Source organism: Notamacropus eugenii, chromosome 1, assembly GCF_028372415.1.
Source record: "Notamacropus eugenii isolate mMacEug1 chromosome 1, mMacEug1.pri_v2, whole genome shotgun sequence".
Taxonomy (NCBI): domain Eukaryota; kingdom Metazoa; phylum Chordata; class Mammalia; order Diprotodontia; family Macropodidae; genus Notamacropus; species Notamacropus eugenii.
This window is the reverse complement of record NC_092872.1, coordinates 364,953,334-365,014,281: the sequence shown is the minus strand read 5'-3', so window position 1 is coordinate 365,014,281 and position 60,948 is coordinate 364,953,334. Positions and strand designations below refer to the sequence as shown.

The following is a 60,948-nucleotide window of genomic DNA, read 5'->3' as shown; positions in this document are numbered from 1 at the left end:
GCAGTTAGTAAAGTAAGCGCTTCTCCCCTGACATTGTCTTAAAGAAATCTTATCCAAAGTTGGCCCTCAAAACTGCTATGGAGCTGTTGACAGGTTGGAAATGATGTGACATAGGGTGCACCCGTGCTGTCAGGTTATAACGGTGAATGTGGAAGACTGCATAAAGTCTGGTGGAACTTGTAAAACTGCAGAAATAGTGTGTTTTGCCTTACTATATTACTGATAGAGGTTTAAGATAGGATTTCCTACTTTTTGCAAAGAACTCACGTTCCTGCAGCACTGCTATTAAGAATAGTCTCAGCCATTTGCATGTATTTGAATTTTTATTGATTTTTGACATAAGCTTGGGAACACTCAGATAATCTGTAACATTTCAGTATTCCTGAAACACAACACCTTAATATCGTTAAAGGTCATAGTCTTTAGAAAGCCATACCAAAGAGCTACTCTTGTTACTGGTGCTAGTTGTGGTTTAAAAAGGCTCTACAGCTTTCACATTCAGGAGTCATTGAGCATTTATGACAAATTTTAAAAAACCCACATTTCAGGATAGTCTTCTACATTTACAAATTCACACACACACACAGACTTTGTATTGTTTTTAGTAAACCAGAAAAGTAGATAGTGTGTGCAAGAGTCAAAAGATTAATATTCCGTACAGTAGTTATGTTGCCTAATAAAAGCAATAATCTGTTAACTGCACTATGGGTTTATTTCAAAGATCTTAATTAAATGAATGTAAGGTTACTGGTTGCATTTGTCATATTTTCATAAGCTGTTAAAGTTCTTCACTCTCATAGAGTCCAGATTGAGCTGCTAGACGCTGAAATTCCCCTTCTGGGTTAAAGGCTTGTTTCACATCCAAACCTTTCCCGTTCAGTGCTAGGTATTTGCTGAAAGTTGGTCGAACTCGTAGCTTATTAGGATTTGGAAGAGTTGGGGTTGGACGAACTGGAATAGACCAGATAAAAACCAAATCAGGAAATCTATTCTATAGGAGATGTTTAAAATGAAAAGCATTTTGAATGATGTCATAAAATAGAAAAAAATAACTTGTGTATGAGAAAATGTCTCCAAATTACATAGACTTGGGGGGATTTGTGTTATATATTATATTTTCCTAGTGTGGGGCAAAATTTTTTGTCACTCATGTATACACAAAGGTAGAAATGTGTCTAGGAAGGAAGAAGATAATGACCTTGAGCTTGAGCTTAATATTTTTTTTCTAGGTTTCCTATACATCCCTCTACTGTAAGCCCTGGCCATAAAGTTTTCTTACATGTGTGCCTTGTCATGCTTGTCCCTACATGTCTTCTTTTTCTGCTGGTGGTAATGTATATATGTTTTTGTGGAAGAGTTTGCCTCAGATTTATGGGAGAAATGTTGTATGGTTGGTTTTCTTACTATGTTTTATCATTAACTGACTTTGATTTGAATACATTGTATCCTTTGACTGGCTAATAAAGGTAAACACATTGGTGGGGGTTCATAAGCTATGGTTTTGAGTGAATGTGGCCCAGCAGAGCACCTTGAACCAGGGCTGCTTTGCTTGGAGGACACATTGTGTGAATTGGGGGTTCCCAAGTGCTGCATTTGTTCTAACTATAATAGCTTTGGTTAACATTATGACATACCTGCAACATCCAATCTAGTATTGCATGTGACTACTCCTGCTTCATTTACTGCGGATACAGTGTACCAACCAGCATCTTTCTTGTTTGCATCTTTAATCAGTAGGGTAATTCTACCAGAGTTATCACAGTACAAGCTGAAAAGAGACATGCAAAAAAATGGAAATATCAGAAACCAAGTTTCTGAGGAGCCATTAAATGACAATCCTGTTCAAATAAGAATAAGCAAAATAATCAAGAAGAACGATTAAAAGTGATCAGTTGCACAGGTGCTGGAAGGAGACCCAACTTAACAATAATTCATGTTTAAAAAAAAAAAGTTTTTATTTGACCACAAGGTCAAACCAAGTCAGTAGAGTAATATGGATGCAAAAAACAAACAAAAAAATAACCCTCAAGCTTATGTTGCATTAGGTATATTGATAATCCTCTAGCTTGATCGTGCCCCATCTAGAGTACTGGGTGCAGTTCTGATGCCACATTTTAAGGGAGATGTTGACTAACTCGAGCAGGTTCAGAGGAGGGTGACCAGGATAGTGAGAGGACTTGAAACCATGTGATATGAAGTATTCTTGATATATTTTTGAAGGAACTATAGATAAGAAGATGGAAAAAACAATTACAATTTTCAAATATTTCAAATGTCATATAGAAGAGAGAAAAGACTCCACTTTATATGACTTTAGAAAGCAGACCTAAAACCAATGGTCAGAAGTTGATAGGGATGGCAAATTTTGGCTCAGTATAAGGAAGAGCTTTCTAACATTTAGAATTGTCCAACAATAGAATGGGTTGTCTTTTGATATAGTGGTCTCCTTGACATTGAAAATAATCAGACTTAGGTTACATGGTGTCAGGGATGATGTAGAAAGGATTTCTATAGTAAGTGTGAGGTTGGACTAAATGATTTCTAAGGCCTCTTCTAACTCCAAATATACACATTTAATAATCCAGAAACTGTTTATCTAACACCAAACAACTGCCTATTTTCTTAAGGTTAGACATCTCTTATTCTCTCCCTGTCCCACTCCCAGTGTTGTTTCCAATATTTATTTGATTAGCAAATTCTTTATAAATAGGGCAAAGGTAAATTTTGTCTCTGAGGCATCATGAGTTCCTCATTAGAGAGGTCTGAAGTAATGAAGTTTTATCGAAGTTTCTATGTATTTTTCACCAGATTAAACAGTGGCATCACAGAATAATAACCTTTAAACCTGAAAGAATCTTACAGATTGTATAGTTCATCTAACACATTTTACGGATGAGGAAACTAAGGTCCAGAGAAGTTAAAGTAATTGTTTAAGGTGTTAAGTAAGGGGAAAGCTAGGATTGTAATACAGGTCCTTTGATTACAAATCAAATATTCTTACATTCTATATATACTCTATTATGAAGTGATCTTGATTTTAAAAGAAAAAAAAAAGAAGCTATAGTTCTAGAAATATTTGCAATACCTTATGCGGTCTGTATTGAAATGTACCATTTCATTATTTCTTTTCCAGAAAATCTTTGGTGGAGGTATAGCAGAAACTTGGCATTCTAATTTTACTGAGTCCCCTTCATAAACTTTTTTGCTCTGTGGTTTGTAGATAAACATTGGTGCTCTCTTATGCTCCTTTGCTACAATTTAAGGGAAAAAATTCAATTATTAAAGAGGTATTGCAAAGAAAATTCATTAATCAAACAAAAGTAATATTGATAAAGTCTCTTCTTTAATTAAGCGTATGCAAACTTATAGTTAAAAACTTCCTCCCCAAAAAATCAGGTTAAAAGCAGGTATGGATAAGAGAATAATATAAGAGAATCTATGAATACCATATCACATCTAGTTCTAAGACAATGGAGTAATATCCTTATCATTATAAAAATGTTTGATAGCTAGCCTCTTTGTAAATTCTGCTATTTAAAGGAACAAATGGGTGAATATTAAAGAGAAGCAGATTTCTGTTTGATATAAGGAAAAACTTCCTAATAATTAGAGCTGTCCAAAAGTAGAATTGACTTCACTGAATGGTATTGAGTTCTCTGTGAAGGACTTCATACAAAGGATTGAGGACCATTGGTCAGGGACGTTATAGAGGAGATTTCTGTTCAGGTAGGCCAGATTAGATGAGTGTTCAGATATCCTAAATAATAATAATGATAATAATACTTTGAATTTTCAGGTATCATCCATATAAAGTCGTCAGTCATATTCCCTTTATTTGAATTAATAGCATATTTGGGAAGAGGTAATATTGGGGATTATAACTCCCATTTTTCAGTTGGGAAAACAGGTAAAGCTTTACAGTATATAATAGCTTTGCTCAAAATTATGGTATATAATATAGTTGTCTTCTCATTTGCAGCTTTATACATACATGCACACACACACACACACAAACTATATTACTGCCTTTTCCCTCCCCTATGAGCCTTCCCTCATAACAAAGAAAAATAATTAAGTACAAACTGATAGACAAAATTGAGTCTGACATGATATGTATCGTTCCACATACATGGTCTCTTACCTTTCTATTGGGAGAAATGAAGTATGTTTCGTCATCTGTTTTCTGGGATCAGGACTGTACATTTCATTTAATCTGAGGCCAGGGACCTTTTGGTGTTGTTCTTGTCAACATTATTTTACTTGTGTGTGTTGTCCTGATTTTGCTTTCTCCATTCTATATCAATTCATACGTCTCTCCATGTTTTTGTAAATTCCCAACTTTTTCAACAAGCTATTCCAGAAATTATAAATCTATCTTGAGCTTGTTATTGTGATGATCTTTTTGGAACCCCAAAGAGATCAAGGAAAGAGGAAAAGGATCTATAAGCATGAAAATATTTATAATAGTTCTTTTTGATGTGGAAATGTATTGGAAGCTAAAGGATATATCCATCAATTGGGGAATGGCTAAACAAATTATGGTATATGAACAAAATGGAATATTATTGCAGTTAAGGAAATGACAACATAGTTTCAGAGAAACCTGGAAAGACTTGTATGAATTGATAGAAAATGAAGTGAGCAGATCCAGAAAGACAATTTATTTTAAAATATCTTATAAAAAGAAACAGCTTTAAAAGACTTAAGAGTTCTGATCAATGCAAAGACCATCCCCAAGTCCAGCAGACTGATGATGAAATATGCTATCTGTCCATTGACAGATGTGATGGACTCAAGGTGGAGAATAAGACATATATTTTTGGACATGACCAATGTAAGAATTTGTTTTGCTTGGCTGTGAAGATTTGTTTTTTTTAAATTAAGTTTTAGTTTTTTCATTTATCAAGCATCCAGTTTTTAATTCCTCCCACTTAAAAAAGTATCCCTGTAACAAACCAACTATGCATATTTGTTACAAGGACTTTCTTTTTTTTATTTTAATGGGGGGGGTAGGGTAGGGAGGAAGAGGATACATAGGGATAAGGCAGGGGAAAAAAGGAAAGTAGCATCTTAAAAAAATACACAGAAGAAAACAGAAAGAAGGCCAGAAAGAATCACAGACAAGTAAAGAATAGTAGATATTTTCTGTTTCATTTATAATTCTCCTTTTCTGTTCTGTTTATAAAAATGGAAATGCCCCTTTTATTTGGAGTTGAATTTCAAAATTAAAAAAAAATTAAAAAGAACTTGTTACTGGTACAGAAGACCAGATAGTATTTTAAAACTCCATAGAACAATTTCTATCTTGATTTATAGGATTTAGGAAAAGTATCATCACAGCCCTCTCCATTAAACTTTTATTTAGATTACCAATGAGTTGCAGTAAGATTTATTTGAATTCATTATCTATGTAATATTTATATTTTTAGAAATAGTAAAATTGGAGAATTTAAAATGATTGATTTTTAGTCAAAGACTAAAGGTGTTCCAAATACAAATTTGAAAATAAAAATTATATTTTTGCATTTTTTTCTACAAGAGGTAGGAATATTTAATATTTTTAAAGAATAGTTTTCTAGTAATAAGAAAGATGATTGAAGGCTAAAATCTGGCATTTAGTTTTCATATTTAGGCTTGTTGAAAAAGCTCAGTTAAACACTTACCAAGAACTTCCATTTGTATTGTAAAGGTGGCTTCTCCTGCTCGATTCTTAGCAACACATGCGTAAGTCCCGGCATCTGAGGTTCTGACAACTTCAAAGATGAGTGAATGAAAGCCTTTTTCAGATACTATCATTTTGTGAAGATCATCCGATTGAACTGGTCTTCCATTTAAATACCATGACACATCAGGAGCTGGCAATCCACTTACCTTTGGTTAAAAAACAAATGGAGGTGATGATATTTTAAGGTCTATTATAACAGTGACCCCTTTGTAAAATTTAAATGTCTGGCATCTTTATGGGTTCTTAGGCACAAGAGCAAAGATAGCTCCCGTTCTCTTCCCAAGACTTTAAAAATTTTGACAAAATGACAGAAATTTTAAATGGAGGCTAGACCCAAACGCATGGCATTTAAACCAGCCTATCAGTCTTTAAGACATTTGATTTCTTTCTTATCATTGTCATGTCAACATCATTTCATCTGTCTCATCATATTCCAGTTTTAGTCCCATAGATTCCAGTTTTCTTGTGGCATTTTGGGTGAATGATAGTTGCAGAGGTCTTGCTAGAATCTGGTAGCAATGAATAATGTTGTCTCCAAAGCAAAGAGCTTTTGTGCTATGATTTAGGTGAAATATTTGCTTTATTCCAATAGATCAAAGATGTTTCTGTAAACCTCTTTTAGTGAGCCAAAACATCTCTAATTTTTCCAGAAAAAAAAAATTTCACAAAAAAACCCCCATTTTCTCATGGCATGCAGGAGTGTTTCTGGGCTATGATCTGCATTATTTGGGAAGAGTCCCTGCATTAATGAGATCAGAAATGTATTAAACTAAAGAAATATTGTGGGTCAATGGGAGGACTGGGTATTAAGAGGACAAATTAAAAGTTTTTATTAAAAATTCTGGGCATGCCACAAGCCACAGTGAGGTGAACACATATGTATCTTACTGTTAATTCCCTCCAAATGTTTTTGAACATTTTATTACTTTAAAGTCTATTCTGCAGAATCTTCCTTCTTCTACAGACAAGTTCTCCGGCACTTGAACAAAACGTGGAGGGTAGAATTTCTCCAGGATTGATTCCTGATCATTTGTATCTCCTCTTGAAGATGATCTACTCCTACAAAACACATTTTAATAACAGTTATGCTTCAAAATCACTTTTTCTTTTCACACAAATTCCAATTTATCCAATGAATGTGGAACCTTAGAATAGTGGATAGAGCGCTGGAGTCAGTCAGGAAGACTTGGGTTTAAATATTGCCTCAGATGCTGAATAAGTCACTTAACCTCTCTGTGCCTCACTTTCCTCATCTATAAAATAAGGAAGTTGGACTCAATGATCTTTAAGAGTACTCCCAACTCTAAATATATTATCTTGCTAGAGGCCAACATTTGTTCTGAAGTTGCACTAGGACAGTGGAAAAAGGCCTCAGAGCCTCCGGCCATTTTAGACATGACAGGGCCCTTATAGCATTAGCAACTCTTTGGAAAGCAGGGGGACACTTGTCGGGAATGTTGTAGAGGGAATTCCTCCACAGAGTTGTACTAGGTGACTTTTGAGGTCCCATCTAACTCTAAAATTCTGTAATTGGGTTGTCTTTACCAAGTCACTCATTTAGAATTGTCTCATTCCACCTTGATTCTTTTTATAATCATCTGAGCTGATAAGGAAACTGATTTTAATGTCAATTATTGAATATAATCTTTCAAGATCATAACATGCAGTATACTGTATGTTATTTATAGAAAGATTTTTTTATCATTAATATCATGTTCCCCTCCTCCCCCCCAACCCTAGTTTTCTGCTTTTCTTCTAATCTTGGTGGCATTGGTTTTCTTGTGCAGATACTTTTAAATTTAATGTAATCAAAATTATCTACTTTATATCCCATAATGCTCACTATTTCTTATTAGGTAATAAAATTTCCCCTTATCCATAGATCTGATAAGCAAACTATTCCATGCCCCCCTAGTTTGCTTATGGAATCCCCCTTTATGTCTAAATGTACTTGTTTTGGCCTTATCTTGGTATATACTGTGTAAGGTGTTGGTCTATACCTAGTTTGTGTCAAACTGCTTTCCAGTTTTCCTAGCAGTTTTTGTCCTATAGTGAGTTCTTGCTCCAAAAGTCTGGATCTTTGCATTTATCAAACACAAGATTACTATGGTAATTTCCTACTGTGTATTGCGTATCTAATCTATCCCACTGATCCATCATTTTATTTGTTAGCTAGTACTAGATTGTTTTGATGATTATCACTTTGTACAGGGAAGCTGGGTGGTGCAGTGGATAGAGCACCAGTGCAGAAGTCAGGAGGACCTGAGTTCAAATCTCACCTCAGACACTTGACACTCACTAGCTGTGTGACCTTGGGCAAGTCACTTAACCCCAATAGCCTCATCCTGGGTCATCTCCAGTCATCCTGATGAATATCTGGTCACTGGATTCAGATGGCTCTGGAGGCGAAGTGAGGCTGGTGACCTGTACAACCCTCCCTTACTCAAAACAAAGTCAAGTGCAAGTCATGTCACCATTTCTCTGATGGCATGGTCTTCTTCAGCAATGAAGGACGAACACACACACACACCACTTTGTAATATAGTATGACTTGGTTACCTTCCTTCACATTTTTTCATTAGTTCCTTTGATATTCTTGATTTTTGTTCTCCCAGAAGAATTTTGCTATTTTTTCCTAGTTCTATAAAATAAATTTTTGGGGGTTTGATTGCTATGGCACTGAATAAGCATACTAATTTACTTAGAGTTGTCATTTTTAATATATTGGCTTGGCCTTCCCATTAACAATGAATATTTTTCCAGTTGCTTAGGTCTGACTTCATTTGTGTGAAAAGTGTTTTGTTTATATAATTCCTGGGTTTGTTTCAACAGATAGACTCCCAAGTATTTATATTGTCTACAATTCCTTTAAATGGAATTTCTCTTTCTAGTTTTTGCTGCTAGACTTTGTTGGTAATATTTAGAAATGCTGATGAAAGAATGTTTTTAAATGCATTAAAATACATAGGATTACAAAGGAAATAAATTATATTGAAATACAGTTTTAAAAATAAGAATTAAAAGACAAGTTCATGGACCCCAGGATAAAAGACCTAGACTAGGTAAATGCTATTATCTCTTCCAATTCTAGATTTTATGATTCTAAAAATCAAAGTAGGTTGCATGTGGTAGGTTTGAATACTTGGTTATATTCTCTAATTTAGATGAACCAATCAAACAAACAATATGCCAAGCGGTGGAAAAAATTGCTTTGCGTTAGACTTTACCTTATCTGTGCTGTAGGAACCTGTAATCTTGCATTTTCTGAGGTATGCTGTTTGAGAAAAAAAAAAAAAGTGAGAATGTCAGTATTATAATGCTATGCTTGAAAAGCAGCAGAATGAATAATTTAGAATCTAAGAGAATGTTTCCATTTTGGCTGACAGTGCTGCATCTTGTCAGGGCTTCATCAAAGTAAATTATGATAGTTTAATTTATAGTCAGTGTAAATAAACTTTCAGATATTGTCCACGTCCTTTCTGGCCCTTTTCATGAGAAAATTCAGAGATAAATGAAAACAAGTCACACATACTAGTTGCCCACGGGAAAGTAGGAGAGTTTTTAGATAGATTTTTTTTTTTTTATTTTGCAGCTATTAGTTTCTTAACAAAAGAGGTGAACTCTGGATATATTTAAAGTGGGACCAAGGTACAGAGAGCTGTTTAGTAGAACAGGAATGGATATGAAGTCATTTAACCTGGTAGCAATGCTAAAAAATGGCAGCAAAGGACAAATGTCAGCCTGGAAAATTCACTTCTTAGCTTATGGCACGAAATTTCGACATGTTCCACATAAACTATGAGTTGAATTATGGAAGACAAATAAAAGAAATTTATTGGATTCCTATTTAAGAAATGTATGTTATTTAATTCAAAAATATTAAGTTTAATTCCTGTTAAGAAAATAAATAAGCATATAAAACAAGAGGCAGAATCTTAGTCATTAATTAGCCTTTAGCAAGGCAGAACCAAATGAATTAACTAACATGTTTTTGCTATGTGTTCCTCTTTTAGACCTCCTGAAGATTTGTCTTCTTTGATCCTAATTTTAGCCATTCTCTAATTATTGAACATGTAGATTGTTTACAGGCTTTGGTTTTTTTTTTTTTTTTGGTTGTTATTAAGAATAGAGTAGCTAGGAATATTTTTGTATAGCTAGGTTCTTTTTGCCCCCTAATGACTTTTTTTTTGGGAAATCTTTAGCAAGGAAATCACTGGGTTGAAAGTCTTGAAGTTGTTTATGGTGATATTGTTTTCCAAAATGTTCGTACTAGTCTTCTGTCATGCTAATAATACATTGGGAAGTCTATTTCTCATGGCCCTGACAACACTGAATTTTAAAGCATTTTTGGTACTTTTCCCACACTCGTATCTTAAACTTGTTTTGATGTTCATTTCCATGGTTATTAGAGAAATTAAGTATCTTTTCATGTGATTATTAAGCTTATATTTCCTTCTTTGGCAACTGTCCCTTTCATATCCATGGACTTTATTGGGTAGTAAGTATCCATTTCTTATAGATTTTGATATGTTAGACTTTATCTGATGGGTTCACTGAAACTATTTTCCCCAATATATTTCTTTTCCTTTAATTTTAGAGACACTGTAGAAAAATTGCTACTATGCATTGACAGAAGGAATTTCTTCACCTGGAGCCTCACTATACCAATGAAATAAAAAATCTGGACCTAAAACAAGACAGGGAGTTAATGAAAGTAAAAAACAAACAGAAACGTGCAAATCCATTCCAATTTTAAAATCACAGTGGAAATGTATGCCAGATGGAAGAAGACAATGAAGATTTACCTGTGCTGAGTCCTGTGACTCACTATCATTCTGTGCTTGAAATACTGCAGCAGCGTTCTGTGGTCCTAGCAGCCTGCGAGCCATCTTCTCCTCATATGTTAGCCGCTGCAAAGAGACCGGACATGTACCCAGTTGTGAAGTTCAGTGAATAAAGGCCATACCACTCCATCTAAAGAATATTAGGCTGCCAGAATTTGTTTAGACTAACATTATAATAGGTCAGTATTCAAAGCAACAAAGTCAGTGATGCAACCACCATGGGGCCACCACCCTAGGATCCTGTCTCCTTTCTTTCCTACTGACTACCTACAGAGATGGGGAATGGGCATCTGAGTTTAGATGGTCCTGTTTGACTGCTACCAATATACTGCCACTTCCTCTGATTCAGTTTTCCCCGGGAGCAATGATTCTTGATTATAGTTCAGTATTACTTGCCCAAATTAATGGAAGCTGGAATACAGTATTTGCCAAAAATACTAGGCTGCAAGGAATTTGTTATTTTAGTCTAGCACTATAATAGGGCAATGTTCAAAGCAAGAAAGTTTCATTGTGCCACTCAGAGCAGTTCTATCGTAGCCCCGTGCTTAGTAACTGCTAAAAGTAAAAGGTTTCAGAGAGAGGAACTATAGAATAGGGTCAGATGCTTACTTCCACTGATCATAATCCTACCCCTTGCTGAGCTTAGGTGTGACAAGAACTGATATCATTAGAATAAAATTCATAATTGAACTTTATGTACTAAGGAATTAGACATTTCACACACTTGGTTTCCATTGTGAAGAAGGTTGTCCTTGCACCGCAGCTTTCTTTCCAAGTCTTGAATCAGAGCTTCTTTGGATCCTTGTATTTCATGATCAGGAGTTTTTGGTGTCAGTTTAGGATGTGCACCTTGGGCTGGCTTAACATTTACAGGTTGGTTGACAGATGGCTGCTGATAACTGGCAATGAGAAGGAAAGAGAGAAAAAAGGAAATCTTTGAAGTATACTGTGGTTCAGGGTCTTCTCCAGCAAGTTGGAATAATTTAATTTTATAAAATTCTCCAATGTAATGAGATAAGTTTACAAGTTTATGACAACAAACCTGCCTCTTCCTAATTCTTCAGTATTTCAAAATGTCCTTTAAATATGAAGATCACAACTCCTCTAGAGCTTAAGATTTCATGAGTTACTCTAGTAAACAGAAAAAATCATCATCTGATGCTTTCTGTCTAGGTATGAACCTCTCCAAACTTAGCTCAACTGGCCTTTAGATAACTTGAACTCAGAAAAACCTAGGTTCAAATTGATTTACCAACTCTAAAGCATCATAGACATATCAATGATGACGATGACAACGATGATGATGGTAATGATGACAGCCACAAAGTGTGTGTCTGGGCCCATTCTCAAAACCTTTACAGCTTGATAGGACCTGTCAGTGCTGCTCATGCCATGATGAGAGATTGAAGGGGGACTTTGGTGGTAAAGGATGCCTGCTGCTGCTACTAATGCTTTTGTTGTTACTTTGATCCAGATCTGTGATTTCATTGGTGTAAGGAATTCTCAGGGATCAATGCTAATCAGTCACCGTTCTGCAACACCTCAAATCTTAGAGTCACCTGAGAGGTCCTGAGACATTAAGTGATTTACCCAGCCTCACATGGCCAGGAAATGTCAGAGGATTTGATTCCAGATCTTCCTGACTCTGAGACTGGCTTTCTATCTACTATGCCTTGCTGCCTTTTTACTACTTACTCCTATCACTAAATAAAAATTGGCTATCACAGGAGTTGTGAAAGTGGAATCAAGAAGACCTAACTTCAAATTTGGCCTCAGAGTTGTGTGACCCTGGGCAAGTCATTTAACCATTGCCTGCTTCAGTTTCCTAATTTGTAAAATGAGAATAATGATAGCACCAACCTCTCAGGATTATTGGGAGAATCAAACGAGATAATATTTGTAAAGGGCTTTGCCAACTTTAAAGCACTACAGAAATGTTAGCTAGTATTAATCGTTTACATTTTTTCCCCTTAGATGGTAAAAGGAAATGAGTTTAAGTAGTAGGAGGAATTTGGTTGACGTTAGGAAACACTTTCTGTAAGAATTATGAGACTCAAAAATGAACCTTGAAGGAGGTGACTACATTTTCTTACTTGAAGATCTTGAAGATAATAACCTTTGTCTGGAGTAATCTCAGTAATCCCAGTGCTCTTCTATCTCAAAGTGGTCTCTGGAGGCTCTTCCAATCATACCATTCTGAATTTCTGAAAGTGTATGTATAAATGTCTGGATCCTCAAGTGTGAGCACACATTACAGAGTAATAGAAGTTAACTTAATTGTCATTATTGCTACATATCTGTCAAAGGCTGGGTGGTATGTACACTTTAATATATATGGAATTCAATTTGTTTATTTTGGAGGCAGTAATGGGTGGAGGCAGAAGAAGCTAGATCAGAGAACAAGAGCTAATCCAATTTAGAGAATTGTTTAATGAGGAAATTGAGAGAAGTGGTAGAAGAGCACATTAGCTCAAGGTTAATGTTTAAGAGGCATAAACTGACATTTGAAGGTAGTTTTGAGGTTCCATAATGTAGAAATGATGAGGGAGAAGCAGCTTTCAGGATATTTATGAAGGTAGTGGGCTACCAGGGATGGACCTGTTGAAAAAATTTGCTCTAGAACCCTGGAATTTAAATTGATGCCCACAGTGGTCTTTAAAAAAAAAAACAAATATAAGTGCATTTATTTAGTATTATAATTAGGGAACAGAGAATGACAATGCCAGGATCTGAATTGGGTATAAGGCAGACTAAGAAACTGTATATTGATATAGATTTTTTGTTGTAATTATGCATAAATATTGTAATCAGAAGAGGAAAAATCAACAGTGACAGTATTTTAAATAGAAGGAAATAGTCACAATTATCCATTTCCTCCTCTAATGTCTTCTTAGATTAGAGATTTTCTTTCCTTTCTAAGCCTGATGAGGGTGTTTTGTGAAATGTATATTCTCATTCTAAGTCTGGATCTAAAAGGACAGTGCTAAAAGTTCCCTCCATCCTTCCCTCACCCAAATGCTACAACTATATGATGGGAAGACAATATTTTCATATTCAAAGGATGAGAGATGGAAGGTGGAAACATAAGAGACTACATGGCCCAGGCTTTAGTCAGGTAAGATTGTATTAATTCCTATGTATGTATTAATATTAATATGTATTAATCATGCAGATATAATAATATAATTATACATACATGTAAATGAAAGTATGTGTTAAATCATATAGTATATGTATGTGTATATATTTGTATGTGTGTGTATACTTGCGTGTGTGTGTGTGTGTGTGTGTGTGTGTGTGTGTATGAAACTGCTAGGAAGCATCCTTTTATTTTCAAATTTAATTGACCACATGAAGTCAGGTATTGGTTTTAACTTGACCACTTGCCATTTTATTTTGTCTGCCTGCTGGCTTTGATTCTGTGGTAAATTTCAAAATGAGTGGCTGATTTGGACCAAAGTTTGTATACTAGTGTTATTATGGTTCTACACCTTCAGTTTGATTGGTGGGTTAACTTTACCATGTTGCAACAAAATCTTAAGTTCTCTTATGGTTTTTATCTTCTATAATTTTGGACAGGTGTCCATAAGCTTTGTTCAGGACATGAAGTTGAACTCAATTGTGTCTACAACTTATATTTTCATATTCCTATCATAGAGTTTCTCTAGACAACTCTAAGTATGGTAAAACAACTATACCTTCTAAAGTGGGAAATGCTTCCCAAACCTGTAGCCATAATGCCAACTACCAAAATAATTATAGGCTAACACAAAGGAGAGTAGAGGAAATAGAACAGGGAGAAAGAGAAGTGGAAGAGAATAAAAGGTAAATATAGAGGTCAGTGTGATAACAGAAAGCTTGGTCCAGCTCATTGCACTATAATGCAATACAATACAATGGAAAGAAGACTGAATGTTTAAAATCAGAGGCCCTGGGTTTAAATCCCACCTCTCTTACTTTCTTGCTATATTATTTGGGAAAAGTTACTTAGTCACTGGACCTTAGTTCTCTGACCTGTAAAAGAAGATTAGGTTCGATGACCTTGAAGGTCCCTTCCAACTTTAAATCTGTAATATTTCAATTTTCATGCATCAATTTGGGAGAAGTCTCTTAGGGTATCACTAATGATACTGAAGGGGAAGGCAGATGCCTGAATGAATGATTAAATATTTAGTTGCATATTGTATGTAGAGTATTACATTGTATAATTTATGTAGACATTTTATAGTATGCGTTAATATATTGGATTAAAAATTGAATGATTTCTGTCTTTGGATTAACTTGCATATTCAAAGATACTTAATGAGTACCTGTTATGTATATATATAGCCCTCTGCTAGGTACTATACAAAGAAGTGTAACACACAGTCCTTGCCTTATATATTTAAACCTTCAGTTTATATCCACATTACCCATAAATGAAAGATCATTCCATCAAGACACTTTAAAAAACTGAATTGACTGCATGTAGATCAATGATTCCAGGCATTTTGGAACACCTCACCCTCATCCTAAATTTTTTAATCTTATGAGAATATTTGAAGAAATTTACAATATCTGTGTATTAACCAGAGATTCAGGATTATGTCATCTCAGAATTTGAAAGAACCTCTTGAATTATAGGTCTAACTCCTACTGGGATAGGAATCATCTCTATAAAATCCCTGAAAAGTGGTTGGTCCTATGGATTTATCAAAACTCAAGTTAGGAATCACACATATATACAATGCCTCAGGCCTCAGAATCAGGAAGACTTAAGTTTGAATTTTGCCTCAAACAATTACTAGCTGTGTTACCCTGGGCAAGTCACAACCTCCCTCAGCTTTTTTCCTCATCTGCAAAATGATCAAATGAGTTAACATATACAGAGTGCTTTGTGACCCTTAAAGTACTATATAAGGGTTAATCGTTATTATCATTGAAGAAGGAAATGGTAAGCCATTCCTGTATCTTTGTTAAGAAAGTCCTGTGGACTTTGTCCATGGAGTCACGTAGAGCTGAATCAGACAGACTGACGAAATAACAAAATCATTATCGCACTCTCTTCATGTTTTCATTATTAGCACCATGGATAATTTTACACATTTTCATGGTGCAATGGAGAAAGTACTATATTAAGAATCAGAGTACCCTAGTTCACATCCTGCTTCACTGATGTGACCTTGGGCAAGTCACTTAACCTCTTTGGATCTCAGTTTCATCACCTGTAAAACAAGGGAGGTTCAACTATATTTTAGATCATGGCTTGAGAGCTGGAAGGGGTTTCAGAGGCCAAGTGTCTCATTTTAGAACTGAGGACACTGAGGCTCAGGGCTTATCCACAGTCACAGAGGCAGTCATTTTCAAAAGCAGGATTTGAATGCTGGTCTTCTGATTCCACAGCCAGTGCTCTTTTCAGTCTATGACCTCTACTGTCCTTGTATCAAAGGAAATAGAGTGAACGCCTTCTACTTGATGACTTGCTCCTAACATTACCATAGGACACTAATTAACTTTCATGGCTTTCTAGGTTTTAGTTTAAACTCATTCTAAATGTTTTCCTTTATAAGCTGTTTTTTAATGTCAGTTACCTCTTGCTTTGGCTATTGGAGGAGCTTTCTAATGAGTAATACTGGCCAAACTGATCCCCTCAATCTATCTTCTTGATCAACCCCTGAGTAAGCTACCTAAAATGCACCCCTAGCTTCACATCCCTGCTTTAATTAAAAACATTTGTGGCTCTCCATTGCCTATTGAATCTAGTGTAAATCCCTTATCCTGGCATTCAAGGCCCCTTACAGTCTGGCTTTAACCTCCATTGTCAGCCTTACCTTATATGTATATCTTCATATACTTATCCCTTCATCCACTCCAGAGCACATCTAAACTAAGTTCCTCGCTGTCCTCTGTTCTTATTCTGCTCATCTTGCCTCTCTGCCTTTGCCTTCACCATGCCTTATTCCTGGAATGGGTTTCTCCTCCTTACTCAATCTTTATAGAAGACAGTTCTCTGGGTCTCCCTCACTTTCTTAAGACAATAAGGAGGTTGGATTTAATGGCTTATAAATCTGATTCTCCCTCTCTTTCTTCAAGTCATAACTCAGGATCCACCTCTTCCAAGAAGTCATTCTTGATATCTCCTTTGAACCTCCCCCAAATGAAAGTTGTTTTTCTTTAGCTCTTTTGTCTGCCTGGACCTATCATACTCTCCCTTATATTACAACTCTATCTTTACATATCATTTTCCCATTTAGACTTCCTGAGAGCAGGCTGTCTCACATTTATCTTTAAATACTCAGTGCTGTACGTGTTATCCTGCCCATAGTAGGACCTTAATAAATGCTTTTTATATTGGACTGGACTGTACAACGTGACCATCAAAAAAATTCTCAGGCACCTCTGATCAACTCACTGATGGACTGGCCAAGGTTTAGGAAACTGATAGCCTCAAAGTCTGTATAAGCTCTAAGCATGAGGGTCATGTTTTAAAAAAAGGCACAAGTGCTATCTTCTTCTGTGTATCAGGTTCTCCCAGAATAGCTTTAGAGTCTGTGGAAATAGGACATATAGTACAGATCAGAGGGGAATCTTTACTGAATTTAGACTAGGCCAGTCAAGTTGGAGGAAGTGAGGCTTAAATTACTGACAAGAAATTTTAATACTATAAACCAATCTCTATACAATCCTTCCTTCATATGATGGTAAGTAAATTCATTTACGCCATCAGAATCCCATATTTTTTTAAAGTAACATTTTGGGTTTTGGAGGAAAATACATTGGGTAAGAAAAAAAAGATTGAGAGAAGATTTAATAGCTTTTAAATGTGGTTGAGGAAATCCTATCGGGAGGATGAAGAACAGCTGTTCTTTATGTACACTGAGCCTATAAGAAGAGGAAATAAGCTTAAATTACAGGGGGGCATAAAGGAAGACTACCTGACTTATGGGTGTCACAGAAATCCTTTCCCCAGAAGATGAATAATAACAAGAAAAATTACTGTTTGGAGGAAGGAGGATGAACCTCTTGAAGTTCCTGCCAACACTTTGGTTCTATGTACTCTAGGATAATTGTAGATTCAGAGGGCTGTCAGAGATCTTAACATCCTGTTGTATTTCTGTGCATTGCATAATTTCTGTGCCTTCTTGGCCATTAGCTCAGTCAATTCAAACAAGCAATTGTGGCTTTATTATCTTTTTAAAGGACACTTACTTGGATTCCACAGCTGTAGGGGTTTTACTGCTACTGTAATCAGGTTGTGATGGCAATATAGAACTGAGGAAGCTGGCAGGTGACTGGTTATATGTGGATGTCACCCTTTGTCCTGGGGAAGAGCCAGGAAGCTGCTGGCCAGAAGCCGGGAAAGCTGATGAGGATACTGTGATCTGAGAGCTCATTGTAGAAGAAGCAGAATATCTTTGCTCTGTGCATTGTCGGGGGTGGATGAGGATGGAAGATTGTTTGGTTTGGCTGCTCGAGAAGGTAGAAGTCTCTGGCCCTGGCGGCTGTAGCCGGGAGCTGCATGTGTTCTGCGACTGGATAAAGTGTTTTGGACGCTCGTAGTTAAACATGGTGGGCTGGTATATGGAGGGGTTGGAAGGTGAGATACTGCAGTTACTATTTGATCCTGGTAGTGAGGTTCCTGGAGTTAGGGGTGGTGAACCTGAAAAAGCTGGAGTCTGGAAGGAGTCAGAACAAAGCTTGGTCTGCCTCTCCTCAGTGAGTTCTGGGGAGGAGGTTGATGTTGGCCTTGATGGCTCAGCTTTCTCTTGAAGAATACTGTCCCTTCAAAATGAGAAAGGAGACGTGAGGATTAAAGACAGCTAAAATTTTTATTTAAAAGTTTTTTGTAAGATTTTTTCTTTTCATTTTTATTCCTGCCTTTTCCCCTTCCCATGACTTTTCTAAAGCAAAATATCAAATAGCTTTTTAACTCTGTTAGGTTTTGTTTTTCAGTAAGCTTGACTAGATAGACAGTTTAAAACTTAACAAAGTGAAATCAATGAGCGTTAGACTAGGAGTCAGAAGATGCCCAAGTTTTACTTCTAGCTTCATCACAAAGTTACTCTATGACCTTGGGAAAGTTATTCCTCCTTTATGGGCCTCTCTTCCTTCCTCTGTAAAAGGAAGGAATTAGACTAGATGATCTGTCTCCAAGGTTTCTTTTATCTCTCATCCTCTATGACCTAAATTTGTTCAGGAAGTTAGTTTTAGCATGTTACACTATGTCACTAATTTATAATCTCATCCTGAACTTGTTGCCCCTTTGGGTCATTTTAGTTAACCATAAAGGTTTAATGGTTAAAAAATTAGTAATAGTAATTTTAACAGCTACTATTTTATATAGCCTTTTAAGTTTTGTAAAGCCTTTGATCCTTATAACAACCCTGGGAAATAGGTGTTATTATTATCCCTATTTTACAGATGAGGAAACTGAGGCAAATAGCCATGAAGTGACTTACCCAGGGTCACACAGCTTGTGCGTATCTGCTGCTGGATTTGAACTCAGCTCTTCCTAAGTCCAGATTCAGCAGTGCTCTCTTTACACTGAATCATTTGGTTATAACCCTTTCACTTCTTTTCCAGTTATGCTTATATTCTCTTTAGGTTTTTCTTTCTCCCTATGATCACTAAAACCTTAAGTGGCAAATATTCTAACACTCTGGCCATTTCAAAGCTTTGAAAATAAATATTTCATGTATATATTGAAGTCTTGGTAAAATTGGGGAAGCATAAAAAGACTTCTTTTTTAGAGGGAACACAATTCTTACGTCCATCCTCACTGCTTCTCCCCTCCCCCGCCACGCACACATAGACACAATGCCATAGAACAGTGTGTACTGCTGTTATAATTCATGACTGTCATCAACTTTCAGATATTGGCAAGTGGATTTTCCACTTTATACAACTCACAGCCTGTTCCACCACCTGACTGGGAAACTGGCTGACAGCTTTGCCCAACTGGGTGGATCCAGAGTGGGTAAATATGGGATTGCATACGTGAAAATGTTCCAGTATGTGTCTCTTACTGCATCCCAGAAGAGAAACTAGACCTTCCATTTTTTTCCCTGGTATTTTTGGATGATACATGTCACGGCTCCCCTCTATTACACTGGATTGCTTAGGCTTGACAGAGGGTGATAATTACCCAGGTGAGCCTATCTCTACCAGCTGTCAAAATAGTTATTTTCACTCAGGATGTTTTATATTATATACATAGATCAAACATAATAATTACTCAGATTTATATAGTCCTCTAAGATTTATGAAGCACTTTTTTCACAGTAACCTGTGAGCTATTGTTAGTATTATTAATATCACAGTTTTTAATATGGAGAAATCGAATCTCAGGTTAAGTGACTTGTCAAGGTCTCATACAGCTAACAAGCGTCAGGAACAGAAATCAGACCAGATTTTAGAGATGAGGACACTGAGATTTAAAGTGGTTATGAGACATATAGGAGCATAGCATTCAGACCTAGAATATATTCATGGTCATACAGGTAGTAAATACTAGAGTCAGGATTTAAACTCAGGCCTCCTAACTTTAATTTAGAGGTTTGGACAAAAACTGTTTTACTTTTGCAAATGAATATTTTAGTGATTTTTTTTTTTTAAACATTGCTGATGTGTTTTCAGTGATTCCCCCCTCACCTTCCAGAAATAAAAGAAAAAGAACCATGTCTGACAACATAACGCCAGTTTTCAAGCCTGTGTGGTCTACTACCACTCTACCTAGAGGAGAGAGGTCAAAGTTTTTCCTACAATAACTCACTTCCACTTCAGATGAGTGAACTTTTCACTTACTAAATTGAGTGAATGCCTTTTATCATCTAGACAAAGCTTGAAATGTGTAAAAGTCACTTATTTGGTGATTATGAGATGATAGGATTTTTTTAAGCTTTGACCTGATCAAAAAAGTTCAGGAAATATTTAAGATACAGCAAATGGTTGGAGGCCAAGCCTTAAATTAACTGTTGAATGCAGAGAAAAAGAAGCTACTTAGAAGCCAGGATAAAGACTATAATGGAAAGGAACCCTTGAAAAGTCACATAAACCATAATTTCAAGTTCAAATTATATACCCTCGAGAAAATACATTTTGGATAGGAACTACATTAAGTCTTTAAATTATTGGAGGGGGGGGAGGCAGTAAAGGGGCCTGAAAGATGGAGAAAGATATGTCACCAGAAGTCTATGGAACACATAATTATGACTTCTCCAAAAGACTGCATTTTAAAGCAAAGTCCTTGTTTCTGTAAGCTGTGTTCATTCCATTGCAGGCTTTAAAGCAGAATTTGTTAGGTCTTAAATTCCCTTCTTGTGAGATCAAATTGTTCAGCTGCCATTTCAGATAACAAAAGGATAAGCGGTTTAAAGCCAGTAGATAGATTCATGGAAGAGGTTTCTATTTTCCTTCACATTCACTTTTGGAATGCCTTGCTGGCCCACACATTTTGGTGCTGGCACTTGTCTATGCAATTAGGAATTATGGGTGTTTTCAAAAAGCTAATTTTAAAACAGATATTTGAAAATCTCATTTTGTCCAGCATCTTAGCAAGAAAATTCAGAGTTTTTCATACTTGCTATCCAGTTAGCAATTCAACTGTGTCTCTACATTGTAACTAACCTAATCCAAATCATGTTATTATTGTCTTTCTTTCAAAATTCCTTAAAATTTATTTTTAGACTTCTCAGTAAGTATAGTCCACTTCACAGTTATGGAAATCAAGCACCGTGATATTTTCTTCTTAACAGATTTGCACAAAAAGTACTTAACTTTTTAATGTGGGACATGCTTTGAAGCAATAGAAATCCCTATAACTTACAGACATATATTAAATTGCCCTTTTCAAGGGGGAAATACTCCTTTTTATAACTAATAACAGTCAATTAATTGCCTTTTAAAACTTACAAAATATTTCAAGCCTCCCCTCTATTCCAACCTTAAAAAGATTCCTACTGGTTTCAAATTGATTCTATCTATCTCTTTCTTGTCTGATCTTCTTATTGTGGTATATATAGCATTTACAGCTTCTTAAACTTATATCCATAAATAATCTTTGTAGAGAAGACCCCTAGATTTGGAAGAAAGTGTGGTAAAAATAAAGGCAAGACTTACCTCTAGTTCCAGATGGTGCTACCTGTGTTGAACCCACTATTGAGGGGCAGGGAGAGGCATTCTGGTCCCTTGCAGACTAATCATAGTGACCCTGTACTTAGTATTATAACACCAGTGACTTTTATCAGCTGCCAAACAGTGACATCTGATGTACTTGCCTGTCTATCTACCTATGCTGGTGTGTCAAAGTAAGAGTCCACAATTTAAAACAGCCTGGTGTAGTGGAAGGAGCTCTGGACTGCTAGGCAGAAGTGTTGGGTTCAAGCAGCATCTCTGTCTCTGGCTATGTGACTTCTGACAAGTCAGTTTTCATTCTCTCAGCCTCAATTTCTTCAGCCATAGAAAAATGAGGAGAATAGGTCTAGGTAATCTCTAAAGACCCTTTCATCTTTGACATTTTGTGATCCTATGAAAGTTTTCCAAATGCTTTAGTGACATTTAAGGAATGAGACTTTTACAGATCTTTTTGTGTCCTAGGGCTTATGTGCCTCTTTGTTTTAAAACTGATTTTTGTACCAGGTTTTAATTAGGATGGGGGAGGGGAAGAGCTGAGGATTAAAGAAAGGGGGGAAACAAAATTGTGATGTGGTAAATTTGGAGTTACAGGGCTCAGGCTTGATTCCTAAATGTGCTTCTTATGATCAGTGTAAGCATAGGTAATTATCTTCACGGGGTCTCAGTTTCCTCCTCTGCAAACTGAGAGGATTGGATTAGATGATTATTAAGGCCCCCTTCCTTTATCCAAATCCAAATCCTATCATCCCCGCAAAATGAAACATTGGCCACATGGTTAGGTGGATGATATTGGAGAGTACTGTTTGTGAATGGTTATAGGAGAAAAGGGGGAACCTGGTGGAATGTCCAAAGGCTGGATTTGATATACCAAGGAGAACTTCTCCTTAGGAATTTTTTTTTAGCTCACCTATTATTTCATTGGCATAGGGAGCTCCCAATGAAGAACTTCCCCTACTAATGACACTGTAGCTTAGGTTTGTTCTGGAAGGTTTTGTCAATGAAAAAGTAACTAAGGCAGCTGACCAAAAGAAGAGAGGTGTGGTCTGTAGGGTGCAGTGGCACATTGACCTCTTGCCACCTGTAACAGGGGCTGAGATCTGAGTCTAGATTTGTTTCTTTGCAAGGCTTTTCCTGTGTTCTCTGAGGACATTTGTTTTTTAGGGAACATGAAATACCTGAACTTGGATTTATATGTATATGCATTATTTATATATTTCAAGAAATATATTTCAGCATTATTGGTTTCCTTGGTAATCCTACGTATTGTGTTTTATGCTTTTAAAAGCATTATTATGAGAAAGACTCCATAGGTGTCACTGACTACCAAAAGAGTCTGTGATTAAAAAAAAAACAACAGACTCCAAACATTCAGAACTCTCTTATAATCCAATAACTTTATTTTGCAAAGGAGGACATGAGGCCTAGTGAAGAAAAAAAATCACCTAAGATCACACAGGTGATAAGAAGCACATCCAGGATGTAATCATAATAATAAAATAAATTTTATGATGAGGGCTGGACTGTGACAGCCCATTCATCTTTTACTGGAATTTCTTCCCTAAGCTACTATTTTTTTCTGCTCTTCTCTTTTGATTTTAGAAATGAAAGAGAAAATCTGAATGCTCACAGAAGGTAGACGGATGTTGAGAGGACAGAATCAGACCAGTGGGGTTATCTTTGCTTACTAACTCCCATTTGTAAAAACCTATCTGTTTAGTCTCTCACTGATATGATAGTTTTAATAGAAAATGTAGCAAATAGATAATAAAACACATTTAAAAATGTTAGTATACCCAGTAGTTTATACCAAGATTTTCATACAGTTATAAAAAAATCATAGAATATTATATCTTGAAAATACCTTAGATATTTTTCCCTTTTTCCACATGTGGGCAAACTGAAGCTCCAAAAGAAGGGACTTACCTAAGGCCTTTATATTCAAGAAAATTCTAAGTATGTCATCTGGGCATGTAGCTGTTAGTCACTCGATAAAGGAATAGGTGTACTGCTTTGGGTGTGATTTTAGGGGAACTAAAAAGGGTCCCCCCATATCACTTCACTTTCTCATTGATAATTGAAATTCTATTTTGAATAAAGCTTTCTAGTATACAAATAGAGCTAATTTCTTTCCAGACTTAAAATACAGAAGAACCCTTTTCAGTTTTCACTGAGGTGTATGAATGAGCTCAGAGCCTTTCCAGGTAGTAGGTTTTAACAGGTAATGGAGAGAGAGAGAGAGTATGTGTGTAAGAGAATTGGGGTGCCCTGAGGAGGAGAGAAAAGGGTGGAGAGAGGAAGATGAGTGAGTCAAAGATAAAGAAGCTCTTGAAAATATGTACTGTATATACTTAACAGAGAGTTAGTCTCCTTTCCCTCCCTGGCTACCTCCCACCCCCATTCCTGCTCATTTTAAGACGTAAGAATGGAGCAGAGTCACCCAGGTGCCCCTTTCAGCTCTGGAGTTTGTTTCTGACAGGCAAACCAGGGGATATGAGTGAACTGGGGAAGTGATAGTTTGGGAAAGATGTCAAGGTTGTTTCTGATGACCACGTCCTTAAAAGTTAGGGATCATTACCCCAAACATCTTGGTCTCTTTAATAACAGATTACGGATGCACCATGTATATATTTGCCTAAATCTTTATACCACTGCTTATATGTATTTATATGTTCTTTGTTTATTTGAAAGGTTTTATGTATCTCTACATAAACTGGGCTGTTTGAACCATCTCATTGCTGGTTTGGGGAAAATCTTAGACTCCTAGGGCAGAAAGAGCCTTGGTGAAATCAGGCAAGATGAATTCTGACCATTCCAGAAGAAGAGGTCAGTCTCTACTTTTCTTAGCACCTCATGAAGGAGGCTAGACTTATTCCTTTGATAAAGTACCCACTACCTCACAACAATGGTCTTTCTTCCTGATATTTCACTGAAATTTTTCCTACTGCTCTGTTTCAGGAGTTAAGAGACCTGGGTTTTAGATAGACTTCTGCCATTCTTGTGTTGTGTTGATTTCCCTCTCTAATCCTCAGTTTCCTTCTTTGTAAAATTAAGGGGCTGAAGTTTATGACCTCCAAGGGCCCTTTAGCTCTGAGAACGCTTACTTCTAACAGCTGCTCAGTGTCACTCATCCCCTTTATATACAGTTGTTGGTCTGTTCAATACTTAAAGTGTATATGCTATTTTAAAAATAGTACAGCAAATTTCTTTAAATGTCAGAGTTCAAGCATGAGATGAAACTTGTTCACTCCCCGATTTTACTTTAGGAGTTGGAATTAGAAAGCAGCCATAGTGAGTATTAAAGGATTAGAGATTGAAACTTTGGTCTTTTTTTTTTTTTTTTATGTTCAATGAGTCACACTGTGATTTGTGACTGATGGGCTTGCATTTCTGAAATGCTTGAAGGTTTGTAAAGCACTTCCTTTTTAAGATTTCTGTAAGGTAGTGAGTACAAGTATTGTTATTCCATTTGCCCAATGAAGACACTTAGGCTCAGTGAAGCTAATGACTTGCTTAGGGTCATATAAGTGATAAGCAGAAGAGTTGGAATTTGTGAGGTAGGTGGGAAAGTGTGGGGAATCTTCAAGAATTAGCCCAAAGAGGAGTCGCCTCCCCCAATCTAAACACCCCCTCCCCCCCAGCCCACTCCTCTACCTCTTTCTTTCCTCTCCACCCAGGGAAATGTTTATTTAGTACTTAAGAAAGGGGTAACTGTTTCCTCAGACTACTAAAACACTTCAATGCTTTGCTATGTTGTAGGAAGTCCTTTAGAAGGATTTATAGCTTCACATTTTTAATTTCCACCTTTGTTTTAGTTTTGGGTTTGTAAGTTTTGCTTGTGCTTTTGTTTGATTAATGTAGGCTGGTTTGTAAGATCAGTGGCTGAAATGAAGTCTTTTCATTGCTCTTTAAATGGTAGCACAGACAGGGACGATGAACTTGAGTCATGAAGAAAGTCAGGCTTGTTGTCTAAGAGAATGCCAGCCTCGCTTTTATGCCAAAAAATAAATAAAAAAATAAAGCACACTCAGAATTCTATTTTGGAATCTGAGAATTTCCTGATTGCAACAACAAGTTCCTGTAATAAATCTTTGCTTTAGTGCAGCTCCCAGGTGAGGGATTGTTTTAGGAATCTCAGAAATGGGTTTAGAATTGATCAGTATTTGCCATATTGCAAAGTGTTAGGTCTTTTTGCCCTTACCAATGTGGAGGTAGTTCTGATGAACTGTCATTAAGGAAGGGGATATCTTCCTTGGGAATGGAGCTCTGTTGGTCAGCTGGTAGTTTGGTGTCTATATCTTTTTCTTTTGCAGGGCTTTCTTTGATCCAGGGACAAGAGGCTGGCTTCAGAAAAGCTTGCCTCTTTGGTGAATCCTCAAATTTTTCCATTTCTTCTCCTGAAAAATAATTATTCACTTATTCAGAAAGAGGTGGAGTCATCTCCTCAGCTCTGTGGGCCAGCCCAGCATATAATTTATTACCTGGAGAAACAAAAAGCCATGCACTGGAGGATGTAGCCCCTGCCTCATTTTCTGCAATACACTTAAACTCTCCAGTGTCCTCTGGAAAAGCTTCTGTCATGACCAAGGTGCAAACCTCCTCTGGAATGATAAACAACCTAATCAGCATAAGTGAGAATTCATAGTTTTCCAAATAGAAGAAAAAGAAGAGAAGAAAGCAAAGAAAGTAAGAAAAGAAAAAATAAATTAGAGACAAGCTTTGAGCAAAATAATTGTCTTTAGAGACCAACCAAGCCTGGTTCCACATGGCTCCTTTATCTGCTTCACTGAGATGTACAATAGACTCAACCACTCTTCCTAATGACTTTGTAGTAGTGGGGATTGACTGAGTAAAGGAAAGAAATCACTCCACCCCATTTAAAGTAAGTGATGCCTTAATGAGGCAAGAACATGTCTCAACCAACCAAAGATTTTAGAGTAAATTAAAAAAAAAAAATCCTAGAGTGATGTTGCATAGTGAGTATCTTTGGATTGGTGGAGGAAACTTGGTCTTGCCCCAAAGGTTGATATAGTAAGGCATTTCAAACTCAAGAGATTGGAGCAAGTAAGATCTAGACTAGACCAGCAAAGTCCCTGAGAGGAAGTTGGGGATGGGATGGGGAAAGGGATATTGGTGGAGAAGTGCTTGGCATTGGTCTTGGTCTAATTTTCCTGTCTTCCCCTGACCCTCTTCCTTGACTGGAAGAAGACATTTTGAACTTTGGGGGTCCAGAGGACTTTGGACTTTCCATCTTCTCACTGTGTTGTAGCATTGTATTTTGGGGATATCTGTGGTTGGTAGCACTATCTGTATCAGGAGCTGAGAATAGAATAGTTGAGGTACAAGAAGGAAGAGTCATGGCTCCACAAAGAGCTAATTAAATGAACCGTGCCCAAAGGGAACTTCTTGAACATCCTACAAAGGGGAGAAAGAGACTGCCAGCAATAAGGAGCTATGAATGACCCCTTTGCCACATGTGTTCCTTAAGCTTGAGCCCACTTTACCCTGGACACTGTTTAAGTATTTGTGAGAGTGTCACATGCCTTATTTTTCACTTTTTCTTATAAATAAATATATATTTTATTATATGTAAATTGTTATTTTTAAACATTTATTTAACATCTAGTCTCTCTCCTGCCCATTGAGAAGGCAAGCAGCATGATACCTATTATACATAAATGTCATATACATTTGAAGGGATGTTTTGTAACAACTATTCTTACTATAGCACCTCAGGAAATATCCTTTCTAAAAACTAATGAAATCTGACTGAGTAAATGATAAGCAACCAGCAGTTCCAGTGGGGAGTCCATTGGTGGTAGTTCTTAGCCACAGGATAGACCAGAAAAGACTCTCTCCAAACCTTGAGGGTTGACCCTAGAGACATGACAGGATGGGTAGTGGTCCTGCTCTGAGGCCCTGGCTGGCTAGTGCCAGCAGGGCTTGGGAAGATAACCTCAGAAAATCTCCTAAGAAGTTCTTGAAAGCAACCGATTAGAAACTCATCCTAAGTTAAAATGTGTTATAGTGGAAAGAAACTTAAGATTTTTCATGCAGAAATCCTAGATTTGAGTTCTGACTCTGCTCCCCTGTGATCTTGAGCAAGATCCTTCACTTTTTTGGCCCTCAGTCATTTCATCTATAATATGAAAGAATAAGACTCAGCAGTATTTATAAGATCTCTTCTGGTTCCATCAGTCTTTAATTTTCTAAATGATAACAGTTATTTGATCTATTAGTTTTTCTTTGTCGTTAAAGCAATATCCTAAGGTTCTTTCACATGCATACTAGTCTATTTTATTTTTTCCCTTCAAAGGGATTGACTGAGTAGGCTTAGGGGACTAAAGGCTGATAGGCAGCTTGACTTTTGAGTTAGAACAACCTCTAGAAGCATAGTTAGTATAAGGGAAAAGTTAGTATAAGGGTGAATGCAGACGTAGTCAGTTTCATGCTTATGTAAAAGGATATGCACAGAGCTGTCCTCTTGCTCCCAGATGGCCATGTGTGACTTTGCTTTGGGAATGGGGAACTAATATCCTTATTGTTCACTAAGCAGAGAGAACCACTGGTGCATAGAATAGGATGTTCAGAAGAGAGTGATCCATCCAAGGTTGTCTCTTCTCTTTCTGGCTGCAGATAGTGTCAGGTCTATTTAAGCCTATTTCTGGAGGGGTAAAGGGAAAAGGTGGCTGTCCATGGTGACTACTCCCATGTAGCAGCTAGAATAGGCCCTCATGTAGGCAAGAGCCTGGACCTTGGAGCCCCTGACTGCCTTTTCCTTTTTTGGGTTTGTTTTTCTGAATATAGGTGACCCCAAGATGAATGTGTCCAGTCTTGGTAGTATAAAACTTCTATTTAGCAGTTCAAGCAAATGCTTTTAATTTTGATGTTTTAAGTGCCAACCTTAAAATCTAAAGGACAACAGTAGTTATAAGTTGCTAAGACTTGTTTAAGCATTTAAAAAAAAATTAATTTGTACTTGTGGGACTTGGGTTTGTTTAGTATTTCTTTTATGTGGAGAAGATAAATAACTGTTCCATAGCGTATCTTTCCACTTCTCTCTCAGGGAAGCCCCAGGCATGAATCAAACCTAAACCACGGTAATTTTTCCCTTGGGCCCTGGAGTGGGAGCTTAATGATCCATAGAATGTGAGAATAGGAGTTTGACACTCTTGTTAGACGCCAGCTCCCCTTTGAATGGAACCCAGGCTGGACCATGTACATCCAGAGAATATGGGTTCTTTAATGAACAGGGAGGGTATGCAGTGTTCTAGCCCCTTAGGCCCAGCAGTGGTTATAATTATTATACCAATATGACCTAATATTAGAGAATCAGGAAGGCCTTTCCAACCCCCAAATCCCATCTCAAACAAGCAACAGGGGTGTATTCCCTCCGTCATTCTCAGCCCTCCCCCACCCCCTGCAAAAATCATTCTTCCCAAATGCTGCCCACTGCTTACTGGTGCCTGAAATCCCTGTAACAGAGGAGAGAATGTGACATTCAACAAAATCACGTTTAAAGTAGAAATACCCCCTTGGAAAAGGGAAAGCATTGACTTAAATTCACACCAGACAAATCAGAGAACAGATTTAATGGAAGAGTAGGAGAGAATGCAAGGGCATTGCGTAGGCTAAAGACACACTCTACCATCTACACTTTTGCTTAAGGTTAGCTCTGTGTAGCTCTATGCAAAGTTGGAATTTTTTCAGGGGTACCAAGAATAACTAAGGCAATATACCTCTGTTGTTTGTTTGAGATGGAGAAGTTCAGGGGTGGAGAGGAGTTGCATTTTCTGTTATCTGGCAAAGTCTTTGTGATCCCAAAGATTTTGGTTGTTTTAAATAACAGTCCAACAATCATTCATTTCAGTAAAAGTTTAGTCAAACCAGTTGCTGAATAAAAAATGTAGAAGACTGATTTGACCTCTAAAGTCTCTTCTAGCATTACATCTATGACCACACTGCATTGTTCTTAACATTTTCTGCAAACTCTTACTTTCTCATTACAAATATTCAGATTGGACTGAAGATGGAACAGCTGTAGTTGAAAAGCCAGTGGATTCTAACTTTCCTGATTCACTTCTCTGGCTGATTTTGGTCCTAGCCCATTCCAACCTCAAAAGGGCGATAAAAGTAAGAGTAAAAAGGGATAAGGAAAACCTCAGGCAGCTTTGGTGAACAGAGACCTGTGAGGCTCATTTGAATTTTATTATTATCTGTGGTATCAGGATATTGGGCAACTGTACTTACCCCGAATAGCTGATAAGCAGGCTTCTGAAAGACCAAACAAGAGAAAGGAGTAAGAATTAAAGTGATTATAAATAGTCTTAATTGGAGAGGTGAGTGAGAAACAAATGGGCTGGTGTGGACTCCAAGTGTAGGAATGGAGGGAACAAGAGGAACAGTATGGTGCTTAGGAGTTGAGTTCTTGGTCCTAGTCCCACTCCAGCTGATAATTTATTGGGTAACCTTGGGAAAGTGAGTCTACTTCTCTAGATCTCAGTTTTTCTAATCTGTAAAATAAGAATTAAAAGATCTCTCAGGTCCCTTCCAATTTTAAAATTCTATGAATGATTCATTGCAAATTGTCATTTGGTTGATCCTTTTACCCAAAGGTAATCTTACTGTCCTCTTAAACTCAGAGAACATCATCTTAAGAAAGTATATCTGCTTTGTGCATAGTGAATATATCTGCTGTTTTCTAAATCCACAGATAAAGTGCAAATATTTAGAGTTAATATTAAAATACAAACCTGTTTTTTCCCTTTTGATTCAGTCTCTGAATGATTTTTGGGGAAAAATACAACAATTTATCTAGGAAATCAGGCATACTTTCTTCTGTCTTATCCTCTTTTACTCTGATATACCTGATTCAATTCAGCAAACACTTATCAAATACCTACCAGCGTGCAAAGATGCAAAAATACAAAGATGAAAAAAATATCACAAACTCTGATTTTAAGGAAGTGACTATAATAATCTTTTTCACTTTTTTTAGTGTGTGTATGGTGAAAACATTCTAAGAGATAGATCTATGAAAGCAAACTTGTTTTTTTAATGGTAGTAGTTTCTGATTTTCCTAAGAGGTGGTTTTTTTTTTTTAGTAAGTAGTTTATTTGAATTAGAATTTGAGGAATGAAATGTAAGAATAGAATTCCCTAACCCTAATTGATTTACTATCTCACTCACTACAGGAGCTATTCTGAACCTTTTCAGCCCTTTTTGAGCCTTCCACTATTTACCTTCCCTGGGTGAGGCAGCTAGATGGTGCAGTGGATAGAGTACCAGTCAGGAGTACCTGAGTTCAAATCTCACTTCAGACACTTGACACTCACTAGCTGTGTGACCTTACCTTGGGCAAGTCACTTAACCCCAACTGCCTCATGCTGGGTCATCTCCAGTCATCCTGATGAATATCTGGTCACTGGACCCAGATGGCTCTGGAGGAGAAGTGAGACTGGTGACCTTGCACAGCCCTCCCTCACTCAAAACAAAGTCAAGTGCAGGTCATGTCATCATTTCTCTGATGTCATGGTCTTTGAAAACAAAGAACAAACACAACAGCCTGTAGCATTAAGTACAGTTGATTACCTTATCTTCCTGGAGAATCTCCCCTTGCAATGTCCCCTTTCATGACAATGTTCTCTAAGAGATCTCTTTCTACTTGTCAGACTGTTTCTTCTTAGTCTCCTTTGCAAGTATTTATCCAGGTCACTTCCATTATCCATTGTTGTCCCCCAAGACTTTGTCCTGGACTCTCTTCTCTTCTCCCTCTCCATTTTTTAGTTTGTTGAGCTCATCAGTTCCCATAGGATCAATGATTATTTCTATGAAATTGATTCACAGATCTATATATCCTGCTCTAGTCTCTCCTGTGCTCCAGTCCAACATTATCCATTATTTCTTGGACTTCTTAAACTGGTTATCCTCTAACCATCTCGAACTCATCATGTCTAAAACAGAGCTTATATTCTTCCCCCCAACCCCAATACTTCCTTATTCCCAACTTCCCTATTATCCTTAAAAGTACCACCATTTTCCCAGTCACCCAGACTAGATGTTATCCTTCACTCCTCACTCTCATTCACCACACATATCCAAACTGTTGCTAAGTCCTGTCGTTTCTACCTTCACAACGTCTCTTGTATATCCCCTTCTCTCCATTCATAGCCACCATCTTGGTGCAAGCACTTACCACTTCACAACAGGACTATTGTAATAAACTTCTGATTATTCTGATTAAATTCCCTGCCTAAAGTCTCTCCCCATTGTAGTTCATCCTTTACTCAGCTATTAGGTCTGACCTTGTCACCTTAGCCTCCCATTCAATAAACTTGGATGGTTCTCTGTTAAATTTAAGATCAAATATAAATTCTTCTGTTTGGCTTTTAAAATCCTTCCTAATCTGGCTTTCTACATATCTTTTCAGTCTTCTTAGAACTTCCTTCCCTCTCACACTCTGCTATCTAGGGATACTGCACTTCTTGCTATTTTTAACCTATGACACTCCATCTCATGACTTAGAAACTCATGGCTGTTTTCCATGTCTAGAATGCCCTTCTTCCTCACCTCTATGTTCTGACTTCCCCACCTTCCTTTAAGACTCAGCTTAAATCTCATTTTATGTAGGAGGTCTTTCCCATTCCTCCTCCTTACCCCTTATTCCTGGTAATGCCTTCTCCCTGATACTATCATCCATTTGCACAATCTATATTTTGTCAGTCAATCAACAAACATTTATTAAGTTTTGTTATGTGCCAGACACTATGCTAAGGACTGAGGGTACCAAAAAAAAAAAAGAGGCAAAAGAGTCCCTGTTCCCAGGAATTTCACAATCTAATTGAGGAGGCAACATACAAACTAATATGTACAAAAAAGCTACATACAGGATATATAGAAAATAACTGAGAGATGGAAGGCACTGGAATTAAGAGAGGTTGGGAAAAACTTCCTGTGAAAGATGAGATGTTAGTTGAGACTTTAGGGAAGCCCAGGAAGCCAGTGGGCAGAGATGGGGAGTGTCTTGTCTATGAAATAGCAAGGAGGCTTGTGTCACTGGAGGCAAGGAATAAGTTGTAAAAAACAAAACCTTGGAAAGTAGGAAGGGGCTTGGTTATGAAGGGCTTCAAATGCCAGCAGAGAATTTGTATTTGATCCTGGAGGTGATAGGGAGCCACTGGAATTGTGTGTGTGTGTGTGTGTGTGTGACATGGTTGGATCTTTGGTGGCTTCATGGAGGAGGGATTGGAGTAGGAAGAAATCTGAGGTGGGCAGACCCATCAGCAGGATATTGCTATAGTATGAAGTGATAAGGGACTGTACAAGAGTTGTGGTAGTGTCAGAGGAGAGAGGGGGCATATTTGACATATGTTGCAAAGGTGAAATTAATAGGTCTTGACAACAAATTAGATATAGGGGGTAAGAGATAGTGAGGAATCCAAGAAGACACTTAGGTTGTGAGGTGAGGGACTGGGAAGATGGTATTGCCCTCTATGGTAATAGGAAAGTTTGGAATAGGGGAAGTTTAGGGAGAAAGATAATGAGTTTGGTTGTGGACATGTTGAGTTTAAGATGTCTACTGGACATCTAGTTTGAGATATCTGAAAAGCAATAGGAGATATGAAATCTGCAGAGAGGTTAGGACAGCTCAGGTAGATTTGAGAATCATCAGCATAGAGATGGTAATGAAATCCATCAGTGAAGAAGAATGTAGGGAGAAGTGGGCCAAGAACAGAACCCTATGAGATACCTATAGTTGGAGGATATGATCCGGTTGATGATCCAGCAAAGGAGACTGAGAAGGAGTGGTCTGATAGGTAGAAGGAGTACTCAGAAAAAGTAGTATCCTGAAAAGCTATAGTGAAAAGAGTATGAAGGAGAAGAGGGTAATCATCAGTGTTAATGGCTACAGAATAGTCATGGGGGGTGAAAACTGAGAAAAGGCCTGGATTTGACAATTAAGAGATCATTGGTAACTTTGGAGGAAGCACTTTCAGTGGAATGATGAGGTTGGAAGTTGGAGGGTAAAGGAAGTAAATAAGAAAAGAGTGAGAGGAGAGAAAGTGGCTACACTTATTGTAGACAGTCTTTTCAAGGAATTTAACCACAAAGAAGAGAAGGGATATTGGATGATAGTGGAGAAGAAAGATCAAATGAGAGTTTTTTTGAGGTTAGGGGGAGGAATGAATATGTTTATAGGCAGTAGAGAAGGAGCCAGTAGACACAGAGAGAGATTGAAAATAAGTGATAGAGAGGAAATGACAGAGTGGGCAGTCTATTGGAGGAAACAGGATGGAATGGTATCCCTCAAACAAGTGGAGATCTTAGTCTTGGTAAGGAGCAAGGCTACCTTGTGAGAAAAGGGTAAAGGAGGAGATTATGGCAGATATGAGTGACATGAGTCAAAAAAGAGAGAGTCACTGCAGATGGCTTCAAATGATCTTGTGTTGACTTACTCATTTGCATATTATCTCTGAGATTAGAATTAGAGTACCTTGAGGGCAGGGACCAGTGTTTTGCCATTCTTTTCTTCCCTAATCCTTAGCACAGTGCCAATCATATGTGTGTGTGTGTTTGTCTTTTGTTGCTAAAGAAGACCATGCCATCAGAGAAAATAATGACATGACTTGCACTTGACTTTGTTTTGAGTGAGGGAGGGCTGTGCAGGTCACCAGCCTCATTTCTCCTCCAGAGCCATCTGAATGCAGTGGCCAGATATTCATCAGGATGACTGGAGATGACCCAGGATGAGGTAGTAGGGGTTAAATGACCTGCCCAAGGTCACACAGTTAGTGAGTGTCAAGTGTTTGAGGGGAGATTTGAACTCAGGTCCTCCTGACTCCTGCACTGGTGCTCTATCCACTGCACAACCTAGCTGCCAATCACATAAGTGTTTAATAAATGCTTGTTGATATGGCTGATTATGTCATATATATGTGCTGTTTTAACAAATGAGAGACACAGATTCATGAATTTCATTCTGCTTATATTTGGTTATATTCTCCTTAGAAAAAAATTTTCATAGCAAATAGAAAAAGTTAATCCACATACTTTTCCTAAGAATCCGGAAGTCTTCTGAGTCCACTATTTGCTCTTCACCTTTGTACCAATGAACTTGAACAGCACCTTGGGTCTGGACCCGACACTCAAACACCACAAACTGGCCCTTGGTTGCTGAGATGTCTTGCAGAGGCTGAAGAATGAACACAACTCCATTAAGAGGATAGATTAATAATACTATACCTCATTGCATAGGAAATCTTGGGGGTACCTGGACATTTTATTTTTTCTGGATCTGTGATTTCATCCAGTTGGGTAGCTCTTTGAATAGAAATTGCCTTAATCAATGTTGATTGATAACTCTGCCAAGACTTAGATTCTTAAAGCATTGTCTAGGCTCCTAGGAGGTTGGATGACTTGCTCAGAGGAAGGACTTGAACTCAGTCCTCCTAACTCCAAGGTTGGACCTTAATTCACTTTGCAACACTGCTTCTCATCTGAACCTACCTTCTCAAAATTACTGTTACCAACTTATTGATATTTAAGGAAAGTTGGTATATTATTCTAGACTTTGTAATCATGAGACTGTTTTTTCTTACAGCAAATCTACAGTCATTATTTATCAGCCTAATAGTTGCTTCTCACCGTTTAAACCTAGGTTAGTTGAAAATTTACATTAATGTTTTAAAAAATTTATTGGGTTTTTGAGTATAGTTTTCTGCCTTTTGGGTATGGAGGTAGGGGCTCGTATAATAGGAATAGTAATGATAGTATAGTAGTATAATGGGAAGAGCACTGAATTAGAAAGGAATCAAGAGCCCTGGGGGTCTGGCCCAGGCATTTGAGTATTGCTATATGTTGTTGTTCAAGTCATTTCAGCCATGTCTGACTCTGTGACTTCATTTGGAATTTTCTTGGCAAAGGTACTGGAGTGGTTTGCCATTTCCTTCTCCAGCTCATTTTACAGATGGAACAAACAGGGTTAAGTGACTTGTCCAGGGTCATACAGCTAGTAAGTGTCTGAGGTAGGATTTGAGCTCAGGTCTTCCTGCTCCAGACCTAGCAGTTTATTCATAGCATGTGTCACCTAGCTATGTGCTCTTGGACAAATTATATTCTACAATCCTAGAATCTCAATTTCCTTACTTGTAAAATGGCAAATAATAACTGCTCTTTCCAAATGAATGTTGTTAGAATCAAATGAAATAATAAATATGGAAGCATTTTGAAACGTATAAGGATTACACAGATGTATATATATATATATGTAAATATGTATATAATAATAATTCTTATTATATTAGCTAGCAATTATATAGTATTTTAAGGTTTGCAAAGTACTTTACAAATATTGTCTCATTTTATCCTCATTACAACATTGGGAGGTAGGTGCTATCACTATCTCCATTTAGTAATAGGGAAACTGAGTCATAGTAAGGTTAAGTGGCTTTCCCAGGGTCATGAGCTACTAAATGTCTGAGGCCGAATTTGAACTCAGGACTTCCTGATTCTAGTTTCAATGCTTTATTCATTGGGCTACCTACCTATAAACTTGAAGCGAATTCATGAAAAAATAACATTTGATGATTACTTTTCCTTTAACTTTAATCCTACTTTTGTCTTTGTCACAAGACTTCTACTAAAACCAGAAACTGGCCCTTAAGTCAGAGGGAAAATCTACCTGAGTCCCCCCCCCTTTATTATTAGAGACTTAAGAGAGAGGCAAACAGGGTGTCATAGAGAGACCTGACCTCGAATCTGGGTTTTACTTCTAGTGACCTGTGTGACTATGGATAAGTCCCTTCACTTTTCAGATCCTCAACTTCCTCATTTATAAAATGAGGATATAATCTTTGTACCAAAATTTGTAAAACCTTTCTTCCACAGAAATAATTTTGAAGTGATTCAGAAATGTGAACTATTACTGAGAGCTGTCCTATTTTACTGTAAAATTATATTATCATAGATTTAGGGCTGGAAGGGACCTTAGAGGTAATTGAATTTGCTATCATTTTACAGATGAAGAAACTGAGACCCAGATACATCAAAGGTACAGAGGAAGTAAATGACACAACTGGGATTGAACCTAGGTCTCAGAATCCAAATCAAGCCCTCTTTCTACTGTCCCCAGATCTATGACATGAGGGAGATTCAGAAGAAAGAGGGAAATTTGTGGGAAATAGTTGAACTTCCTCTTCTGACAGTGTATGTTATTCGATGAACTTCCTGAGGGTCTATTTGAAGTTGACCTTCCCAAGTACTCTTGCCTGGACTAGGTGCAAGAGTACTAGGTTCCCTGGTCTTCCTATCTTACCAGTGGTGAGAACTTGTAGGATTTTTGACTGTCAGAATTGGATGGGACTTTAGAGATTATCTAGTAGATGGGAAGGGATGTGCCCAAAATCACATAGCTCAGAGATGGCAGAGCTGGCATTCGAACCTAGGTTTTCTGATTTCTAATCCAGTATTCTTTCCATTTTCCTGAAATGCTTGCTTCATTTATTCTCTTGTACTTCTAGTAGAATGTCCTACTTGGACTTTGTTCCTGAGATCTGGTTCTGCATCAGGGTGAGATGGAGAAGGGGAGTCTAGAAGCATGGGGAAGGCTGCAGGTCCCGTCTATTTGATACTGCTGGATGTTCAGATCCTACCCATGTCTACTCCACAATTCCTTAATTCTGCCTCCTATCTCCAGTATGGAGAATTCTGTGAATGCTGGTTTCTGACTGATTCAAACTGATAACAAATCCTACTTTGTCTAATGACCAGAAAGGTCATCACCAGAAGGGAATCTTTTGATGGTCAAGGTACTCTTACTATTCTTTGGGGTTAGGCTATGTTTAGGTGGGATGCATTCTACCTGGCCAATGGGGAAAATAAATATGTCTCTGGTCACTGAAATGTTGTCATGGAGCAAGAATCAAGAGAACCCAGTCCGAACCACTAGCTTGTGTTGTCTCGGGTTGGTCACTTACCCTCTTTGACTCAGCTTTTCTATCTATGAAATGCAGGGATTAAACTATTTTCAATTGAATAAACTCATGTTAAGTATCTACTATGAGTAAGACCTTATGATACATGTTAGATATCTTTTAGGGTTCTTTGCAGCTCCCATTTCCTCCTTTTAGGTCCCCATTTCTTGATTTGTATAGGACCCTAAGCTTGGCTATGTTGTATTGATAAACTACCTTGGTAAAGATCGGGGGTGCTCCACAGGTAGATCCAGATAAGCTGCTGCAGGGGCTTGGAATCTGTTTCAGAGAACAAGAGGATACACAATATGGTCATTCACTATGCTAAAGCCCAGGTAGATGTTGACCACTCACTGGGTCAATTTCATCATATCTCTTTGTCCCCATCACTAAGAGTGTTTTCACCACCTGTACCTTCTGAAAAGACTGGTGCTTCTTTAAAGCTCAGTGCTATTTGTAAGAGCAAAAGGAATTGAGTAGGACTGGTTAGATAGGTAGGAGGAGAACCCCAGGAGAACATTGTTATGAAAATCTAGAGAGAAGAGAGTGTCTGGGAGGATCATGTGATCAAAAATGTCACAGGCCACAGAGAGATCAAGAAGGATGAGGAATGAGAAAAGGCCATTTGGACGTAAAGATTTGACAATTAAGAGATTGTTAGTGACTTCAGAGAGAGCAATTTTGGTTGAATGATAAAACTGGAAACCAGATGCCAGAAAGTGTAGAAATTCTGTTATGAATCCTCCTCCCCACCCTTTCCTCATTTATCCCCCACTTCTACCAGCTGAGATGGTGAAATATAATATTCTCTGTCTCTAAATCCCTGTACATTTGTTCATGTTAGATCTCTTAGGTTTTAAATAAGACTTTATTGCCTTTTTCTTTTCAAATGAAGGGGAATTCCATTCCTGGATAGTTGGCATAGTCTGTCTGGGAATCTAGCTCTTGGAAATAGTGACAAATGGCCGAGTTGACCTGGACAGTGCTCTCAAATTAATTCTGTTTACCATCACTCTCTTTTTTTTTTTTTTGAAAGCACAGCTGAGAAGCATTCCTTCCTCACACTTTTCAAGAAAATGGCTTTTCTATTATAATCTTATACAAGGTATAAAATCCGACCTACCCTCTGGAGGTCCATAGACAATGGCTGAACTAAGGTAGAGAAACTGGGACGGGCCACATAGCCATTGGAATCTTCATGAACTGGGGAACTGATGGTGAGAGAAACACTAGTGGTTTTCCTTTTTGTTCTGTAAGGGAAATAAAATAGACACAACCCAGTCAAATCACAGGTTTGGTGTAGACTTTTAATGGTACTCCTTGCTTTATGTGTTCCTTAAGAGTTGTATATTAAGTGAATTTTTGTAAATGGAATCTTATTTTTCCATTGATTTGCACAAGAATTCCAAAGATACTTTAATCTTTATTTCTGACTGATTTTTAATGGACAGTGGTTCTTAACATTTCACTTCAGCTTTCTCTGTCCTTTAGACTATGTCAGCTGCAACTTGTGGTCCAGAACCACAACTTTGGTTTTATATATACAAAATTCAACCTTGGGAAGCTTCTCAAACATGACTTCTCTCTTATGATCCAATATGGCTTTCTCTTGGGAATATCAGAGTTTGGCTCCACTCCCTTTATTTCTTTCCTCCCTTCCTGACTTTCTCATGGGAATATGAGAATATAGTTCATCTAGTTTTCTACAAGTAAAATGGTCTGCAAATTTGATGCAAAAACTCAGGTTAACAATACATTGAATATAGGATAGAACACAACAGATCAATATTTTAGCCCATAAATAGTTCAAACAATTTTCCTTTAATTTCTAGCAGAGTAGATAATCAGTAGATTCCTTTTTCTCTAAAAATAAAAATTGTTTTTATTTTGAACTTATAACCAAATAAAATGAGCGTTTCCATATACAAAGTAGAACAGAAAAAGAGGTTTGCACTTGACGCTGTGAATCTCTGTTATATATAGCTTACGTTTGCTTTTACATCTATAAAATATTCAATGTAAAGCTTTCAAAGATAGCTTACTTATCTGTGTTTCCTTCCTGACCTTCCTTCTGTTCTTTACTGTGAATTCTTAAATATGGAGTAGACTCTTTTTCTCATGGTAAACTTCATTTCTCCAAAGTACATGGAGTATTCTAGACCTATAGTATTACTCTTTGGATGGATTCCTTTCCTTCCACCAAAGGGGAGGGGTCATTAGAGAGTTGATATTTTTTTGGAATACCTCATTAGCTCCCTAGAAGGAAATGAGTCAACTTCCTAAAAAATGCTTTTGCTTGATAGGATGGGGGTGCTCAACTATAAGATATGAACCTAGGTTGGGATAGGTCCCTAGGAGGTGGGGTTCACTGGGAAAGGATTCAGCTTTCTTAGTGACCTCAAGTCCTTTCTTTCCTTTTTGGAAGAGGGCCTTATCTCTGGGTAAGGTGAAGGGCCCCCCCCGCCCCTCTCCCCAGTAAGTCTGTTTATCATCCCTCCTTATACCCCATTGAGTTTTGCAGTTTTCTGCTTGGATTCATTCTGTATTTTATTAGCCAGAATGAAGGGCTCATATATCTTTTCTGTAGAGATTTAGAAATGAGCTACATACTGGTATTCCCAGAGAGATTGCCCATATGAGAACACAAACCAGAAATAGTCTTTGTAAGAAGCTCTCAAGATTGAATGTGGTACTTATAAACCCAGAGATGAGGTTCTCGGTCACAGTTACATAAGTAATTAGTGATTTTTGATCAAACACAAATCAACTCGAGTCTCTCTTGTAAAGCAAACAATTACCTTCAGATTGCTTGAGTAAATTTGGAGTGTTTGGAAGGCTTACTATTCTGCACTATTAAATGACAAACATACACACCCCTGGACTATCCCTGTACTTACTCTGACATTTTTATGGAACATTCCAGGCACACGCCCCCAGAGAGAATGTCCCTTGGCCTCCCTAGGTACCTATAGGGAACAGAAAGAAGGAGATTATGTTGAAGTCTCACTTTCTTGCCATGGTAATAACAATCTATTCAGTTAATACAAAGGGGTAGGTAGTCCTCAGGTGTATTAAAGTGGTAAAGCACTAGAGAAAATTTATCAACCAAAAGCACTCTCTTATTCACTGTTAATGATAAAAATGCTGATGATAATAACATCCCTCACAATCTTCCACATTTGTAGAGGGCTTTACAATTTCTGAAAGCTTTTGCATAGATTATTCTTTTCCTCACAATAACCCTATGGAGGAACATTTTCAGAAAAAGAAAACAAGGACCAGAAAGATAAAGTGGCTCAACCAAAGTTACATATAGAATTTCTGTATTTCTGTTTACTACATGGTTATTATTTTCTTGTTACTTAAGCTCAAAACGCTGGTCATTTTTTATTTTTTCCTTACCCCCAAATATCCATTCAGTGATCAAGTCCTATCAAATCTGCTTCTAAGATATATCTTCTGCATCCATTCTCTACTTCCCACTCCCCCTTCTATTCCCCTTTTTCAGACCTTTATTACCCCTGTCTGAGACAGTTTGAACAGATTTCTAACTAGTTTGTTCCTTCTTCTATCACACCACATTGTATAGCATGCTCAACACTAAAGCTAAAGTAAACCATCTATTGCACAAGCTTGTTCACTCTTCTCCTTAAAAACCTTTTAATGACTCCCCATTGAGGAAGGGAAGGGAGGAGGGGATATACATTTATTAAGTACTTGCTATATGCCAGGCACAAATATTATTTTATTTGGTCCTGTCAAGAACACTACAAGGTTAAGTGCTATCGTTATCCCCATTTTGCAGTTGAAAAAACTGAGGCAAACAAGGGTTAAATGACACATGCTGAATCGCTCAAGCTAGATTTGAGCCTAGGTCTTCCTGACTCTGTACCACCTCCTTGCAGTGCTTCTGACCTCAGAGCCCCTCTGCAATGTCTCCAAACTACTTTTCAGTTATCACAAACTTTCCCCCTTAATGCATTAGATGATGCAGCCAAAATGGGTTACTTATTGTTCCCTATTCATATCCTTCATATATTTGCATAGACTAGTTTCCTGCTTGGAATAGTCTTGTTCTACATTGTCACCTGTCAGAATCCTTCTTTCTCCTTGAAATCTCAATTTGTATGCTCTCTCCTCCATGCAGCTCTCTCTGATCCTCCTAGCTAAGACTGATCCCTCCTGTTTCTAATTTCACATGCCACTCTGCACTGTGATGTGCTAATTCTAATTATTATTGCTGATATTTGTGTATACTGAAGACCTATGTGACTGGAAAAAGGTGGTCCACTCTCACATCCTAAGTGAGGGATGGTAGATGGATAGATAGCTCAAGAATACCACTCCTCTTAATACTATTACTCCTCTTAATTTGGATGGACACATTTTCACCTGTAGTTTCCTGCCAATTACAGGGAATACAGTGGACTTTGAATTGTTAGAATACTGAATTCTCCTTATTTGGGTTTTTTGTGTGACCAAGAATAATATTTTGACTTGTGCCCTGAGAATTTTAGTCATTGGTTCTGAAGAACTGTTTTCTCTCAAGCTTAAAAAAGTTCACTATCTTGGAGGTAACTACTCTCTTGGGCAAAAGAAAACTGGTTAATTTTGGTTTTAGAGAAATGAGATCTCTCCTGTTCATATGGTTCCTAGTAGAGGAAATGTTTTGGAGCTTTTCAAATGTGAAAATTTATTATTGTGATTCTTTAATGTATCTCTCTCTGCCCTACCCCCATATCTTAGAAATGCTTAGATAGCTAAAAAGTTTAAAATTGAAAAAGCTACATATTGAAATGACTTTTATACATGAAAACTTGAGCATATCTCACAATTACAAGGTAGTTGGAAAAGTGAGTATATCTAGTATATCTAGTTTTGAAGTTTACTGAAAAGTCTGTTAAGTAGACATGTACTTCTACTCTTTGTCCTTCTGAAGACTCAGAAGGGTCTTGGGAAGCAAAAATGATGGCTGATTTTATTAAGAAGAAATTGTGCAGAGATAGATGTAAAGTCCTACACTTTACTTAAAAAATCAACTTCACAAGCACAATGTGGGAATAGGAGTGGATTGGCAATTGTTACGTGAAGACAACATCTAGGAGCTTAAGTGGATTGCAAGTTCAATACGATTCAGCAATGTGATGTGGAAGTAAAAACACTGACATCATCTTAGTCTGCACGAACAGAAGCATGTTGTGGTTCATCCTTCATTTTTTTGTAATTTAAAAAAATTTTACACTTAAATATAAAACGAGAAAAGAAAAAAGTACCACAATATAAAACAATAAATTTTGACTTCAAGAAAGTTTTTCTTTGCTTCCTTGCTGGTTTACTTTGTTCTCTGCTGTGCCCTTTTTTCTTTATTTCCCCTCCCCCACCATGAAGGCTACAATTAAGCATGAATATACATACATACACACACACATACATGTGTATACATAGATATCTACAAACATGGACATATATACACTCATTCACATATCTGTAAGGCTATACTATGCTTATTTTCTCCTATCATCTGTTTCTCTGAAACATCTTCCTAAGTCCAAGTCTTTGCATGTTTTTATAAATCAAGCAGCTCATCATTTCTTACACCACAGTAATATTCTTTTTTGGATTCAAACAGCATCTTCCTTCATAGGATCTTTGAGGTTAATTTGGGTATTTATAATAGTCAGAGTGACTTGGTTGCTCAAAGTTGTTCTTAGAATAATACACCATGAAGTAATCCTACCAAACTTCTTTAATGTAATAAATATGATACTGATGCCTGAACCAGGAAAAGTAAAAACAGAGAAAGAAAATTATAGACCAATTTTATTAATGATTATTATTCATTAATTCATTAATAAATATGCATGCAAAAATACTACATAAAATACTAGCTAAAAGATTGCAACAACACATTGCAAAGATTACACATTATGACCAAGCAGTATCCATACCAAGAAGGCAGGGATGGTTTAACACAAGGAAAACGATTAACATAATTAATTATATCAGTAATAAAAGTAACAAAAACCATATGATAATATCAGTAGATGCAGAAAAGCATTTGATAAAGTACAACATTTCTATTACAAACGTTTGAAAGTATAGGCATAAATGAACTTTTCCTTAAACTGATAAGAAGCACTTATCTAAAAGCATTAGCAAGCATTAATTGTAATGGGGAAAAACTAGAAGCCTTCTTAGTAAGATCGGGCATGAAACAAGGATGTCTGCTGCCACCAATATTATTCAATAGCTTATTGGAAATTCTAGCAATAGCAATAAGAGAAGAAAAAGAAATAGAAGGAATCAGAATAAGGAAGAAAGTAATAAAACTATCTCTTTTTGCAAATTATATAACAATATACTTGGAAAATCCTAAAGACTCAACTAAAAAGTTAATTGAAATAATAATTTCAGCAAAATAGCAGGATGTAAAATAAACCCACATAAATTATCCGCATTCCTATATTTTACCGACAGGATCCTGCAGGAAGAGACAGCTAGAGACACCCCATTTAAAATAACTCTAGGCAGTAAAACTACCTTGGAATACACCTACCAAAACAAACCCAGGATCTATAGGAACAAAAGCATAAAAATCTTTTATACCCAAATGAAATCAGATTTAAATGAATGGAGAAATATTTATTCATGGGCAGGCAGGGCCAATATAATAAAAAATGACTATTTTACCAAAACTTATATATTATTCAATGCCATCCCAATTAAATTAACAACAATTATTTTACAGAGCTAGAAAAAATAATAACAAAACACAAAGTTTTTAGGGTGTCTTTTCTATCCCCTTCCTCCCACCAGGAGGTAAGAAGTGTGGTCCTTAAAAAGGCTACTCAGACACCCAAGGCACTACAAATCTCACTGCTGCTTTGGTCCAGTGAGAAGACAACCCAGTGCCCTGGGCTGCCTGTGTACAGGGTTGTGGCTAAAGCTCCCAGTGTATCCACACCTGCTGCTTTGTCACTGGCTCATTGCCACAGAACTTCAAGATGGGTAAAGTAGTGAATTGTAGTATAATAAAGTAGTGAATTTGAGTTAAGTGAGGCAGAGTTGAGCAGAATTATCAGTCTCACTTTCTCTTCCAGAATCATTGGTATCCAGTGGCACGACAGAAGTCAAGACACCTGGCAATGGCCCAGGATGCAGTGGATGTCCTTAGTGTCTTCTTTGTCTGACCAAGCCCTGAGCATTCTACAGCTTCTGCTTTAGCAACAAAATTGTTCTTATCCATTAATTCTGCTGGGAGAAATCTTTGTATATTTGAGTAGGCATTCCCTAACTCACTGACTGGTTTGAGGGCCATTGGCTACCCTCCAACTGTTTTGGTCTTTCTGCTGAGACAATTTTTCTGGGGTGGCTGCTGTAAATATTACAACTTTTTGGAGCCATAGGTGAGAACTAGGTGACAGGTGGACACCAAAGGTGAATGAGTAACCCTGAAAAGAGTTTGGCAAGCCCTCTTAGCAGAGGTCCTAGTTTTCCCTGAACACCTCATAGACTCCAAGAGAGATATAGTGCCCAGAATAAGGAATGTATTCTGCTCTGGAAGAGATCACATCATTTCTCAGTACTACAACCTAGGAAGACAACTAAGAAAATGGATTGTTTACAGAGGAAGGTGATCAATATAATGAAATTTTTCATGACTGTGGTATAGGTGGGTCAGGTGAGGGAACTGGGGATATTTAATTTGAAGGAAGGAAAATTTAGAGGGGCATGATAACTATCAAGTACTTGCAAAACTATCATGTGGAAGAAGTATCAGATCATTCTACTTTGCCACCAAGAGTAGAATTAGAAACCATGGATAGAAAGTTCAGGTAGGCAAATTTAGTCTGTGTAAAGAAAAACAATGGAAGCTATCCTGAAATGGAGTTGGATGCCTTGGAAATTAGTGGGTTCTCCCTCATTAGTGGTCTTAAAATAAAGGTCAGATGACTATTTGTTGAGATTGGTGTAGAGGGGATTTCTATTCAAATATGGATGGTTCTTACAGTCTCTGAGTCCCTTCCAACTCTGAGATTGTGTGATTCTGAATGTGGTTGAGGATTTAATCCTCCTAAAATAGCTTTTGAACTAGAAATGCTTTAGGCTATAATTTTTGAACATTTTTAGCAACTAACATTTCCACTTCATTTTCCAACTCAGGTGCTGACTGAATTTTATTTTTCACTTAGAGGAGTCAAGGTTGTAATGATGTAGCTACCCAGATAAATAATTTTGAAGCTCAGTGTTCTAAAAGTAGTTTGGAATGCTAAAGAAACGAACACAATTCTCATATTTCACTTACTGCAGATGGTTCAATTTTTTTTTTTTTTAATACCATTGGTGTCAAACTCAAGTAGAAACTCCCTGTGGGGCTACATGTTGAATTAGAAGACAACAAATTAACATTATTTTTTGCATTGCATTTTGATTTATTTTGTTAACTATTCTTCAGTTACATTTTTAATCTGGTTGGAGCTACACTTGGGAGTTTTGAGGGACAGGGGTTTGATACCTCTGGCTTATACTATGGTTCTAGTAGTACTTAGTGATTCCTGAGCTGTTATGAAACCAGACTTAAGAATTTAAGGGTTATACATATATAAATGTATGTACTCAAAGAGACATAAATAAATGCATGTCATTGTGTAAATTTTAAATATGTCTTGATCTTGTGTAATGTTAATGTAAGTTTAATGTTGAGTAGGGGGGAAGAGTTAAAGATCTTCCTGCCCATTAATAGACCTCAGATATTTTTTGTTAATTTCTAATGAGGCACTGAGTCACCAGGGATCATGTCCTCCAGCTCTGAAAAGAGTGTATATACTCCGAGGTGAGGTTTTGCTTTGAAAACCCAGATGTTGGTGCTTTTTCCTCTGATAATGATGTATGTATTGTCTATGGCCAGACAGTTGGAAGCACTTTCTGTTGGTAATTTCTGCTTGTATTTTCTCTGAAGTTCAGGGTGCTGACTTTTTCCCCTAAACTAAGTGAGTGATAGATGTACTTGATTAAAGTAGATTGTTGATCCCTCAAAAGTTGCTTTCCTTTTAGAGAAGCAGATCTAAGGACCTATGTAGCAGGTCCTCCTATGTATGTGGGGGTCCTTGTTGATACACTTTGCTACCAAGAAGACTTAGAATATTGTGTCTACATAATATATCTTTCTGAGCTAATTTAAGGGCAAGAACAGAGAATATTTTCTCTAAAAATGTGAAGCGCATGGCAATAACTTTATTAATAAGAATCACAGAATCACAGAATTTTAGAGTAGGAAGAGATCTTAGAGGCTATCTAGTCCAATCTGTACCTGAAAAAGAATTCCTTCAAACACACCTTAATAGGTCACCCAACCTTTGCTTACAGACTTCTAGAGAGAGAGGAATCCCCCATTTTTTTGAGGGAATTCTTTCCATTTTTGGATAACTTTAATTTTAAAGAAGTTTTTCCTTATATCAAGCCTAAATCTGCCACCTTACAACTTCTAATTATTGGTCCTTCTTCCGCTTTCTGGGTTCAAGCAGAACAAACCTAAACCCTTAACCAAGTCTTCAGGTATTTGGACAAAGTAGTTATGTCTTGCACAGTCTTGTCACATAGGTTGAATGTCCTTCAGATGTGAAAGATCTCAACATCACATGAGTCACTAGACCCTGCCTAATGGCCTGACATGTCTCCATATTGTATATCTACTGGAGCTAAGTATGACTGTATCTCTGTTGAATATCCTTTCCAGGTCGGGGTTAAGTAAACTTTCTCTTGGTAACTCTTAAATTACTTTTGAGTTCCTCATTACATCCTAAACATTTAAGGTGATGGAACAAGGTACAGGCCCTGCCTGAGTCAGCTGCTTTTCCTCTCCTTTCCTCCTTACAACATGTATATAGACAGGATAGTACAGATGTCTGACATCTGGTTTTTATTGGTGATTTCTTTTCCTGGATTGCCTCCTAAGCATGTCTAGTCATCTCTACCACTATTCTTCTATGAGTATAGAAGATAAATACCTTTTGTGGTATTAAGTTTGGTGTACTACATAGGCAATTTTGTTCTTTTTTTTTTACCTTTTTAGTTTAAAGACCTTTTGATTAGATTTTCCAAGACTCCAGGTAAATACATTCTTACCAACCCTAGCTGGGTATATTCTATCCCTGGCCAGTATTTTAAGAAAGGGTCCAGAAATCCAAATCTTATTCTCAGACTCCATCTTATTAACAGCTGTTCAATTCCCAAATCCTCCTTTCTCTTTGGCATCCCTGGTCTTCAGCTGACAGCAGTGAAGAAAACAACACCTGTGCCCTTAAGATAGTTTCTTGCCCAAGACTTTATAACCTTTAGTAAGGCTTCCTTAATTCTTATTTGTCAGTATCATTTGTGCCTATGTGAATCTCCAGAACTGGACAGTCACTGTTCAGTAGATGTCATGGGGTAAAGAGAGCCAGTATCTAGATGGAAAAAAGATGCTGATAGGGAGGTTTGAAGGCCTCAGTGGCTAACTTTGTGTACTATGCAGTTGTACCTTGGTTTAGCTTTTATGTGTATATGTCAGTCTTAAATAGCACGTTATTATTTTTTAAATTAAATTTTATTTTATTTTCATGATAGCATATGTTATTGATTCCTCTAGTGATAGTAGGTTTTATGGCAAACTCAATATATTTATTCAATATTTCTAGGATATCGTTGTTCTACTTATGGTCTTCCAAATATTATAAAAATACCCCGAAGGGGGTTGCCCTGACCAAGGTATACATTTTTGGAGGAATTTTTATTGACATTTTTAATACATTTCTGTTTATGTTTTTTTGATTGATAAGACTTGGCAAATGATTGGATATAAGAGGTGAGAGAGATTGAGGAGTTCAGGATGACACTAAGCCTGGATGACCTTGAGGATAGTGTTGTCCTCTACAATAATAAGGAAGTCAGGAAGATGGGATGGTATTGGGAGAAAGTTAAATAGTTCAGTTTTAAATGTGTTGAATTTGATGTCTATAAATTTGAGATATCTATAAAATGCCTAATATGAGATTTCCAATTGCCATTTGATGATTTGGGACTGTGGGTCAGAAGAAAGGTTAGGGCTAGCAAAATAGATCTGAGAATCATCTGAATAAGGATAAATTGAATCCGTGAGAACAAGTGAATTCTATAGGGAAAGAATAGAAGAGGGCCCCGAACAGAGCCTTGAGGAAACATCCATTAGTGGATGTGACCTAGATGAAGATCCAGCAAAGGAGACTGAGAAGGAAGGTTCAGATAGTAGAAGGGGAAATGCTACATGTAAAAGTTAAAGTGTTTGAAGAAAAAGAAACACACATACCTAATATGTTCTGATAGAAAATCTAGGGCAATGTGGATTAGATGGTAATGCAAATAGAATTAGTTGTTGTTAATGATTTACTAGCAGCTTGGTAGGATGTCTTCAGTGGAATGCCCAGAGATCTAGGCTTGACCCTGTGATGATTAAGATTTTTGTCAATAATGTGAATAAAGGCATGATGACATGCTCATAAAACTGAGAGAGAGCTGAGAAGCTGAATGACAGAATTAGCACCTAAAAAGATCTTGACAGGCTAGAGCACTGGAATGAATCTAATAAGATGGCTTTAGTATCACTGAAAGTTTTGCAAAATGGTTTACATAAAGGGGAAAGGGCCTTTTTGTACAGAAATATTTATAGCAGCTCTTTTTTTGTGGTGCCAAACAATGGGAAATTGAAGGAATACCCATTATTTGGGGAATGGTTGAATAAGTTGGAATATATGATTGTAATGGAATATTACTGTGCTATAAGAAATGATGAGCAGGCAGACTTCAGAAAAATCTGGAAAGATTCATATGAACCGATGCAAAGTGCAATGAACAAAATCAATAGAACATTATACAGGGTAACAGCAATACTATACAATGATCAACTGTGAATGACTTGGCTATTCTTAGTAATGCAATGATCAAAGACAATTCCAAAGGATTAATGATGAAAAATGCTATCAAAGCTCCAGAGAAAGAATGGATGGAGTCTGAATACAGATTGAAGCACACTATTTCTGAGTTTCTATTTTTTTTGTGTGTGTGTATGTTTGCTGGGCAGGTTCGTAGCTCAGTGGATTGAGTTCTGGGTTTGTAGTCAGGAAGATGACTTCAAATCTGGCCTTAGAAATTTATTAGCTGTGTGGCCCTAGGCAATTCAATTAACCCTGTTTGCTTCTGTTTCCTCATCTATAAAGTGAGCTGGAGAAGGAAATGGCAAACCGCTTCAGGATCTTTGCAAAGAAAATCCCAGAATGAGTCATAAAGAATCAGGCATGACTGAAAACAACTAAATGAAATTCCTGACTCCAGGTCTAATTCTTTGTCCCATGAGCAACCTAGCTGCCTAGTGAGTTGCTAGGAATAAATATAAAATCTTACATTTATGTTAAAAATATCAACTTTTTTTTTTGCATTTTAGTGGTGTTTTTATTTTAATTATTGTAATCGTGTATTATTTTCTTAGTTTATTTACTGTGCATGAGTTCATGCAAGTCTTTTCATGTACTCAAAATTCCACATATTAATAGTTTCTAACAGTGTGATTCCATTACATTAGTATACCATAGAGACAGAGAACAGTAATTTCCCTTATACTAATTTAGTCCCTTATTCTCAGTATTCTTTATGGAATTAAAACTTTTACACTGCCTATTTAAGGTTAGCTTTTTAAAATAGTTTCTGTTACTGCGTTGTAGAGCTTGCCCTGGCCCCTTCTCTTCTATTGTGCCTCACTATTAGAAAAATACCAGTTCCTGCAGTCCTCCAGACTGCAGGAGATCAACAGTGTTGTCCATGGTAGGATTCTTCCCTCCTCTTTGATTATGCAGTTTGTTAATGAGCTTTTTCCTCTCTTGATTCATGTTTACCCTCATTTGCCTCAAAATCCATGCCTTCCCATTTTTCTGGATGTCAGTTAAGCCCAGGAGCACTGAGGTATGATGAGTGGTCCTTCTATGCACCAAATCTACAGATAATATTGTAAGATTCCTATTTCTCTTTATAGAATCTATCTCTTCTTCCATTGGAGCATTCATCAGTAGTAACCCCTCCCACCTTGAAACAAGGTTTTCCCCTTCTCCTTTTTTCAGTCCTTCTAGTTTTACCTCTTCACCCATTCTTCTGTTGGCTGTCTTATTCCTGAGAGACTACAGGGGTTATTTTTTCTTCATTGTTAGCTTTTGACTTCATTAAGTTGCATCACATATTCTGTGCTATCATCATCCCCATTTTTAAGCATCTTCACATTTTATAATTTAGTCCCCAAAAGCTGATCCACCTGTAGGTTGGTTGTTGTGAGTTTTATTCTGTGATGTTCTAGGTGTACTTCATCACTACTTTCATTGTCTCCTATATATTTAGAAAGAAGTCTCATAAAGGTTTCTCTTGTTAATTTGTTGTCCTCTCTTGCTGTATTTGTTTATCCTTATATTTCTATTGTCTGTGTTGTTTGAGAAGCAAATAATTTCTTAAGTCTAGTTTTCTTTATAAGAATGTTTCAAAATCCTTTTTATTATTCCAAAAAAATCAAGTTTTCATTCCAAGATGGGAGGAGGCATGGTTGAATGGAAGGATATTCTAAAAAGGATTTTATTGGGCTGAAAGCTCAGGAGTCAGCAGGGTGATAGGGCAGCCCAAAAATCTAATGCCATCTTAGGCTTCATGAAGAGGGGCATAAGTTACAAAGATTCAGGAGGTCTTTTTGTATTCTGCCCTGGTTGTACCAGCATCATGTTCAGTTTGGGCTGACATATTTTAAGAGAGACATGGATAGGCTGGCAGTCATCCAGAAGGTGCCAAACAGAATGGTGAAAGATCTTCAGTCTGTGTCATAGGTGTCTGTTGGCTGAAGAAGCTGGGGGTGTTTTACCCGGAAAAGAGAAAACTCAAGGTGGGGGACATGATCATCATCTTCAAGTTTTTGAGAGGCTGGCATGTAGAAGGATTAGACTGTGGATTTCTTTTTTCTCTCTCTCTTGATTTTTCTCTTCCTTCCTTCCTTCCTTCCTTCCTTCCTTCCTTCCTTCCTTCCTTCCTTCCTTCCTTCCTTCCTTCCTTCCTTCCTTCCTTCCTTCCTTCCTTCCTTCCTTTCTTCCTTCCTTCTCTTCCTTCCTTTCTTTTTCTATCCTCAATGCCTAGCACAATGCCCTGACCATTAATATGTGTTTAGGAAATGTTTACTGAATCTGATTTATGGAAAAGTCCCAGATTTCCAGATTATCAGGCCATTCCACAAGCCCGTAGCATGCAAATTTTGAGCTATTTGGCATATAATCTGAGCATTTGAAGCTACTGTGATATATGTGTATTTTTCTTTTTTGGGTTAAAGTATCTGTATCTTCATCATTCTTGACCTTGATCATTAGGCACTATTGATCACCTTCATCTCCTAGAAACTGCTTGTTCTCTAGATTTTTTATAACACCACTCTCTCCTGGTTCTCTCAACTGTCTGCTTCTCAACCTCCTTTGTAGAGTCTTCATCTAAGTCATGCTCATTCACCATGAGTGTCCCTGAAGGTTTGGTCCTGGGTCCTCTTCTCTCCCTCTATATTATCTTGGTGATTTTTTTTTTTTTGTTAGCTTCCCATGGGTTTAATTATTATTATTATTTTACTTTTAAACTAGAATAATAGTAACTGTCACTTATACAGTCCCTTAAGGTTTGCAGAATGGTTCCATGTTTTATCTCATTTGATCCTCATAATAACCCAGTGTGGGGAACTCTACAAATATTATTGTCCCCATGGGTCCAATTATTATCTCTATGCATCTTGAGCTCCAGTTCTAATCATCAACTGCCCAATGATTTCAATCTGAATGACCTGTAGGCATCTCAAATTCAACATAGCGAAAACAAAATTCATTATTTCTCCCCTAAATCCTCCCCTCTTCCAAACATCCTTTTGGTCACCCAGGCTCAAAAACTCAGTATCATCCTTCGTTCTCACTCACCTCACATATCCAATATGTTTATAAATCTTGTGATTTTTTTTTTTACTTTTACAATATTTCTCATGTATGTTCCCTTCTCTCCACTTACATAAGTGCCACTATAGTTCAAACGCTTATTAAACCTCTCACTTCACATATTTCAATAGTCTTCTAACTGGTGTCCTAATCGCGTCTCTCTGCATTCCAATCCATTTTCCATTCAGTTGCCAAGGTGATTTTTCTGAAGTGTTGACCATGTGTTGATCACTTTTTCTAAGTGGTAACCATGTCACCCTCCGCCACCAAAGTGCCTCCCCCTCTTTAATCCTCCTCCTCCCAAACGAGCTTCAATGGCTCATTTTCATTTCTAGGCTCAAATGTAAAATCCTCTCTTCGGATTTTAAAACTCTTCATAACCTTTCCCCTTGCTACCTTTCATGTCTTCTTACATTTTACTCTCTTCATACTCCATGACCCAGTGACACCATCCTATTTGCAATTCTCTGAAGGTAACACTTCACATCTATGCCTCCTCACTGACTAGTCCCTATTCTTGGACTGCTGTGGCCCCTCACTTCTGGTTTCTGGTTACCCAGGCTTTCTTTAAGACTCAGCTCAAATCCTACTTTCTATAAGATATTTTTTCTTTATTCCTTTAGTTGCTAGTACCCTCCACTCTCAGATTAGCTTTCATATCTACTGTCTATATCTTTTATGTACCTATTATTCACATGTTGAGTTCCCCCATTAGAATCTATATTCTTTGAAAGCAGGGACTTTTCTTGCTTTTTCTTGTGTCCTCAACCCTTGACACAGTGCCTGGCACATAGTGTTTAATAAATGCTTATTAAATGACTGATAGATGGATTATATCACCTACCTTGGTGTTGCCATATTTGTTGGCCAATAGAACAACTCCCATACTTTGCCTCTACTAGCTGCATTGACTAAGATAGGCTGGAAATCTTTAGAGGGAACCCAGAGTCATAAATGTAGAGCTAGAAGGGACCTTAAAACTTCTCTGATCTAATCTCATTTACAGACGAAGAAACTGATGGCCAGAGAGAAGTTGTCCATGGTCACACAAGTAGCAAAACCAATATGGAACCCATGTTTCCTCACAAATTCATTGTTCTTTCCATTATACAGCCAGGGGAAGCACCTATGTGTCTTGGGGAAACAGAAGATGAACTAGGTAATTCAGGAAGGAAAGGATGAAATACTTATGAAGATGTGGGATTTAACTGGGAGAATGTGTAAATATAGCTACCAGAACATCTTGGAAGAAATATGCCAATTTCCCTTTAGGCTCATGATTCTTTCCATAGGAAACCCTGGAAACATTGCTGGTATAAGTTGGATATTCATGTTTCTGTACCCAGCTTGGAGCCAATAGCTTTTCACTGTTTGCTAGAAGAGGAAGAAAATAGAGAAAAGTCAAGCTTTATTTCCTTCAGCAGCCTGGGAGTTCTCTCATTGTAGGAAAGGTGATTTGGACTTCCCCACATGTCAGGCATGTCCTGGTCTGGGCAAGGACAGTGTAACATCGTGGGAGAAATACCAGGGCAGACCAGGAGGCCTAGTCTCTTATTTCCTCTTTCTGATTTCCTTTCCTGTGAAAGGAGATTCAATCTTTACATGGCATTCAAGGCCCTCCACCATCTGGTGTCACCTTCCTTCTTGAGTTCTATTTCTACTGTGCTCCTTCCTTTAATACCTTGTCCCACTTACAGTGTACGACTTCCTGGCCTCCATGCCTACTCCATTTTCCATGCCCTGAATCTTTGCTCAGACTGTTCTCCATCCTTAGAGTATCCTCCTTCCTCTTCATCTGACTGATTGCTATCCATCTTTTGAAACCTCATGTAAATGTTCCCTCTCCCATGAGGACTTCTCTGATCCCCCTCGCCAGATACATTTTCTTTGAAGTTGATGGAATATTTTATTTGTATTTCTCTAATGTGCTGAAAAAGAGTGCTCAATTTTTGGGAAGTCAGAGGAATTGGATTCAAATCCCAGGTCTGCTGACTGTGAGACTCTGGGCAAATTCCTTCAGCTCTCTGGGCCTCAATTTTCTCTGTATACACACACACACACACACACATACACACACACATATACATATATACATATATAGTATATATATACTTATATATATGTATATATATAAGTATAAGCTGTTTTTCAGTTGTGCTTGACTCTTTATGACCCCACTTGGAGGTTTTCTTGACAGAGATACTGGAATGTTTTGACATTTTCTTCTCCAGCTCATTTTCCAGTTGAGGAAACTGAGGCAAACAGAGTTAAGTGATGTGCCCAGGATAACATAGCTATATACAGTAGGCACCTAGTAAATATTTATTTAATTGAACTGAAGTAGAAGCATTCAGTGGGAGCTGGTAGGAATAACAAATGCTTTGAATCCTATTCTGGGCCAGCCACTGGTAATTCTGACTTAAATATCCAACAACTGAGAAGGGTACAAATCATTGAGATGTTATATAATGTAATGGAAAGAGTCCCTGGGCTAGGACTCCAGAGACTTTGATTTTAGTTCTGGCTAATCAGTGACAGAAATGTGAGATTTTGGGTAATTCTATGTTAACCTCCTGGCCCTTAGTTTTTTCATGTATAGAATGAGGGGTTTAACCTAGATATCTTTAAGGTCCCTCCCAGCTGTAAAATTTAAGAGCTTTCCTTTCCTTCCTAGTCTCTTTTCCTCCTCTTTTCTCCTTTTTCCCTTCCCCCTTTCCTTTTCCCCTCTTTGCCTTTTTGCTCCTCTTTTCTTTCTTTTTCTTCTTTCCCCTTTCCCTTCTCTTCCCCCTTTCCTTCCTCCCTTTTCCTCTTTCTCTTTCCTCCATTCTTTCCCTCTTTCCCCAACTTGTCTTTTTCTCTTTTTCCCTCTTTTCCTTCTTTCTCTCTCCTCTTTCTTCTCTTTCCTCCTTTCTCTCTCTTCTTTCCCCTTCTTTCTTTTCCTCTTTTCCCTCTTTCCCTTTTCTTCCTTTTCCTCTTTCTCTGTTTTTTCTCTCTTTCTCCTGTTTCTTCCCTTTTTCTTACTTCTTCCCTTTCTTCTTTCCCTCCTTTTCTTTTCCTTTTTCTCCCTCTTCATTCTCCATCCCTCCTTCTTCTCCTTTCTTCTTCAGATCTGTGATTTAATTGATATAGAGAACTCTATCAATGCAGATAGGTAACTCATTTCTAGCTTGCAATTTTGGAGAGCTACCTAGGGGCATTGAGATGTTAAATAATTTATCCAAGGTTACTCAGTTAAAGTCTTCCTGACTTCAAGGCTGATTCTTTCTGCTATGCCAGGCTGTGCCTTTTAAAGCCCAGTCTTTCTTAGAGTTTTCAAAATTCTCTTCAAATTTCAGGCATACCATCAGGCTGCCAGGAGAGATAATATCGCACTCTTTAGTTTATAGACCTCCAGGCACTTACCTCTAGGTATATATTCTAGAGCTCTGGGTAATCAGAAGCATCACACAAAAGATGTTGTATGGTCTGAAAGCAGTTTTACACATGTGTCATGTGATTTTTAGGAATGAGAAAAGAGAGTGAAAGTTCCTTACTGGACTGGAGAAATGGTTGGTAGATGCTGGAGTGTAAGTACTTTGTTTAGGTTGTAGCTTTCACTGCCGTATTGAATGCATTACATTCATTTTGACCCATAGTCAATGTTTAGAAGGTTAATTGGGATGCTGTGGAGACCTTTTGGGATCTTAGCATGGTGAACTGAGACTAACTAAAATATTTTTTTGTTGTGTTAATTGGAGGGACCAACCCTCAAAAATTCTTATGAGACAAGTAGTTTTAGGTCACAGATAAGAAAAAAGATAGATTAAAAAAGCTAAAGAGGAATAATATCTGAAGCTAGAGAGGATCCACACATGTAATGCTCAAGCTGTGGCCACAGGAACCTTTTGTTCTGAATCCTATAGGTTTTCCCTAATGGAGAGGATGGGACTGGGTGGGAGTGAAATAAAGGGTTTTAAAAATGGGTTGGAAGTTTTAATAATGAAAATTTAGACTTTATCATGAAAAAAACCCAATTACAACAGCAAAAATCTTTGTAACAGTTAGAGAATCCAAAAGTGGAATGGACTACTATGGAAGATAATGGATTCCCCTCATTGTAGGTCTTGAAACAAAGCTGGATGATGGCTTTCTCAGTATGTTATAGCAGGAATTCCTTTCTGTTTTAGCTTGGACTAAATGGCTGCTGAGGTTCCTTCTAGCTCCAAAATTCTGTGATTCTAGAATTTATCAAAATTCTTAGCACTAGTAGAAACTTAATAATTCTTTTAATGATTTATTATTTTACTATGTATTTTAGATGATTTATTTTTAACAAACTCAATAAATAAATGCTTAACTTAGCTTCTGAGAAAATAAAAATCCCATTCTGCCTGACTGGCCTTGATACCACATGCCTCAGCCACAGGGGAGTTAAGAGACAAGGTTGGGGAATTTTAGAGGAACTCCAAGGTCCCTGAAATAACCCTTGCTAAAGTGTTCCTTGTTGATTTTGATGCAGTGCTGGGATGTCCTTGAGAGAATAAACAGCTGTGGTTTTACCTTGGTAGTGAGTTATTCTAGCAGGCTCCATGTCTCACGTAAGTGGTAACCTTTGCTGAATGTAATCTGAGCTCTTTGTAAAGGGGACAGAATTAGACTGCACCACATGGAAAATCCAAGACCTTTGCCACCTTACTCTGGAAAGATTACAAGATACATACAGATCGTGCATGCCCTGTACACAAACAACAATGCCGACATTCTAATATTGCCTGGAGAGCCAGGATGGCTAAAGGGTTATGTTAGCCCCACTTTGGGGCCAGCCATAAGACAAGGGCTAGAAAATATTAAATTGAATATCCATGGGTCAGAAAAATTAAATATGAAACTTATTTCAGAGAAAAAGGAACATTTGAAAGATCTGAAATAAATTTCTTTATTAAAAAATAGTGAAGGGGGAAGGAGAAGCCTATATTTAAGGATAGCATTAGAGGTAGGCTTAGCTCTGTGTGATACTTTACATGTGTTAATGTGTCAGAGTCTGAAGGATCACAGAATCTCAGAACTGAAAAGGACCTCAGAGGTCAGCTACTTCAACCAGTACCTAAACTAGAATCCTGGCCACAACATTGTCTACAAGTGGTCATCCAGTCTTTGCTGGCAGACCTGTGATGAGCCAGAACCCACTACATTCTAAGACAGCTGATACAATTTTTGAATGACCCTAATTTTAGGAAGTTTTTTTTCTTCCCTGCATCAAGCTTGAATCTGTTGTTCTGCTACCTCCACCCACTGCTCTTTGAAGCAGAATAGAACAAGATTTAATCCTTCTACATGACAGCCTTCAAATGCTTTTGACAGCTATAATGACCCCAAATCTTCTCTTCTTCAGGTTAAATGTCCCTGATTCCTTCAAATAGTCATCATATGGTGATGTCTCAAATCCCCTTACTAACCTGATTGCTGTCTTCTAAATAATTCCTTTGGCTTGTCAATACCTATTCTAAAATGTGAACCCAGGACTGAACAGAATGCTCCAACTGATCTTCATCAGGGTAGAGTACAAATGGCTATCCCTTCTCCCTTGCTTTATAGTGGACACCGGCCTCCCATAGCATGGCTTAAAGTTATGGTAGCTCTTTTGGTAACCATGCTCATGCACTGCTGATTCATGCTGAACATCCCCACATCTTTTTCACATGAATTGTGGCCCAAACTTACCTCCCTTATCTTATGCCTATGATTTTTTTTTAACCCAAAACTGCTCCTTCACGTTTATCTCTATTAAATCTCATCTTATTAGAGTCAACCCATAATTCTAGTTTGTCAAGATCTTTTTGAATCCTGACTTGGTTCATCCAATGTGTCAATTCTTCTTTGAAGGTTGGTGTGATTTGTAAAATTGATAATGTGCCATTGATCTTTCTGCTTCACTGTTGTGCACTCAACTACCAAAGTAATTTTTCTTATGTATGTATCTGACCTTGTGATTTGCCTGCTTAACCAACTCCAATGGCTTCCTTTTGCCTCTAGGATAAGATGGGAACTCCTCCGTTTACATACAGCCTGTCCCCAATCTATCTAAGCCTGATAGCTTTCTTAAGCCTTTCAAAATTCTCATGTGACCATTACACTTTCTTCTGCTCTCTGCTGATTGAACTGACATTTTCTTTTTCCTCACACATCCATCCTTTCTTCACACACTCTGTCTACTGTCTCCATGGCTTTGCACTACCCATCCCACATGCCTAGAAGGTACTACCTCCTCAATTTGACTCACAGAGTCCTCTTCCTTTAAGATAGAGCTCAATCCTCTCTGAAGCCTTTCCTGATTTTCCTCAACTGCTAGTGCCTGTCCTTCCAGGTTATCTTGTCTTTAACTACTTTGCATATGTTTGTATTTATTAACCTTATTTTTATGTAATATATATTATTAATTATACTTTCTCCCCCATTAAAATGTAAGGTCCTTATGAGTTGGGGTTATTTCATTCTTTTTATTTATACTTTTAGTATTTGGCATTGATAAATACTTGTTGATTGATTAATCTGAAAAACAAGACTGTGGTATAGAGTAAAGAGTCCTTGGCTTGAAGTTAGGAGTGACCTCAGTCTACCTCCCAGCCCTTACATTGTGAATCTTGGGAAAGTCACTTAAAATCTGAGCCTCAGATTTCTCACATATAAAGTGTGCCTAATAATACCTGTTGTGCCTACCTCGTAGGGTTATTATGAGGCTCAAATGAAATATTGTCTATTAAAGTACTTGGTATTACATTAAGCATGATGTAAACATTAGCTACCAAAGTGATTATTGCTATTTTTATTATTAGCATTACTGGTATAATATGAGCCCCAAAGTCAATTGGTATGGGACTCTCCTCAGTAGTGGAGATCATTGCACCCTTGTGACAGGGGTGGGATAGGTGATATTAGGAGAGAAGAGAAGAGTTTCTTTAATCTCTTGCCAGCAGCATCCCTCATGAAGGTATGAGTGGGCTTTGGGGCTCTGGTTATATTATTTATAATTATAATAATTATTAATTTGAGCATTTATCTAGTTTTGATAAAAGAATTGAATGAAACAAAGCTAAGAACAGATCCCTTGGACACCACTAGAAAACCTCTCTCTAAGTGAGGGTTCTTAACTTGTTTTCTATTTCCTTGGTCTTTTTAAAACAGTTTGATAACAATATTTCCATATAATTGATTTTTTTGGTAATCCTCTGTATTTTACATTCTGAAAAAGGGTCTATAGGCTTCACTAGAGTGCCAAAGCTGTCTGTGACACTCAAAAAGATTAAAAACTCATGGTCTAAGTTGACATTGAGTCATTCATGACTATTTTGGGAATTTGGTCATTCAATTAGTTCCAAATCTATCTAAATGTATTATCTACTTTACCTAAATTGTACTTATATTTTCATCTACTTTAATCTACTTCTCTCCATCTTGTATGTAAGTGTTGTATGAAACTTTTTCCACTGATTTCCTGAACTCTATGTAAACCATATCTACCATATTCTCTTGATTTACCAGTCAAAAAGGGAAATGAGGCTACTTGGGTACTACCTGTACTTGAAGTCATGCTAGTTTTTAGAGATTATGACATCTTTTTAAAAAAATCTTTATTGTTGTGCTTTATTTTTACATTACAAACATTTATACATTACTTCCATTTCCTAAAATGTATAAACAAAGTAAAGTAAAACAGTTAAGGAAAACTAATAATATAATATCCTCATCTAAAAGTGTGTGCAACATTTCACATTGGTGGCACCTCCGACCTCTCTATTTTATAAAAAATTGATAGAAATCTATTTTCTCTCCTCCCACCCACACTCCATTAAAAAAGAGACAAAAGACAATCACTTTTTGTAATAAATATGCATAGACATGCAGAACCAATTTCTTCATTGATTGTAATTAACAAGAAAAAAAATAAACATATACATGGTTATGTCTTTATCTGTATACTCAGATGCATGTATCTCATTTGATACCTTAAATCTATCCCTTTTCTTTCATGGATAGTGTGTTCATCATCACTCCTCTGAAATCAAGAATTAGTTATTGTATTATAGAATATGATAATCATTATATCGTATAAGAAGGGATCAGTCCTTCCTTAGACAGGGGGTAGTTGCTGTAATTTTTGAGTTCCTTTGGAAATTAAGTCATCATTCATACCTTCAGAATTTCTCTTAGCAGAAATTGTGAAGATCATAGCTCTTTCAGCTTTCAAAGTTGTTTTACAGTGTTGTTTTTATTGTACAAATTGTTCTTCTGGTTCTGCTTAGTTCACTATGTATCAGTTC

At 37.2% G+C, this 60,948-nt stretch overlaps 1 protein-coding gene across 1 annotated transcript; it reads right to left on the bottom strand.

Moving 5' to 3' along the window:
- Nucleotides 1-310: 310 nt before the first annotated feature.
- Nucleotides 311-40,609, bottom strand: MYOT (myotilin). Its single transcript, XM_072630350.1, is given in 15 exon segments — nucleotides 311-951; nucleotides 1,635-1,768; nucleotides 3,086-3,251; nucleotides 5,664-5,871; nucleotides 6,652-6,784; nucleotides 8,953-8,999; nucleotides 10,531-10,635; nucleotides 11,294-11,468; nucleotides 17,758-18,330; nucleotides 25,880-26,279; nucleotides 29,929-29,952; nucleotides 34,729-34,870; nucleotides 37,866-37,928; nucleotides 38,773-38,899; nucleotides 40,547-40,609. Coding segments are annotated over 15 exon segments (2,478 nt in total). The 5' UTR covers nucleotides 40,555-40,609; the 3' UTR covers nucleotides 311-778.
- Nucleotides 40,610-60,948: the final 20,339 nt, after the last annotated feature.